Here is a 63,868-nt window from a genome sequence, read left to right as displayed (position 1 = left end):
ACCTCTAGGTTGATGGGAAGCTGACCAGCGACAAGCAGTACTCTGATCCAGGGGGAGTGCGGACAGCCTTTGGGGAGGACATCGCCCACGGCCGTCTCTGAAACGAGTACACATCGGATGAACTACTTTTCCTCAGGTCCCCAGCACAGGGAGGTGGCCTCTCCAGTGGCGTTATTTCTTTATTTTTTTTACAGAAGGAAAAAGAAAGTAGAAACAAGACGAGAAGGGTGTGTATGGAGAAGTGGAGCACGGGGAGGAGGGCTTCCTTGTGGCGTGAACGGAATGAATTCCAAAGGGCCAAATTTCACAGAGATTTCGGTTTCGATCTAATGGGTGTTGTTTTCTCTCGTGTGGATAGTGAACTTGAAGAGATCCAAGGGAAAATGTGCAATAGCGTGATCTCTGTCACTCCCCTGGCAGGGGGGTCTGGTACCTAAAAGGTTGTAGTCTTTGGTGGCTTAGTGATGGTGTTTCCATGAAAACCGTTATTGCTTTTATGACAATTATTTTCCTCTCAGTTATTATAATCAAAATGTTCTACCTTTGGATCACCCTGCTCCCCTTTTTACTGCCCCCCAGACGCCCCCCACTAATACTCCCAAGTGTATGGTGCCTCGTTTCCGATTACCGCAAAGCATTTGATAAAATACACTGTCTCCTTAAAAAAAAAAAATCAAATCCTTCTTCCTGCTGTATTTTGCTTGTTGAGTACAAAGATGAAACGATTTGCCAAAAAGCGGCAGAGTCGCTTCCGTTTCCCTGTAATTACGAATGTTCGGTTGAACGATGTAAGCGCAAGCCCTTATGAACACTAACTCTTCAATCTAATTGTTTGATTAAACTCGTATTTCCTCCAGAAAGGTACATAAATAAGTGAACTGTTGAGCAAATTAAGAATACTTAACAGCATTGCATCTGAAAAGTAGTTACGCTGATTAAATTTTGTGTCCTTGAGGACTTTCAGGAAATTACTTTTGATCGTCAATAACACAATTAAGTAAACTACACACACATTAGCATGAATAATTGATAAGAAATTATGTATTACCACGAAGCACTGATTTAATAATTCATGATGCGACACTCTAGTGACTGTGCAAAACTGGATAACATCGAAAAGTCTGCCTGATGTTACTGAAAGAAAGGAAAAAAAAAAAATCAGCACCAGACCTCTGCAGAGATATCGAGTACTTAGTTTTGTTGTACAAAGGCAAAACGTAACCATGCATGATGTAGTTTCTGTTTGTTTAAATACCCGAATAAATTTAGAAGAGTTAAAAAGAAAGACATAAAAAGCTCAGGTTCTCTCTTTGTTCCTCTTGGCCCTCGGGCAGCAGGCCTGAGTGGGGTGTTCTTCTCTGCTTTGGCCAGCGTGCAACTGGAGATCTTTCCGAAGCTTCCAGGCAGAGGGCTTTGAGGCCTCAGCTCGGGAACCTTTTAGCAGATGCTGGGACAAAACCTGGCCTCTGTGTGGGCCAGAGCCTCACTCAAGTGCTGGTGCCTGTGGGCGTCAGTCCTTCTGTCCTGGGACAGACAGACGGATGAATAGACACGACCTCGCTGGATCCCCTTCCGGGCTGTCCTGGGTGAAGCCTCCTTTCTGGCAGTGAGAATGGCCGTCGATGGAGCCCCTGCAGAAGTTCATAGTGTGACTGTAACAAGGCAGCGGGACTTCAGTCTGGGAAGGAGGCACAGGCCCCAGGGATTGATTACTTGATTGATTATTAGTATTATTCGATTATCGGTTGAAGCCCTTTGAAGAGCTTTCCTTAATGCGCTTCAGGTTATGGGAAAGGAGTCGAAGTCATGACAGGGTCAGCAGCCCTCCTCATTGGGGATGATGAAGTGCTGGGGTGCGGATTGACAATGGGGGTGGGTGGCCCTGGCATGGGACATGGGGCCCAGAGGCTCCCTTCTCCATCCTGTTTAGGAATATCCAGTGCTTGGCCTCTTGGCTGCATAGATCTCCCTTATTAATAATCCCCATGTATTAAACTCTCCCACCATTGTCTTGCCTGGGAACTTTACAGAGGTTGATTCAGTTAATCCCGGTGACCAACCCACAAGGTAAGTATCGCTGTCCCCATTTCCCAGACAAGAAAACTGAGGCACAGTAAGGTTGGACAAGTTCTCCACAGTTAACGTGGGTGGTAGCCTCCAATGGAAAGAGAGGGAGCTTGGCTTCATTGCCTGCCACACAGGGAGCACTGAATAAATGAGTTAATGAGATTAACTGAGCTCAGTCTTTAAGGGCCAAGAGGGCAGTGGAGGTGTAACTGGGGCCAGTTTGTCCTCACAGGTTTGACAGGTGGACAATTGAGGCCACTCTGTTTTCCCTTTGCTCACCATCTGTGGGCTCTGTCCTGGACTGGCCTGTGGAGGGGAGAGCATGCTACCCCAGCATCTCTCTCTCCTGGGTCCATCCCGGCAGGGGTAGAGGTCAGCTTGGCCCCATTTTATCTGCCCCTCTGCCAGCACGCTTGACCCTTGCATCTGTGACGACCTGTCCAAGGGCACTGCCCAGCAGGGGTTCCCAGTGTTGATGGTGCCCGGAACCACGGGGACCCTCAAATGGTTATTCCAGCAAGAAGGAGCCCGAGAAGGGGCCAGCCATTCCCCATCATGGAAGTTCTCTTCTTCTTAACGTTCTGGCCTCACCAGGAGAAGTGAAACATGTACAAATTCAGAACCTGACTCAAGTGCTCTATGCCTCTTTCTACTTGTTCAAAATCCCAGCGCTCATTGGCTCCGTGCTGGGGGCAAGTCACCTCACCTCTCGGTGCTTCAGTTCTCCTGTATGTAAAATGGGGATGATAATGGCACCAGCCCCAGAGCATTCTTTGAAGATTACATGAATTACTTGCTAGAACGTGCGGTATAAATGCTAGCTCTTGTTCCACCAAGCTCTACGCGTCTCAAGGGCTTGAAGAGCTTTTTCAGGCAGAAAGCTCATGGTCTCAAGAAGGAAACAGGGTGGGTTGGCTCTCTGAGCCTGAGGACATGCCTTCTCCTAGGGGTCTTACCCTCCCACGGCCCACACAGTTTGCTCAGGAGGTGGGCGTGGCAATCCCCAATCCCTCTGCACGCCTGAGAGCCTGGCATCTCGCCAGCAGGGTCTTGGGTCCTGAGCTCTGGCGTGGGAGGCTGTGGCGCCAGAAGGCAGGTGTATGGGGGGCTGTGGTGCCGGAAGGCAGATATAGGGGGTAGGGGCGGGGGTTAGGAAAAGAGAATGTCTTAGTGAAGGCTTTCAGTTGCAAGTAATAGGAACCACTGAAGCCAGTGTAAGCCAAAAGGTGACTTTGTGGGGGCACCTGGGTGGCTCAATCGGTTAAGCATCTGACTCTTGATTTCAGCTCAGGTCATGATCTTGAGGTTCGTGGGATTGAGCCCCATGTCGGGCTCTGAGCTGATGGCACAGAGCCTGCTTGGGATTATTTCTTTCCCTCTCTCTGCCCCTCCCTGGCTTGTGCATGCGCGTTCTCTCTCTCAAAAATAAATAAACATTTAAAAAAAAGTGATTTTGTGGAAAGGATACAAGGGATGTCATGTAGCTCAGGATGGCTGAGGCTCTAGTTCTGGGACTCTAGTGGGAAAGGCACTGAGGGCCAGGGCCCATCAGACCCTCCCTCCTCTCTGCTTCTCTCTGTTGTCCCCCTGCAGCTCTGCCCTCTTTGCTTCATCACACTCAGTCAGGTCGGCCCCCAGGCAGAGATTCACTGTAGTTTTGGAGCCCCTGCTAGACTCCTGAGAGAATGAATCGGCTTGACTCGGTTTGGGCCAGGCATCCACCCCAGGCCCTATCAGGTGCGGCTGATTGTGGCTGCCCAGCCATGCCCTGGGAAGGGGACACCGTTCTCAGACACGGGGTATGTGATCCGAGCTATGCCCACTCCTGGGAGACCACACTGGAGGAACAGAAGCACACCGGTGTGGCAGAAACAAGCCCAGGGGAGGCAGGTTAAACCCAAGGACGAGACAGAGGCTCTCAGAGACTTACAATATTCACTTAACAAATGATAACACAGCTCCATTTCTGCCCAGTCTTGGACACAGCCAGGCTTCAGAGAACTCAATGTTTGGTGATTTTCCTTCCAGGACTTGGCCAAGCATTCTGGTTATGAGTGGATGCCAGGGCTGTGGAACACTTCAGGTGTCCTCTTGAGCCATCCCCAGATGCCTGACCATGTCTAAACCCCCCTCACAATGACAACAAAGCTCTGGACTCTGAATCTGGGCCCCCCGGGGCCCTAGCACCACTCAGTGCTGTCCAAGGTGGATAGTGAGCTGAGGCCTGGCTGGCAGGCCCAAGGGATCTCCAGTCTTTGTGTTTAAGAGAAACGGCTACATCCTGTCCCCTAGCTTGAGCTGATCTCCTGGCCAAGCCAGGCCCAGGAGATCAGCCCAGATGCCCCAGCATCTATAGGCCCAGATGTTCCCTCGGTCCTATAGCAAGATCCAGAATCTATCCCTAAACCCACCAGGAAGGGGCTGCCTCTTGCCTGGACGTGGACTTTTAAACCACCTCTTTCTGAGCTGCCTCAAAACAAAGCAAGGCATCTTGGTGGAGGGTAGCATCGTCTGGGTACCCTAGAAGCATCTAGGGTCTTTACATTCTGTAGGATAGGGCTTCGGAGGCTGGGCCTCGGTGTTGAGCCTTCTCTTCCCGCTGCTGCCTGCCATCTGCTCTCAGGCTTCTGAGCTGGAAGGTTGGCCTCTGCTGGGCAAAACACCTTCTTTTCCGAGCCTGGCTCTGTGCAGGAGGTGGGCTATTGTGCTTTAGTGATCTTCCTTAGGGCTTGGGCACCTGCTGCTAGTTCCCCGGACTCTGCTGGGTGCATCTGGGCTCCAGAACTGTGGCAGGGACCCAGGCACGTGGTCAGTGCTGGGGCTGTGGCTGTGGACTCTGGCCTGGATCAGCTGGGTGCCTCAGATGTCATGGCAACCCCTATCCTGAGATGCCCGTGCTGCTGGCGGGCAGAGGAGGTTTGCCAGCTGTAGAATGGCTGTGAAGCCTTGCCTGGGGCATTCGTCCAGCTTGAGCAAAGGATCCAGAGGGCGTGGGAGGTGTGGGATAATTGACCTAAGCTGGGGACCCACCAGGTCAAGGGCTGCTTGGGCTGTGCCAGTGTGGCAGGTGCTCCTAGGGGTCACGGCTACGTCCTCGGGCAGCCTCATCCTCCACTTGGCAGAGAGGAACGGCCCTTGCCCTACCCCTGGCTCTGGAGACTCTGCTTTGAGGCTGGGTTCCCCATACAGGTAACACCCCAGTGGGGTCATAGCAGTGTGGGGCAGGCGACACTATTAGCTGTGTGACATTGCGCAAGCTGCCTAGCCTCTCTGTGCCTAATTTCTTTATCTGTATAGTGGAGATAATAATCCTAATTTCAGTTACATAGGGTGTGTGTGGGTCAAGGGAAACGATACATGTGAAGGCAGTTTGTAACAACTTTCAGGAGAACAAGGTCATTGGCAGCACGTTGAAATCATGCTGCCTGAAGCTGCCTTTTGCTGCAGCAACTCGGGCCTGGCAAGATGCAGCCTAAGGGCAGAGAGGAAGCGGGTGGCCAGGAAGTGAATCTCAAGGACCCTCCCCTGAGCTTTGCATGCCTCATGGCCCCTCCCTCTCCCAAGGTCTGGATGGGGCAGCGAGAGAGGCTGAATGACCGTGTAATGGCCATATCTGTCAGCACTGGCCAAATGGTTTTTCCAGGAGTCAGCGAGCTAATGGCCCCGCAGCCTGGAGAGAGTTTCTCCTAAGTGGATCACTTTATCTACCGGGGAACATAAGAGCAGCATGGCCCCAGGCCACCGGGATTCGGAGAACAGCTGCTCCTCTGGCAGCCTTGAATTAGCGCCCTGTCCCCACCGGCTTGTCTCGCACCTGCTGCCACATGCCAGCCTGCAGGTGGCAGCTGAGGTGGCCAGTAGGGGGGCATGGGAACCCAACTGGGGGTGTCATCAGACCTGTCCTTGAATCCAAACCACGGACGGCTTTGGGACCTTGGCAAGTCCCTTGCCTCCCCCCCACCCCAGCCTCAGTTTCCTCATCTAAAAAGCAGAGACAGTGAAGATTAGGTGGGATGAGACGATGCTGGGCACTATGTCTGGCACTCGGGGGTTACTGCTGCAAAGGGGGACCATAAGCTCTTCTAGGTGATGACGATGATGAAGAGATTCAGACTGAAGAGGGAGAAGGACCCTGTGGTCTGAGGGAGAAGTCCTGGTAGGTGGAAGGGGATGCAAGAGTGCCGTGAACCTGGGGCGCCAAGAATGCTGTGTAGACAGGCCTTGATTTCTCCCCGAGTGCACCTCAGAGGGCACGAACGTCCTGCAGACAGAGGTCAGTGACAACTTACACCTTATAGAATGGGCTCTGTCTCCAGAGACCTACATGGTATCACAAATTCTTCAAATGTTGGGTGCATATTTTTGAAAAAGTCCTTTTATTGTAAAATAATTTTAGATTTACATGCAAGTTGCAAAAACAATAGAGTTCCCATGTACCTGTCACCCATTTTACCCCAAAGACACAGTTCACATAACCTTAGTGATCAAAACCAGGACATTGACATTGGTGCAATATTATAAACTACAGGCCTGACCTGGATTTCCTCAGGTTTTCCATGTGCTAATTTTTTTTTGGGGGGGAGGGAGGGTGGATATTGAAATCTGATCTATATCTCCCTATAACCATACTACAGTCAGGGTACAGAACTGCTTCACTCCAGAGATTGTCCCCAACCCCCGACCCCACCCCTAACCCCTGCAACCACGGATGTTTGCTATCGCTATATTTTTCTCATTTCAAAACCGCTACACACATAGAATCACAGAGCGACTGCATGTGTTTCAAAAAGAGAGTGTGAAACATGGTGCGGTATTCATGATGATTTAAAACATTACATAGAGAGTAAACATTAACTATATACAACGTGACTTCTAAGGGGCTCTGTCAGATAACATGTGGTGACATTTATGAGACGGAGGAAATTTATTTTTATGAATTTACTTTTCATTGTGGTTAAATACACGTTAGCGTAAAATTTATCGTCTTAACCATTTTTAAGCGCACAGTTCAATCGTCGTAAGCATATTCACATATTCTTAACATATCGTTGTGCGAACCATCACCAGAAGTTTTTCATTTTGCACAGCTGAAGCTCTATGCCCGTTAAGCAACCACCTCCCATTTCCCCCCTTCCCTCAGCCCCTGGCACCCACCAGTGTATTTTCTGTTTCTGAGTCTGACTACTCCGGGTATTTCGTATAAGTGGAGTCATGTGGTATTTACCCCTTTGTGGCCAGCTTACTTCACTTAATACCCTCAAGGTTCATCCATATTGTAGATGTAGCAGTATATGTCAGAATTTCCTCCCCTTGAAGGCTGAATAATATTCCATGGTAGGCATCCATCACATTTTACCCATCGATCGATGGACACTTGGGTTGCCTCCACTTTTTGGCAACCATTATGGTGACTAATGCTGCTATGAATATGGCTGTTCAAATATCTTATCAGGACCCTGCTTGCAAGTTATTTATTTATTTATTTATTTGGGCTCCCCGCCCAGTGCGGGACTTGAACTCACAGCCCCAATTTCAAGAGCTGCATGTTCTACCCAGCTAAGCCAGCCAGGCGGCTCTCCATCCTTTTACATATACATCCAGAATGGGATGTTGGATCATAGGGTAGCTCCAGGTTGAGCTTTTTGAGGAGCTTTCGTATCGTTTTCCACAGCGGCTCCTCCATTTTACATTCCCTCCACCAGTGCGCAGGGGTTGCAATTTCTCCAGGGCGTCGCCAACACTTGTTAATTTGTTTAATTGATGGTGGCCATCCTAACAGGTGTGAGCTGGTATCTCACTGTGGTTTGGATTTGCATTTCCCTAATGACCAGTGATCTGGAGCATCTTTTCACGTGCTTGCTGGAGGAAATTATCTTTAATGTGAAAAAGGCTTCCTTGCTGATAGGGATCCTGCAAAGGATTGAGCAGGAGAATGTGAAGTTGACTTTGGTGATGTTTTATTAACTTCTCGGAATAATTGTCCAGAGAAGATGGAATGCCAGCCTGTTTGTCTTGACCGAGGAATCTGTAAGCTATAACATATGGATGCATGGATCTTTTCTGCATTTGGATCGTTATACTACAACCTACAATCACATGGTAAGAGAAAAAGGAAGTGAGGTAAATTATACTTTCTCCCCATTGCTGACTTTTCCTCTTCAGTTTGTCTCTCTAGAGATGCCCACTGCTACCTGGCTCTGTGTATCCATCCAGAGATGTGCATGTACTTCTTTTCACATAAATGGTTGTGTGTCACACACACTGTTAATCTGTGCTTTTTTTTCTCTTAAATGCATATTTTGGGGAGGGTGTTATATTAGTGTGTATGGTTCTGCTTGTGGAACGCTCTTCCGAAGCTAATTCTTAACCCGCGTGTCTGCCTTCCCTCCATCTATGTTTCCTTCCCGAGGCTGGCCAGTAATCTTCTACTGGTTTATTCCTGGCACAGATGGACACCCAGGGCCTAGACCTGCTTGATGAACATCGATATGAAAGTAGAGCTTTGTTGGTAGCATCTGATTTGGATCTTATCCTGTTCTGTTTTAATTCCAGTGAGAAACTTGATTTCTCCCCTTTACACCTTGTCTTTTTGAGGCTAAGGGCCAGTATTCCAGGATAATACAAATACTGCTATATTGAAAAATATGTTGATACCCAATTATTGGCTATTTAGATTAAAATATCCATTCATCAACTGATGGTCCAAAGCCCTACATTCGGCAGGAGAAAGTTGATTTGAAGGTTGCAATATAATGTCTGAAAATTCTGCTTATGGGAGAGTTGAGGTATTCTTGTCAAGAATCAATGTAGTCCCAAGAGAGAAGAGCAAAGACAGGAAGGACTGGGGTGTTGGGAGAGGAGTAGAGAACACAGGCTGGGGGCCGACCGGACAGGCCTTGTGAGACAGGGTCAGCTTTACCTTGGCAGGGATACAGGGAAGTCTTGGCATCTGAATGGTGGTTGGGTTGACTTTGTCTTTTATTTTATTTATTTATTTATTTATTTATTTATTTTTAAAGTTTATATGTTTATTTTGGGGGGGTGGGGAGAGAGAGCAAGTGTATGTCAGCAGGAGAGGGACAGAGAGAGAGAGGAGAGAAAGAGAATCCCAAGCAGGCTCTGCACTGTCAGTGCAGAGCCCGATGCGGGGCTTGAACCCACAAACTGTGAGATCATGACCTGAGCCGAAGGAAGCTTAACCAACTGAGCCACCCAGGCACCCTGTCTTTTATTTTAAAAATAACGATCGCTGATGGATACCATCTCTGGGCCAGGCGTTCTACCAGATGCTTCTCACATATTATTTCTAATGCTCGCATGAATTCATGAGGTTGGTTTGTTCTTCTCACTTTATATCTGGAAAAAGCAAGGCTGGGAGGGTTCAAGTGACATCTCCAGCGTCAAAGAGCTCGTGATTGGTGGAGTCAGATTTTTCACGTGGGGTCATCGACGCCAAAGCCCTGGCTCTTTGCCTTTCGCCGCACTTCCTTTCCTACTATTGCTGTCTCAAAGTGAAGACATGTTCCGTGGTGAACACCAAGCTGTTATGAGCCCTCCTGCCGAGTTGGAGGCAGGAGAGTGTCCTGCCGACTACAGTGCTGGCCAGTGGATTGAATGGTGCACTTTCCCTTGGCTTCCAAATAGAGGCGGGCCCTCAGCCCCTGTCCACTTCGAGGCAGAGAGCTTGATTCCCTGTCTTTGGGCAGAGTAACCAGGCATCCCACTTCCCATCCCTCCAAAGCTGCTGTGGGGATCATGCCCTCCCTGTGAGCAAGCTGCGCGTCCCAAGCATGGAGCTGGAGAGAGCTTCCCAGAGTGTGGGCATTGCACACGGACCCCAGCCTGTGAGGCAGCCGGACACCTCTGCACAGCCATCAGATCTGCCTGGCTGGCTCAGCCCCTGGTCACCAGGGCATTCCTCCCCTCTGTCCAGTTATCACTCCTGCCTTATCTCCACCAGCTCCCAGCTCTTGGAAGATTCTAGCCCATCTCTAGCAGTCAGGGTCCAGCAGGCACCCTCCCATGGGTGATGGAGGAGATCTTAAGAGATGGACTGTTTTCAAGGATGTAGGTGGGGTAAAGGTGGTAAAGCCCCGAAGGATTGGTAATGGTGGGAGCCATTCCCATCCCTGAACCCAATGGGAGGGCACTAGAACCAGTAGGCTCTGTCCCTTGGAGAGGGCTGCTGGACAGGAGCATCAGGGAGAGGAATCTAGACACTTCCAGCCCTCAGCCTTCCACCAAGAGAGTCAGGGGAGTACATATTCCTGACCCACTTTCCTCCTGCCCTAATTCCTGCCAGTTGTCCATTGCTCAAACAGAAGCCAGAGGGCAAGGAAGCTCCTTGATGCAGCTGAGTGGGCAGAGGGGACATGGGGAGGGATTGGAGGCCAGCTACACACCATCGCTCTGGTGCCTTTGAGACATGAGTCCGATTCAGTCTTCCACTGTCCTGGCTGGGCCTCCTGCTGTTTCCCCACCACAGTGAGGAAAACTTGACCCTACTCTGCCCTTCCCGGGCTTCCTGGGAGGTGCGTGAGTAGGTAGCAGAATGAGGACAAGACGTGGAAGAAAATGTGAGAGTCCTTAGGAGGTCCTGGACAGAGTAACAAGGGCCTTTGGGGCCCCTCTGTCCTGTCTTGGGGAGCACACCAAGGCTGTCCACCACCCTGGCTCTGTTGGTTTCCGGAGCTCCAGCTCTGCCCTTCCTGACAGTTTAAGTGGTCATCAATTACTCATGGAAATGGATGGCATGGCTACTCTCTCACTTTCATTAATGTCTATATCTCTTTCTCCAGATGTCTGTTCAGAGCTGACTCCCCACTGGCAGTCCTGGGCCAGACGCCCATGTTCCTTCTGAGCTCCTTCCTCCCAGGAACCAGGCGGAGCCACAGCCCCTCTGGGGTGAGCCAGTGAGCAGGAGCCCTGAGGACGGAGGGGACCCCATATGCCATATGAGTTGGGCTGGCTCATTCTTGTACCGAAAAGGTGGTCTGTTTCTTGGTTCCTACTTCTCTATGGGCCACCCTCTCTTGTGGGTGCAGGGGGAGTGGGCATGGGTGGAGGGGTCCTGGGAGAGAAGAGGGTGGGTGTGGACCAGCAGGCCTGGGCTGCTGGCCACACCCACTGCCCCATTTTCTCCAAGGATCCCCTTTACTCTCTGTTATTTGGAATCTGCATCAGCATGTTTATGGGGGGATTAAGGGAGCAGATGTGGGGTTAACACAAATCTTAAATTCCTTGTTGCTTTCATTACATCTTGTACCGCTGGGGGAAATGTAACACAACTTGGGGAGAAAATATCACATCTTGTATGAACTTCCTCCACCTCCCTCCCTGTCTCCCTCCTTATTTCCCTGCCTCCCTCCCTCCATTCTTCTTTCTCTTCCTCTCCTTTACCTACTTTGGTTCTCTGGCTTCCTCTCAGCCGGCAGGCTCCTCTGACCATCGGCCCCATCTTTTCACCCCACTCACCCACATGTAGTGAGTGTGGCACACAGCTTCTAAAATGACCCCCAATTATGCCCACCTCCCATTTAACCCCCTTCCCTTGAGCAGGGTCTGGATTTTGTAACTCATTTCTTTTTTTTTAAAGTATTTAAAAAATATATGTATTTATTATTTATTTATTTATATATAATTTATTATTATGTTTATTTATTTAATATTTATTTATTTTTGAGAGAGAGACAAGAGTGAGAACAGGGAAGGGGCAGAGAGAGAGAGAGAGGGAGACACAGCATCTGAAGCAGGCTCCAGGCTCCGAGCTGTCAGCACAGAGCCCGACGTGGGGCTCGAACCCAGGAACTGTGAGATCATGACCCGAGCTAAAGTCGGATGCTCAACCGACTGAGCCAGCCAGGCGCCCCTAACTCATTTCTAATGAATAGAAGTTATGGGATGCGTTTTGGTTTGTGTCTTTTTTCCCACATTGTTCACTTGTTTTGTTTCTCAAATTCCATGTATGAGTGTAATCATGTGGTATTTGTGTTTATCTGACTGACTTATTTCACTTTGCATATACTCTCTATTTCCATCCATGTTGTTGCAAATGGCAAGGCTTCATTCTGTTTTATGACTGAATAATATTCCTGTGTGTGTGTGTGTGTGTGTGTGTATCTCACATCTTCTTTATTCATTCATCTATCGATGGACACTTGGGCTGGGATGTGGCTTCTCAGATTTGGCTATGAAAAGACGGTGGTTTCCATCTTGGGGACCGCTCGCTCAGGGTTTGTGTGTGTGTGTGTAAGGAAGCCAGATGATGAGTCATGAAACCATCCTGTGGAGGGGCCACATGAAAAGACATTGAGGGAGGCCTCAAGTGAGCACCTTCAAGGATCAGAGGCCCGTCATGTCAGCTTGCAAAAACCCTTCCCCAGAAGTCTTCAGATAAGACCACAGCCCGGCAAACAGCTTGGTGGCAACCTCATGAGACACCCTGAGCCAGATATCGGCCAAGCCATGCCCAATTCCTGACTCACAGAACTGTGAGACAGTAAATGTTTTGAACCATTGAGTTTTGGAATAATTTTTTGTGCAAATAGTTGGGAGGCTCATTAAAGCATGGCAAGGAGGGGCTGGACCCAAATGTAAGTTGGCAGTGGGATCGTACGAGTCCTGCCTGGTTTCAGGAGCAGGAGAAAGGGAGCTGGGTGTCTCTCCATGGCTGTGGCATCGTCTGATAGCCTCACCAGTCTTGGAGCTGATATCAGCTAGAGCTCAATGCCAAGGCTGAGGGACAGTGGGTGACTTTATTGGGGTGGGGAAGGCTGGGGTTCCTTTCCTTTTATTATTGACGGAGCTCAATGTCTATTTTATTCACAGTACATGACTTGTGGTGATGCCTGTGAATGAATGTTTGTCTCCCACATCTAATTGTTCTGTCGGGCATCCCTCCTGTAGATTTGTCATTCAGTCTTTTCTTTATTTGGTAGTTTTCTTGCCAGTGACTAGTAATGGCAGCAGTTGGAGTCCCTCTTTATGGGAAAGAGTCATCTCTGTTTACTAATGGGATGAATCTGGAATGAGGAGGCCAGGGGGCCTTGAGTCATAACACCCCTGAGCTCCCCTTCCTGCCCCTCCCTCAGCACCATCTTGTAACATCACACTCTCGGCAGACTTTTTGAGCTGGAGAGATGTCCCTGCTGCAGACCTGGAGGTGTGGGCCACTCGCTGCCGCCACCAGCCAGTGTGAGATCCCCTTACTGCTGGACCCACTATTGCTGTCTGACATAGGTTGCTATGTCCCAGGATGGAGCTTTCTAACTCTGAGTGAACTTGACCTTCTGTTGCAGTGCCCTTGATGGCAGCCATGCCTCCAGGCATGGCCCCAAACCTGCAGGACTCAAGGCCAGGGTTTAAGGTGGTGTTCTCATTCCTGGTATGACCTGCCTATGTACGATGCATCTTTCCTGATGCACCTGTTCCTTGTCTGACTTCTGAGAGCTAAATGGGCTATGAAGTGAACCTCTTCTGCATTTATGGAGAAGGTGGAGAGCTGCAGGGGTGAAGCAGTTGACAGTGAAAGGTTTGTGGGGAGCCATCCATTTCTGTGGATGGATGTAGTTATGCCTCGTGAGGAAAGTGGCTCCAGCCGTTGTGCAGCGCACTGACCTCTCCGAGGCTGGCTCCTCCCAGGGCGTCCAGTTGCCCTTTCAGGGCTCCTTCTGATCCCCCCTGCACTGGTTTGGGCTGCACAGCATGGCTGGGCTCTTCCTTGCAGAGCCACGGAGTTGGCAGAGCAGGTCTGGTCTGCAGTTGGACAAACCTGGGGTTTGGATCCCAGCTCAGCTCCGTGCATGCGCTGAACTGTTTGGACCTTAGATTTTCTTCATCAAAATGGAGAGAATAACAGCTTACCTGTAAGGGGCTCCCCAGGCTCCTATAGGGTGAGCCGTGCTCCTTGAGGAAAGGAGGGGTGGCTGGCTAGAGCTTATAGCCTTAATGTCTGCTTTGGAGATTTCCCTTGCTGCTGTGGTACTGACCAGCTGCCTCCTCCATGCTGGCTAAGGGATGCTTCTCCTTTAGCCCAGTCACAGATACCCTGTCTTTCCCTATTCTCTATTCCTTCCTTCCCTTCTTCCTTCCTCCTTTCCTTCTTCCCTTCTGTCTTCAACACATATTCACATATACTATGCATTCAGGCATCTACTGTGTTTTAGCTTCTTTGGATACAGATAGAGATCCCTGTTCTGTGGGTTATCTTATCACAGAGGGCAAAGAGATAATAAGGAATAGGCATGATTCAATCCTAAATTATGTAGTATGTTAGCAGGTGATGTGCATGTGGAAAAAGTACCAAAGAGGAATAAGGGAGGGGAGCCTGGCATGAGGTGGGCAGTGGGTAGGTTTTGGCAGTCAGAGTAGGCCTGATCCAGAAGATGAAGCCTTGAAGGAAGGGAATGAAAGAGCCAGGGGACAGTCTGGGGAAGACCATTCAAAGCAAAGGAAACAGCCACTGTGGCCAGTGCAAAGGCCTTGGGGCTGCAGCATTAGAGGAGCAACAAGAGGTCCGAGTGGCTAGAGAGACTGTAGAAGTGCAAGGAGACAAGGTTAGAGAGTGACATCAAGGACTGAGGAGCCCTTGTGGGTGGGATGGGGGGCTGGTGGGAGCCTAAATCCTTCTGGCATCTGGCTTTTCTCACACCAGGCACTGCAAAGTCCAGGGCCTGCCCCAGGAGCTCTGGGCAGAGTATCAGCCTTCCTTCCTCAGTGAACACTTCTCAGAGGGAGCTCAAGGGAGTTCTCTGCCTGGGGCCTGAGTTCGAGCCCAGGACACCGTCCCAGAAGAGCTCTGGCCGGGCCACAGATCAGACAGTGTCTCCGATTCTGCCTCAGGAGCAAGGCCGCTCTGGGAGGCCGTGGCCGCTCCTGCCACGCTTGCTTCTCAGATTCTGGTCCTGGGGTTGGCCCGAGGAAGGAGGGAGTAACTTTTTTCCAATTAAGCCGCGTCCGCTTTGTCATCTGAATCCAATTCCCCTTCAGTCTCTCAGTCTAGGAATTATCCTTTATTAAACCCGGGCCTTTCCTGCGTGTGCAAGGCTCCAGCTGCCACCGCAGCAGAATCCAGAGCGGTCCCCCAGGTGCCGCGGGGCCCTGCACTCCTGGAGGTTTGCCTCTCGCCGCTTTTCCAGGCCTGCTTGGTGGAAGGAAGCCAGCGGATGAATAAGCTCAGTGTCCCGGAATGGGCGCTGTGGCTGGGGCAGGCAGGACCTAGCCCCTGGCCCAGTCCGGAGGGGTCGTCTGTAGCCAGGCTGGCACCAGACTGTGAGGCGTCTGCTGAGCGGTGAGGGGTTACAGCGGAGGGAACCAGACGGATGAGCACGTCGTGGGTGTTGGGCACTGGGCTAAGTGCTTTGCAGACACTCACTCACCTAATCCTTACTGCCGTCACATAAGGCTGGGGTTAGAATGATCTCTGTCTTACGGATGAAGATATCGAGGGTCAGAGTGACCGGCTCAGTCACTGAGGAAGTGGTCCAGTAGGGATGCGAATCCAGGCTGCCTGATTCCAGGCCTGGGCCTGAGCTCCTTACAGGTGGGGCGTCTTCTCTGACGTTCAGCTAAGGGTCGGGTCATTGCTTTCACTGCAGGTCTTCAGGCTTCCCTTCTGGGGCGTTGAGGAGAGACCTCTACCTCCTCTCAGACTCCTCGGCTCAGGAAGGCCAGATGAACGTAGCCCTAACAGACATCCCGACTCACTTTCAGGAGAGGCCTGCAGCTAAGCCACGTCTTAGCTCCCGCACGTGTGACCCATGGTATTCAGTGTGAACATAAACCTTTGTGGTTTTAAGCCAGTAAGGCTGGTGGTATTTCGTCACACATCAACAGGTAACTGACAGTGTGTGTACGAGTTTGCATTCTCACAAGCAGCCTGTGGGACCTGCCGTTGTTCTGCATCCTTGCCAACACTTGGGATTGCTGGAATTTATTATTCTGCCCATCCTGTGGGGAGGGGATGCTAGTTCACCGTGACTTCAATTTGCTTCATTTACTTTAGAGTTCTGTTATTAGATGCAGGCACATTTGGGATTGTGATGTCTTCCTGATTAATGGGCCCCTTTATGATGACGAAAGGGTCCCTATTTATTCCTCATTCTAGAATCTACTCTGATTGGTATGAATATTACCACTCCAGTTTTCTTTCTTTTTTTTTTTTTTTTACATTTTTTATTCTTCTGCCACTTTGAGTTGATGCCTGTGAACATTAAATCAGTAAGCCGTCCGTGTTTCTGTGTGTAATTTAAATCTGTTCATGTTTCTTGCCACGTGATATTCATTCATCTTTACTATTGGCTTATTAACTATATCTCCTTTGATTTTTAGTGGCTGCTTGGAGGTTTGCAGTTCAGACTCTAACTTGTAATAATAAGATTTTCCTGCTTTTTCTATAGCTATGCTATAGAGCCTGACAACAGCTTTCTTTCTTCTACCTTTCTCCATCCTCTGCCTTATTGTGGACATATATGTTACTTCTGCCTATGCTCTGCACCCCACCCCACATTGCCACTATTTTTGCTTTAAACAAGTACCTCTTAAATCTATTCATTACAAGGAAAAGTCTTTTAAATTTACCCACATAGTTATCATTTTTAGGGCTTACAACTCTTCAGTGGAAACCCAGATTCCCAGATTTCCATCTGGCATCATTTTCCTTCTGCTTAAAGAACTAGGATTTTTATTTTAAAGTTTATTCAATTATTTTGAGAGAGACAGAGAGAGAGGAAGAGAGAGTCCCAGGCAGGCTCCACATGCTCAGTGCAGAGCTCCAGAGCCCAATGCGGGGCTCGAACTCACGAACCGTGAGATCATGACCTGACTTGAAATCGAGAGTCAGATAACTTAACCGACGGAGCCACCCAGGTGTCCCAGACTCTTAACTATAGAGAAGAAAGTGACGATTAACAGAGGGGACGTGGGCAGGGGATGGGTGAAATAGGTGATGGGGATTAAGGAATGCGCTTGCTGTGATGAGCACGGGGTAATGTGTGGAAGTGTTGAATCACTACATTGTACACCTGAAACTAATGTTACACTGTATGTTAACTATACTGGAATTAAAATAAAAAAAAAACATTGGTTGGCATGGTTTTCTTTATACTTATTCTACTTGAGATTTGTTGAATCTATTGGATCTTTGGGCTTATAATTATTACCAAATTTGGAATAAAGAAGTCATTATTCCTTTAATGCTTTTCTCCCCCTGTCTTCTGTTTTTTAAAAAAATTCACTTAAATGTATCATAAACCTCTTGATACTGTCCCACAAGTTGCCGATGCCCTGTTAATTTTTTAAAGTCTTTTTATGTGTCTTATTTTGTAGTTTCTATTGCTGTATCTTCTAGTTCAGTAATATTTTCTTCTGGTTATACAATCTGCTTTTCATCTCATCCAGTGTACTTTTCATTTGAACTACTGTATTTTTATTAGAATTTTTTTCCTTACATTTGTTTATTTTTGATAGAGAGAGACAGAGCACAAGTGGGGGAGGGGCAGAGAGAGAAGGAGACACAGAATCGGAAGCAGGCTCCAGGCTTCCAGCACAGAGCCCGACGCGGGGTTCGAATCCACAAACCGCGAGATCATGACCTGAGCCAAAGTCGGACGCTTAACCGGCTGAGCCACCCAGGTGCCCCTGAGCTACTGTATTTTTAAACCCTAAAAGATCCATTGGGTGATTTTTTTACATCTGACATCTCCTTCCCCATTATGCTCATGTTTTCCTCTACATTCTGGAGTACATTTAATATGTTTAGAATAGCTGCTTTAGCTCCTCATCTGCTCATCCATTCCTCCTTTTATTTCAGAGTCTGTTTCTAGTGAATGGTCCCCCACCCCTGACACCCCTGTTATGAATCTTCTTGCTGTTTTGCATGCATGGTAATATATGATTGGCTGGTGAACATTGTGATTTTGCCGGTTGCCTGGATTTTATTGGATTCCTTTAAGTGGAGTTGGGTTTTGTCTGATAAGCAACTCAGTTACTTGGAATCTGTTGGATCCTTTAGAACTTGATGAGGAAACGTTCTAGAATCTGTGCTGTTCAAAATGGTAGCCACTGCTTACGTGTGGCTCTTGAGCATTTTCTAGATGGCTCGTGCATAGTATTGAATAGCTATGTTTGGCAGTGGCTACCATATTGGACACTGGAGTTTTAGAGGCTTGTGCTTGCCTTCCAGCTTTTTAAAGGCAGATGTAGTGAATTTTTTAAAGTTTATTTATTTATTTTGAGAGAGACAGAGTGAATGGGGGAGGGGCAGACGGGCGGGGTAGAGAGAGAATCCCAAGCAGGCTCCACATGATCAGTGTGGAGCTCGATGTGGGGCTCGAACTCATGAACCATGAGCTCGTGATCTGAGCTGAAACCAAGACACTTAACCGACTGAGCCACTCAGGTGCCCCAGAGCTTTTATTCTAAGATTTATTTAGCTCCACTACTAAGGGGATGCCCCCCCCTCCCGTGAAGATTCTACCTAATTCCCTGTGTCTTAGGAGGCATTTAAATCCTAATTAGTGGGAGATGAACTATTCTCAACTTTGTAATAGCCTGTAAATTGTTCCATCTATGCATTTTCTGGTGATTTTTTTCCCCAGCATTGGTGGTTTCCTCTCAAACATATGCATATTTATACTTGGCCAAAGACTCGAGGGGATCCCTTTTCCACATTTCCAGAGCTTACCTTCTGTAAAACCCCTCATCTCTAATACTGTGCCCTGAAAATTCTGGTATTCTTGGCCTCTTGAAATTCTAATCTCTGTATCTACAAAGCCAGACTGCTGGGCTCTGTTTGGGTTCCCCTTCCTGAACGGTGGCCTGGAAATTGCCTCCAGACAATAAGCTGGTGAAATCATGGGGCTCACCTTATCTGCTTTCCTTCTCTTCAGGATCACAGTTCTATGCTGCCCGTTGTCCAGTGTCTAAAACTTGTTTAATGTGTAAGAAGCCAAGAGGGGAGGCAAAGGAGGCAATACTTTCACCACATGTAGTTTAGTAGTGATAAAGGTTAATTTCAATGTTTGGCAAATTCAGTTAGGAGATCATTCATGAAATATGATAAAATTTATTGTTATTATTATTATTTTAAATTTTGGAGAGAGAGAAAGCAGAGGATAGGGGCAGAGGGAGAGAGAGAGAGAGAGAGAGAATCTTAAGCAGGCTCCATGCTCAGTGTGGACCCCAATGCAGGGCTCGATCCCATGACCCTGAGCCAAAATGAAGAGTTGGATGCTCAACCGACTGGGCCACCCAGGCACCCTGATAAAATTATTATTATCTTTTCTTTTTTTAAAAATGTTTATTTATTTTTGAGAGAAAGGGAGAGTGAGACACGGAGCACGAGCTAAAGGGGGCAAAGAGCGAGACGCAGAATCTGAAACAGGCTCCAGACTCTGGGCTGTCAGCACAGAGCCTGATGCAGGGCTGGAACTCACAAACTGAGATCATGACTTGAGCTGAAGTTGGACGCTTAACCAACTGAGTCACCCAAGCGCCCCCTGATAAAATTATTTTTTAAGACAATTTCTGTTGATACCGAGTTTCCATGAAAAATCCCAAAGACTCTTAAATAAAAATGGCCAAATTGGATGGGCCTATTGATGTCACCTTGGAGGGACAGATCTCTTCTGGTTTTCTGGAGTCCCTGCTCAAGTGACAGAAGGGAGTTGCCCTGAGTGTATTTTGGACCTAGCAAATCTTCTCCAGGGCCAGCAACAACGGACTCAGATTTACTTAGAAAAACCCTTTCTCTTAGCATTTTCTGCCAAAGCTTGGAGGATTCAGATTAGATTCAAATATGTTATGGGAATTTTTGGAGGGGATAGCATGTCTTTTCCTTTCCTTCCTCCTGCTTTTGGTGGCTTCTGCCCTGCTCCCTCCCTCACTGCTATGCAGAGCACAGATTGGGGGGAAAGATCTCTCCCTGGGCTGGGTGGGCCGGCCTTGTTAGCATGAAACATGCTCTGGGAAGATGGTGTGGTCAGGGGTCCTTTAACAAATGTTCTTAGCTGCGGTCTTCTAATTTTAAGTTCTTGAAGCCTCCTCAAGAACACACTCAAAGGAAGTGGTTGGAACTTTTAGGGACATCTTAGTGGCTGATTTGACTTCCCAAGAAACTTGAGAGTCACGCTGTTTCAAAAACTCATAGAGAAGTTGAGATGTGAAGATGTCAAGCAGTGTCTCCTCTAGGACTTTCTAAAGCTCTTCCATGCTTGATAATATTCAAATACTACCTACAGTTAAACTAGATGTGTGGCCCCCTGAGGTAGTGATGCTGTTTATCTTTTAAAGCCATTTTCCCCTGTAATAATATTTATTTCTCCATCCATGGAACTAAAATTAGGCAGTATCATTGGATTGAGGGGAAGTGAGGAGAGAATGACAGCTAAATTTACCCTCCTTATCCCGAAAGAGAGCAGGCTTAATTTTCTTTGAGTGACCTAAGAGTTAAACCCCATCTATACCAGCCTGGCCTTCCCACCTGGTAGCCAAACATGATGAAATGCTTTGGAAGACAGCGGACTGATGCCGAGCCCTCCCATGGCAAGAAATACAGAATTCAGGTTCATTCGCAGCTTTCACCTAATACAATTTGTCTAATGTCCTCATTATTTCCCTCATCGCCAAACCAAATAACTCATTTCTAATTTGGGTTTTGCACATCGTTGTGAGTACGGGGCAAGTCTTTGGCCTCCTTTGGTCGGCAGGTGTGAGTTTCTCAGCAAAGAACATTAGATAAATGTGAATGCTGACTTATGGGGTCCATTGTGGGACATCTGTTCCTGGGCCTCAGGTCCCTGAGACCCCATTTGTGGGGCCACAGCCTGCCTGGCTGCCCATGATACAGGGGCAGGGGAGCGGAGTGCCTGCTCTGGTTAGGGATGGGGTTGACTCATCTACATGCTGGCAACAGCTAGGTGGGAAAATGAGGAAATAAGGTCGAAATGGCGTTAGTCGCTTTCCCAAAATATCCCTTTTACTGGCTTCAACACTTCCATTTAAAGTAAGAATCCCACTGAATTCAATGATGTTTGCCTGTTGCCCGCCTTGGATCTTGCACTGCGCTAGCCACTGGGGATGCAGCGATTATGTGGACAGGCAAGATGCCTCCTTCCCAAACTGGCCATTGAATAGGTGAGGGAGACAGTTAAATAGGCAGTTAAAATATGTGCTGTGATGGCAGGAGCACACATCATGGCGGACGTGAGGTGCATGGTCAGGAGCATGGTGTCTAAGCTGGGGCACCTTAGGGTAACAGGAGTTAGACAAGAGGAGGCTGGCAGGGAGAGGGTGAGAGTTGACAGGGAATGGAGGCTGACAGAAAGAGAGAGCTCTGGTCACCTCTTGCTGTATCACCAGCTACTCTGAAGCTTAATGGCTTAAAATAACAGCAACCACTTTATTATCTCTCACGGTTTTATGGCGCAAGAATCTGGGAATGGCTTGGTGAGGTGGTTCTGGCTCAGGAGCAGGAGCCAGAAGCAGGAGCTGGAACAGGAGGACCATGGTCTCTCCCTTTCCATATGGTCTCAGGGCCTCTCCAGACCATTTGAACATGGGCCTGTGTTGGTTTCTTTACAGCAGAGTGAGCCAGGGTACATGGACGGCTCTGTGGCAGCTGGGGACTTGAGGAGTGTATTTTCCAGGGACTGGTGATTGTGGCGTGGAGTTTTTTGACCTGGCCTTGGCACACCAACTCTATCCTATTGGGCACACACCAGTGGCCAAGGAGGCACAGGACCAACCTCCTGGGGAGGGGTCAAAGAATGTGGAGGGGGTCAAAGAATGTGCAAAGGGCTGGAAATGGCCCATTTGGTCAACTCAAAGGCGCCCAGGACAACTGAATTCTAAGGAGGCAGGTGATGAGGCCATTGAGATCCAAGGTCCCAGTGTGTGGAGGCATGTCTTCCTCTGGAGCTGGCTCTTTGCTGAGGTGAGCAGGAAGTCCAGGAAGATTCTGGATCAGGGTGGGGCATTAGGTCTTTGGATTCCCTCTGGGGAGGGTGGTTTGGAAGGGGTCTGTGTGAGGAGTGGGGGCAGAGAGGGGGCTCTAATAGCAGTCAGGGTGAGGGGTAGTGGTGGGGCGCTGACGAATGGTGCATATTGACAGAGGCCTAGAGATAGAGTGGATGGGTTTGAGGTCTGACTGAATTGGGGGCAGGAGATTGGGAGCAGTGCGGATGGGGCCTGTGGCTTGGGCCACCAGGAAGTCAGCAATGTGGCTCTAAGCTGGGGAGGCAGGAATGGGGGAGAGCCCTGGAGTTTTTTCTTCATCCATTTTTCTCTTTGGAGTCAGGGATAGTTGCACTGCTATCAACAGAGTGTGGGTCTGAGTGGGCTCCCATCCCTTCACGATTTGGGCCACAGTCCCGAATTCTGCCTTCTCTGGTCCCTGTGCCTTTGTCTCCAGGAGAAGGTGGAGCCCAGTCTGTTTTTGTCCCCATGGGGGGCATGGTTTCCTTTAAATGCCATCGCTGTTCTGGGGCCTCAAGGTGAATGGGATGTCTGTGCTGGTCAAAAGGCTTTATGATTTTGTTCTGTTCTTTAATCCATGACAAAATATACACACCATCACATTTACCATTTTAACCATTTTTAAGTGTACATTTAAGTACATTCACCACCAACCATCTCCAGACCTTTTTGATCCTCCCCAGTTGGAACTCTGCAGCCAATAAACATCAACTCCCCATCCTCCCTCCCCCGGCTCCTGGCAACCGCCATTCTACTTTCTGCCTCTATGAATTTGATTATTCAGGTGCCTCATAAAAGTGGAATCATACAGTATTTGTCCATTTGTGACTGGCTTCTTACACATTGCATAATGTCTTCAAGGTTCATCCTTATAGGCTGTATCAGAATTTGTTTCCTTGTTAAGGCTGAATAATATTCCATTGTATGGATATACTACATTTTGTCCATCTGTTGACTGACATTTGGGTTGCTTCTAGCTTTCGGCTCTTGTGAATAAAGCTGCTATGAACATGAGTGTGCAAATATCTGTTTGCGTCCTTGCTTTCACTTCTTTTGTGCATATGCCTGAGAGTGGAATTTCTAGATCATCTGGTAATTCTATGTTTAGCTTTTTGAGTAACCTTCATTCTGTTTTGTTTTGTTTTGTTTTTTACTGGGGCCACGCCATTTTACATTCCTATAAGCAATGGACAAGGGTTCCAATTTTTCCACAGCCTTGCCAATGCCTTTTTTTTTTTTTTTAAATATTAGCGATCCTAAGGGATATGATGTGATACCTCTTTGTAGTTTTGATTTACACTTTCCTCAAGAATAGTGATGTTGAGCACTGGTCAAAAGATTTCCATCAGAAGGTACCCACGTTCTGGGAAATCAGCAAACTTGGCAGAAGAGATATGGTGGATGTATGGGGGTCACGACAGGTGGGGAGGTCATTGAAATCACATTGCCTGGTGCAGTGATTGCCTGGCTGGACAGAGGGCCCTCCATATACTCCTAACACAGCACACAACTGGCTAGCAGCTCAAGGAAGAGCAAGATGGGGGCTCCACTAATGGGAGTGTTGACTAAGAGTCTCTGCTAGAAGCAGACCATTTGGTTAGTTCTTGACTTGGCTTGCTGGCACTTTCCATTTTGATCAGCAGGGAAGAAAGAGCTGCTGAACGCATAGGAATGCAGAGTGAGACTGACCATGTCATCTAGAGTTTGTAAATGTGAAAGAAGAGTACATCAGCCCCAAATTTTCCAAATCCAGGGGAAAATATAGGACTGATCACAGAAAACAGGATGGCAGGCACCAACAATGTCACTTGGCAAATTATGAAGGGGGGGAGTGGTGAGAGGGCTCTAAAGAGAGCAAGGGGCATCTCCGAGCTCAGGAAGAATGGCAACGAGAGATGGAGGTCAAGGCTGGGACCCAGGAGGAGCTTGAGAACAATGTTGGGACAGTGAAAGGGCTTACAGATGAAACTGCATTTGGATGAATGATGAACACAGCAAGGCTGGCTTTGCTTGGGGGTGATAATGTGCATAGCACCTTAATCCTCCATTATCTCCTTGTGTAGTGAGGTCACCGGCTTCACCATGCTGGAAGGGAGCCCTCGCTCCCCACAATGCCCCTCTTCCTCTCTTCTAAGATCAGTCCATGGCTGCCTTTCAGAGCTTCCGGGCATGCCTGGGCCTGGCTCTGGGCAGGGCTGGTGGCTGCATGGACAGTGCTAGAACTGGCTGTGCCTTTGCCTGTCCTCAGTTTTCCTCCTGGAGGAGTGTCTCTGTGTCCTCCCTGCCCATAGGCAAACCCAGATGTGTCCTTCCTCCTCAGATTCCTCCACTGAAGGGTCTCCACTGGCTGGAACTCTGGGCCTGGGCAGCTCCAGGCCATTCGTGTGGGAAACCTGCGTTTATGAATCAGGGTATAGCAGAATCTCCTGGGGAGCTTCTCCATTTACAACTGTCCTTTTCCCACACGTAGAGTGTCCGATGAGGGGAGTCAGCAGTGGAGCCGGAACTGTCTGGCTAACAGTTGCCTGGGTGATGGAAAAGCCCAGACAGGCTTAGGCTTCCTTCCTGAGAGCCGGCAGGTGAGGGAGAGAAGCACTACCAAAATGCAGTGATGGATCCATGTGGAGTCCCAATGCAGGGAGGAGGCCTCTGCTCGGATGGCCCTGCTATGGTGGTACTAAGGACAGGTAAGCAGATGGTGACAGGCTCCGGTGACAGGGCCCGGAGCTCTCTCTGCTTAACTGGGACTACATATCCGCATGGTGTAGAAGGTCCACACAAGACAACTGTGTGTAACATTGTGGTGTTATCTGGGTCAAAGCGCTTTCCACATGCGTAGAATTTGGGTTTTGCCTACAGCTCCTCTTGCAAATACCAAAGTCTCACTCATATCTTTCACTCCTGGGGGCACCCCCTGTTTAGACTTTAGACTCATGACATTGTTATACGGGAGCCCCACATGCAGCCTGCGGTCTCAAAAGATGTCATTAGGACCCATCTGACATTGAATCCATCCCTGTCTTAGAAAAGGGTTCACTAGCTTCTGTGGCACATTTCTGGTGACGGGGGGCTTTGTGCCCCCTAAGCCACTCTAGCCATGTGGAGGCTGTAGTTAGGAGACATGCCCTTCTTGTAGTGGGTGTGAACCAGCCTCCCTGCAGCTCTCCCACCCGACGTGTAAGTCTCTCTTCCCGTGCCCATGGCAAAGTTGTAGATATGAGGGCCTGGATGCATGTCCCTGAAATCTTTCCTTTCTGGGCCAGAGACTCCTAGCACTTTTCAAATTTTAATGTGCAAATGAATAACCGGGGAATCTCGTGGAAATGCAGACCGAGCTTCTGGGTTTCTAACAAGCTCCCTGGTAATGTGGAGACTGCCGATCCATTGGCCACACTTAGAGAAGCGTGAGTGGGGTGTCCACCCAGTAAGAGTGAGAGCGACCTGAGTTCCTGGCTTGACTCCCTCCCTCAGTGACTGTGTGACTTTGGGAAGTTACTCAACATCTCAGTGCCTTTGCTTCCTTTATGGTAATATGAGGCTAATGAGGGTACCTCTCCTAGGTCAGTTGAGGATGAAGGCCAGTCTCAAAGCTCCTGGCTCCAGGGCTGGCACATGCCATGTGGTTGACAATGTGAACCCTTGGTCACTTTCCACTGAATAGCCCCAGGACCTTTGATTGTTCCCTTGAGGTACTCTACATCTGTGTACCTTTACCAGAAACATGTAGAGGGGCCAAAACTCATAGGAGGGCCCGTGCACTAAATAGAAGATGTAGGCATGGCCTTGACCCACAATTTCTACAAATAATATGTTTTCACAATTCTCACCACTGCTCTATTAAACACAGTGGTAGAAATAATGGTTTTTCTGGGCAACTCAGAGGAGTGAAATATTAATTCAGAAGCTGAAGGGACATATCAACAAAGGTCTATCCTCTGAGGCTACACTGGTTTCATTCCTGTGTTGGTTAAAAATGCTAAGTAACAATTAGCTAAATCATTGTATGTTGGTATGGTAAGGGAAGTCTATTAGTATTTAACAAATGTCATCTTTGTTTGCTAGATAAAAACTGGGAAGTTCTGGTGTCTTCAAAAGCTGATGTATTACTTGGTGTTTCCTAACTCAGTGTAGGTGCCGTTTCCTGTAGGAAACCCCTTTTCTTCCCAGGCTGAGTTAAGTGCTCCTCAGACCACCTTATTAAATTACTTACCACACTGGACTATAATTATCTTTCTTCTCTGTTAGATTTTACCAGATCTTATTATCATGGTATATCTTTAGTGTCCAGTGAAGTGCTTGGCATAGGGTGGGAACTCTAAAAATGTTTGTAAAAGGGGGGCGGGAGGAAAATAGAGAGAAAGAGAGAGAAAAGGAAGGAAGGGAGGAAGAGAGGGAAAAAGAAAGGAAGAGAGGGAAGGAGGGAGGGAGGAAGGAAGGAGGAGAACGGCATTTTACAACTGAGTTGGTCTTCATTGCCTTTTGTCCCTCGGAAGCATTACCTGCTTCTTAGCAATATAGGCACCTTGCTGTAAGTGATGGAGGCCCTCCTTCTGGCTGACCTGCTGGGGAGCCAGGTGTCCAAGGAATCCCTGCTCTCTGTGTGCATGTTGCATGCTGCCAGACACCCTGTTCCTTTTGTGCATTCATAGGGAAGTTGACCTTGATCTCTAAATATCTACCTTTATGCTTTTAGCTCCATCAGTAGCCCTGCTTATATTGTTTCTAAGACAGAAGATGGCTGCCTCGCCAAACATAAGCTCCCCTTGAGAAAAGTATATTTTTCCTCGTGGGGACATCGTTACTACCACTATGGTTGTTTTTTAATTAAGGGACTCTACTTTTTTGGGGCAATTCTTTTCCTGGACCCTGAGAATTCTAAGATGAGGTATCACTTTCCATGTTTGAGTAAGAGGAAAGCAAGGTGAGGGGATGCTTGGCCCTGGTGGCAGAGCCAAGATTGCAGCTCGTTCTTCTCACTGGCATCCCAGTGGGTGACTCCTGGGAACCACACTTCTCGGACAGCAGCCTGCCTGTGTCCCTGCCTAAGCATCTGGTTGACTCACCGCGGCCCTGAGCTGGGGGACTTGTGTAGTATTTGCCCAGTGAAATTAAGGTGTGGCCGTACTTATTGGGAAAACAAACGGGTATAAGATCCCGAGTCCAAATCGTGATCAGGAATATGCTCAGAGTCCTTGTATCTGTGCGAGTCCGGGACTTGGTGAGCTCTGTGCCTTCCCGTCTGTTTCCAGCCCGGAAACAGCTATCTTTGCCAAAAGAACCAGGATGATGTATTTTGTGGGGTCCCCTGGGACGTGGGCAGCATAGTCCCGACAGCTGCCTTGACAGCTGTCCTTTCTAAACAGAGAGGGAGACGTGTTTGCTCCCGTATTTCCCATAGCACAAGAATTACATTGCTTCAGCAGATGCTCTGGGTGGAAGCCTGTGGGGACAGGCCTGCTTTCCTTCTTAGCACAGTTGCCCGCAGTGGGCATCGGCTCACAGACTCTCTCTATTCTCAGAAGTACAGAGACAGTTATTGTATTTTGCTCCCCTGACCTGATTCACATACTTCCCTCCACATCCCCAAAGGCCAGGGAGTTGGGGAAATGCAATTTCCTTTTGAGTACAGGGCACAGGCACTGGTCACTAGATTGGGACAGCTAGGGCCTGACTCAGTTCCTTGGGCCAGCCTTGATGGTGGGCTTGGGTCTTCCTCCTCTTTGTCTCCCAACAGGAATGGAGAGCCTGGCCCCAAGATGGCATGGACAGGTGCCGAGGGCTCAAGGAGAGACACCGGGACCGTGGTGGGTGCCAAAGCTGCTCTGTTCAGACACGAAGCCCCTGTGTCCCGGTGGTGATGGAAGGCCTGGGAGGCACAAGGCACTTTACTCACCGGTGGAGACCCACCCCGACCCAGAGAAGAGAGACAGGAGTCCAGGACAGAATCACATCTGCAAACGTGTTTCACTTTTTAAAAGGTAGCCTTTTGTCGATCAGAAAATAGCCTTCAGAGGAAAGCTTCCTCAGTAAAGAAAACCCAGTCTATCCAGATAAACATTTCTGCAAGATTGCCTTGGGTCAGTCCTCAGCCATCTCTGCCTGCAGTGAGCTGGAAATGGCTGCTGTGTTGGAGCGAGGGTGGAGTTGTTGTCTATACCACGCTGGACCTGGAGGGGCTGGGCTGGGTGGTCTGCTTGCGGGCAGGGCTCAGCTCAGCACAGTGCAGTGATTCTGGGGGCCTTGGGAGTTTGCTCACTGCATGAGCCAGCCCTTGAGAAGAAGAAGGTGGGCAGCTGGGGCAGAGCAGCCATTAGGAATCCTCTGGACCCGCCCCAGGGGCATAGCCAGAGGAGGCCAGGGACTAAGGGAGGGGAAGAGAGAGGGGGTCAGTGGAGCAGATCCAGGATCTGGGAAGGGGCTTGGGAGGGACCCGGTCATGCAAATAGCACCTTCCCAGGGAGAGAAGCCCTTCAGGTGGGGTTTTCTCAGAATCCCTAATTCCTTTGGGAATTTAGGGATCTCACATGACTAAGTATGTGTTGGTGTGTGTGTGTGTGTGTGTGGATTGTTTGGGGAAAGGGGAAGTAAGTTCTTCTGGGTTTATCTGGGGGCGGGGAGGTTAATCAGACGCAATTCTCAAGAAATGCCTTCTGTGGCGAAGTCCTCTAGGTCGTTGGTGGAGATGATGCCCAGGCGTGGGGCATCTCCCCCCTCCTCCCCCAGGCTTGGGGAAGGAGCATCAGGGCGCTGGCCTGCAGAGTGCCAGGTGGGGTCGCCTCGAGGCCTAGGGCCCAGCTGAAGCTGCAGGCCGGCCTCTCGGGCCCTCCGGGGCCCGGGCCCAGCTGCCTCGGTGGTGTGAGGGCCCTGATTTAGGAAGGTGGGGGCAGACAGCTGAGAGGAGCAGCGCAGAGGCATCAAGGCCGTCACGGGCAGGGGCCGAAAGTGGGGGTACAGCATGTAGGGAGCATCTGGAGTGTCTGGCGGGGGTGGCTCCGGGGAGCCCCCCTCTGAGGTTGGGATGGAGACCTTGACGTATTTGCCCGTCTCGGGGTCATAGAAGGTCTTGATTCTCACCTGGAGTGGCAGATCGAAGACAAAGTACTCTCCAGATTGGGGGTCTTGGAGAACCTTCTGGGTGGCAGGGTAAGGGGGCAGGGGAGTAAGGGACTGGGATCCCCCAGGCTGCCTCCTGATGGGCTCTGAGAAGGCAGACACTGAGTGGCGGTGGATGGGAGGGGGCAGGGAGCGGACCCCGGGGCACCTGGGTCGGGGCCTCTCTCCGGGGGCTGGTGGCCCTCGTTCAAGGTCCTCCAGGCACGGCTTTTCTTCCAGGGGTTCGCCATGCTTTTCTTGCAGTTGGTCGGTCTTCCTCCTCTTGCTGGCCAGCTTTTTTGCCCGCCGCAGGGCCTTCTCTGTTTTGGGTGGGACTGCAGGAGGCTTGCTGGCCGCCCTCTCCAGTGGGGCAGGAAGTTCTGGTTTCTCAGGGAGGCCTGCTGAGCCGGCGGCCTCGTCCAGCACCAAGCCTCTTGGAGAAAGTGTCCTGAGGTCTTCTGCAGGTGGCTCAAGTTGGGGGTCCGAGCCAGCCTCCCACGTGAGGGCGTGGGTCAGGTCCTCCCTGCGGGCCACCCTGGCAGAGTGGGGGCTGGCCCAGGGACTGGTGTGGGGAGGCTCCCCCGGCAGCAGGCCCGGCTCGCTGGGGGCCTGGGAGGCATCGTCCCAGACGCTGCTGGCGGCAGGGGAGCACGCACTGCTCTCATCCGGGGAGCTGGCATTGGGGGAAGTTGCCATCTCACCGGGGACCAGTCTTCTCCCCGGGGGCCCTGCTCGGGGTGTAGACAATAAGTGACTTTTGAAATCTTGTGTGTGCTCTTCCCAGCAGGTTCCCGGCTGCTGTGGGGGTGGCTGGTCTTCCAGGTCGCCCTCAGGCAAAGCGATGGTGGGGATGCACCTTGGAGCATCTAGCTTCCCCTGGACTGTGCAGCTGTTCTTGCCATCGTTTGCCACAACTCGACGTGCAGCCTCTGGGGGTGGCTTCAGCCCTTCAGCCTCTGCCACGAGTGGAGGAGATGCGATGTTCCCCGTTGGGGCTGGCACCTGCCCGTGGTCCTCTGTGCTCTCCCAGGCCATGTGCTTCAAGTGTGTGCCCTGCGTGTTAGCGGCTGTAGGCGTGTTGGCCACTTCCTGGCTCTCAGGGCCACAAAGACCAGCCTCTTCTCCCCAGCCTGGCTTTGGCAGGTCTTCCTCTTTGTGGCCGCTGCCCAGAGGGTCCTCTGATGACATGGCCCTCAGGAGGGGCAACATGATGGGTTTTATCACGGGGGTGGCCCTGAGGGTGTTGTCTTTAATTGCAAACAGTTTGTGCTTGTTCATAGTGGAAGATGGCGAGGGGGTAGGGTCTCTGGTTGTATCCTTACTTCCCGCGATCCAAGTGCCTCTGAAGTTGGCTTCCTCTCTCGATGCCTTCCTGGGTCTACATCCAGACGAGCTTTCCCCTTCTTGCGACGATGCCCCCTGGCTGTGCTCCTGCACGCACACCTGCCCGTTACTTAAGGCACCGTGCTGTGTCTCGTCTTTCCCTATTGCTTTCTCCTTCTCGTCCTTCTGACTGTCACCTGCACTTACGTCATTCCTCCTGTCTTCCTGCTGGCTCTCCGTGAACCACGTCTTCTGCTGGTCCTCAAAGGAGGCAAAGGACTGGTCTGAAGAGCTGGTGCTGAATTTGGCCTTACCTTTGAAGCATGGCATGAAATCTGATTGGCTGTCACTGTAAAACACATCTTCTTCCTCGGGAGAGAGAGGCCCTGGGGAGAATTTCTGGTTGAAGTTTGGATTCTGAAGTCCTGCCTCTCTCTCGGGTTCTGTCTCTTGAGACACAGATCTCAAGAACCCCTTTTCTAGGCTGGGAGTCTTTGGTTTCTCTGCAGCCTTCCCTGCCTCAGGCTCTCTACTGCAAAGCCGCAGAGACAGGTGCTTCCTGGGGCACTGTTCCCTCGACTCTGGACACTTCCCAGACCTGGTGGTGCCCATTTCCGGTTCTCCGTCATCCTTCTCATAGCTGTTCCTGTCAGCTCCCTCCCCATTGACGGAGAAGGGGGCTTGGGTGATGGCTGGAGGTGAGTTAAGAGTTAGATAGTTGTCCACAGAGGCTGTACCAGGGTCAGCTTTAGGGTCCATCTGGGTACTGATGTGTGACACAGAAGGGGCATCAGCTGCCCTTTCCTTAGAAAGCTCATTTGGAGGGCTCTCCTCAAGCCCATTGGGAAGGATGATCCCATTGCTCACGGGTTCTTGCTTGCCCCTGGTTTTCTCCTCGAGGCCTTTCGAGAGAGGTGAGGGACTATATGTGCTCTTGACACGCTTCCGTACATCCTTCAGGTTGAACAGCAGGCTAGGGGCTTTGGATTTGTAGCTGTCCCGAGACTGACATTCACTGGGTTCCTTCTCTTGGTACCCGTTTAGCTGTCCTGAGGGTGATGGTGTTATCTCCACCGGCTGGCTGTCAGATGGCTCCAGGATATTCTTGGTGGGTATGATGGGGGTCAGAAGCTTACTGATGTTGAAAGGAGGGCTGTAATGCTCGTTGGGGTCCATGGGCATGTCAAGAGCCTCGTTTTCTGGAAACTGTCCCTGGGGATTGTGCTTTGTGTACAAGGCTGGGCCTCTTCTGGTGGCCTGCTTCTTCTCTTCCGATGCATCTTGTAGACTTTCCTTCTTTCCTTTGCCGGACTTTGGTTTCCTCCATGGTGGCTGGGTGGGCTTCCCCTGAAGGTTGGGCTGGGAGCTAGAATTTCCCTCTGTACCGAATACCTGGGGCCCCGAATCCCGAGGTCCCCAGGGTCCCGATGCAGAGAGAGCCCCTGCTGCCAGCCTGCTCTCCTCCTGACTGCAGCTGGCCCGGGCCTGGCAGGGGGAGACTTTGTGCTCAGAGGCCGGGGGCTCTTTTAACAAGGGCGTGTTCTCGTAATGCTTGGGGGCTTTGCTTTCTGGGACAGGGTCAGCAGCCTCCTTTCTCTCGGGCAGCCGCGGTTGGTGGGCATTCCACGACTCAAAAGCACTGTTTTCACTATGAAGAAAGGTCCCTTTGCGAGGCCACTCCTTACCTCTTCCAGACTCGCCCTTGGATGGCTTGTGGGGAGGAGAGGGGAACTTTGACTCGAACGCATTGGCCGCGTTTTCAGGTGTTGGGAGGAAGCTGCTGGAGCTGTGACAGGCCATCTCGGGGTTCTTGGGGGACTCCTGCTCTGCGTGCTTCTTGCCAGGCTGGTGGCTACTCTGATGGGCTCCAGAGACTTCAGCGGGCACCCTCCTGACAGTCAGAAAGGCAGAATCGAAGCAGAAGTTGACGCCACTTTCTGGAAGAGGAGCAAATTTGAGGGGGTTCTTGAGAGCCGGGGGCTTACTGGTTGGGGGCCTGCTGTCACAGCGTTGGCTCTCAGTCCTGTCAAAAGACTTAATTAGCGACGACACTTTAGAAACAGGCTTGTTGCTGCTCCTCAGGCCGGAAACTGGCACCTCCAGTCTCCTCTGGGCTGGCGTCAGTGGGGGGCTGCTTTTGGGATACTTCTCCTCCCCTTGAACGTACTTGGGTAGCTGCTGGAACGTGGCTGCCCAGCCCGAATGCTCGGTGCCTTGTGACGGTAACTGGCTCCAAATACCGCTTTTCCTGTGGGTGTGGCTCACCGTTCCCTGGTGAAGACTCCCAAACACCTGGCGGGTGATATCCGGGGACAGGGTCAGGTCGGAGTCATGGAAGGATGTGTCCTCTGAGATGCACAAGCTTCGGAACGCCCGGTCTGTGAGGCTGCTCACCTCCCTGTCTGCATCGTCCAGCACACTGCCGATGCTCGAGGAGTCGCTGAACCCGTCCGTGCACTTCTTATTCCCCTGCATCGTCCGCCAGCTAGGAAGACTGTCCCCCGGTCAGCCAGCGGGTGCCTCTGGGTGACGGTTCTAGAGGGGTTAGATGCAGCCCTCTTTCCACAAAACTAGACCTTCCTGGTGACCAGACGCAATTGCAAAGTGGGATTTTTTTTTTTTTCTCTGCAAAAGAAAGACGTGCAGGGTATGAACAGGCTATCCGACTTAGCGGCTCCCTGTGAGAGCTACACACTGGTCCAGATGGGTAATGGTGCCTGTGGTGGTTAATTTTATGTGTCATCTTGGCTGGGCCCTCGTGCCCAGTTTTTGGTTAAACACATCTAGATGTTGCTATGAAAGTAATTTTAAGATGTAATTAACATTTAAATCAATAGACCTTGGAAAAAGCAGATTACTTGCTCTCCATGCTGTGGGTGAGCAGCATCTCAAAGACTGAGCTCCCCAGAGGAAGGGAGGATTCAGCCCCCAGTCCTTGGACTGTGGCTGCAACACTGACTCCCCCCTGGGTCTCCAGCCTGCCCCGCAGATGTCAGACCTGCCAGCCCCCATCACTGCAAGAGCCAGGTCCTTAAAATAAATCTCTTTCTGTATGTGCACATCCTATTGGTTCTGCTCCTCTGGGGAACCCTGCCCAAGACAATGTCTAAAGTTCAGATGTGTCATTTTTGCAGAGAGGTCTTCCCTGACATTCCATGGGGGTGTCCCCTCCCCACTTTCTCTCACAGTACCTGGTTCATCCTCTTTGTGGTACTGAGCATAATCTAAAGTTAAGTTGCCCATCCCATCATTATACTGTAAGAGCCAGGAGCTCAGGAGCCGCTAGACTGTCTGTCTGCTCATTGAACTTGTCCTGGAGCCACCCCAAGAGGGCACAATCCCCAAGAGCCTGCATCACCTGGGTCCCTCAACTCTCCGACTTGCCCTTGGGTGTGACCATTGGGAGATGCTGGGTGCAGCCTGGAAAGACCTAGAATCCCTGGCATTTCTCCCCCATCCCTGATTCTGGCTATGGTGTGGGGTCTTGGCAATTCTGCGGTCCTCCCTTGCTATGGCCCCTCCCCTGGCCTCGGTCTCTTTCTGGGCCCAGCAACACTGCTCCCCTTCTCCCTGGGGGCTCCCGGGGCGGGGGGGGGGATGTCTTCCATTCCTCCTGAATAGCTCCACGTGCTGGGGTCTCCCGAATTCTTATGGCCTGTTATGGTCCCTTCATTAGATTTTCTTCTTTTTTTAAAAAAAAATTGTGGTGAAATATACAGGACATAAAATTTACCAACGTAAGCACTCTAAGTGCACAGTAGTATTAAGTACATTCATACTGGTGCAACCACCATTCCTCTCCAGAACTTTTTACAACATCCCAGACTGAAACTCTGTACCTGTTAAATGCCAACTCCACTCCCCACTCCCCTCTACTGCCGACCTCAGCCCTGGAAGCCACTATTTTCTGTTTCTATGAATTCGATTACTCTAGGCACCTTATACGAGTGGAATCACACCGTATTTTGTTTTTTATGGCTGGCTGATTCACTTAGCAGAATGTCCTCAAGGATCATCCATTTCCATCCTGTTTCCCCGCCTTTTTAAGGCTGAATAGTATTCCTGTGTCATCACATCCTTGCCAGCACTTGTTAGTTTCTGTCTCTCTCTCTCTCTCTCTCTCTCTCTCTTTTTTTTGTAGTAGCCATCCTAATGGGTGTGGGGCTGTACCTTGCATTTCCTTCTGGGTCCTGTCTGAGATGCTGCTTCTGCTGGGGACCCTGGCCACTTCTCCCGAGGTACATACTTACGCTGCCTGGAACACGCCTGGCCCAGGCAGGAGAAAAGTCAAGGAGCACATGACAAGTCAGCTAAAGTAGCAAGTGTAGACCCTAGCATGGGCCCAAGTGCTGGGCATTTGGGATGGTGAACATCTGGCAGGGTGCTCTGAGTCGTCAGCTGACAGATGACACTGTCACACAGTGGCTTCCTTCCCATCGGCAGTAGAAGCTGGCAAGGCTGAATTCTTCCCTCCTTGGCTGGCTGGTCGGAGGGATAACACTGCCAGGGCTTTAGGGGACGGAACATGAAGATGCTTCCATCAGGGAGGTAGGGCCTGCACACCTTGTGTCCCTGTCCTGTCCTGGCCCCACATGGGGGACAGTGCACGAGGTGTCATGCCCAGGCCTGAGGCTGCTGGGCCAGCAGCATTGTGTTTCAGTCCTGGAGGCCAGCCTTCTTTGGGGCTTTTTGTTTCCTGTGTCTCGACCACAGCCCTCCGGTGGGTTTCCACTGTTGACTCATTGGCAGGCAGACCTGGTTTTATGAATGGGAGAACTGAGCGGGCTGTGCTGGAGAGAGGAAGGACCACAAATTTTAGCAAATCCCCAATGCACTCTGCAAAAGCCTCTAATGACGTGCTCCTCAGCCCTGCCTTGAAAATCAGGGCTGCTTCTCCCAGAAAGCATATTACAGGCCTTTTAGGGGGCAGAGGACATCTGCCTCAGCCCTCGGGCCCTGCTGGCTGTCCAGCCTCACTCCCTTCCTCACAGGCTTCCCCTTCTAGGCGGCACGCCTCTGGTCACAGGGGTGGGAGCATTTGGATGTCAGGGAAAGTTCTGGCCTTTCTGATCAAAGGAACAATCCCTGTGGTCTCCATCCTGTTGACGCCCTCTCTTCCTGCTTCGCTCGGGGACACAAATCCTGGAATGGAGTGTGTTTGTTTGCTAGAGCTGACACAACGAGTACCACAAAGTGCTGGCTTACACAACAGAAAGTATCTCCTGGTGCTAGAGGCTGGAAGTCCCAGATCGAGGTGTCAGTCGGGTTAAGTCCTTTTGCAGGCTGCAAGGAAAGGGTCTGTTCCAAGCCGTTCTTCTTGGTTTGTAGATGCCCATCTTCTGTGTCTTCTCACTGTCTTTCCTGTGTTTCTCTCTGTCCAAACTTCCCCTTTTTATAAAAGCATCAATCCTTTAGGATTAGAGCCCACCCTAATGATCTCATCTTAACTAATTACAGCTGTCATGACCCTATTTCCAAGTAAGATCTCATTCTGAGGTCCTGGGGGTTAGGACTTCAACATGTGAAAATTTGGGGAATACAACTCAGCTCACAACACCAAGGCCTTCAGTCTGCAATCTTGAGGAACGAGCAATGACAATTAAAGACCAATATGCTGAGGACAACCTGGTGGGCAGGACAGTCCTGGGTCATCAATGACATGGCTGAGTGGTGAGTCTGTGCCAGAACTACCTGCTCTGGATTTGTGTGATTGGGGTGGGGCGGGGGACTTTAGTGGCTTCGACCAAGGTGGGTCAAGTTTTCTGGATCTTGAGGTCCTGCCAATACAGTCAGGGAGGCTTCCGGCATCCTGAATACTGGGGTCTTGGTCTTGGCAATGGCTGTGCTCCGTAATGGTAATACTGGGGTTTCCATACTTCCACATTTACGTGAAAATAGGACAGTAGAGATTTAAATTTAGAGTCTTAAAGTAAGCAACTCCCAGCCAATTAAATACCACCCCCATTAGCAGATATTTGTTATTTTTTGAACGCTCAGCTTCCATCCATCTCCTCTGAGTAAAAGCACTTGATAACTTTGGGGCAATTTCCTGTCTCCGCTGTGGTTAGTCTTGGTGGGGTTGAAAGTTCAAGGTGCCTGCCGAGATCTCCCCGGGTCCAGAGCAGACGTGAGACCCAGGCCAGGCCCTTTGTACTGTTTCTTCTAAAGTGATGCCAGGATGGAAATGTGCTCGAACGTTCTTTCCAGTGGCAGAGCTGTCTGCTCACTCTTGCCCAGGCTGGGACTTCACCATTCACCTGGAGTCTGCAAGGGCTCCATTTTCCTTTTAATACTCATCTATTTCAGCTGAATTTGCCCAGTTTCTGTTTCTGTTGTGCATGGCCAAAGAACTCTAATTGATTTTGGGTTGTGTCGTAATTCCACACACTAATAAAAGATGTCCACTGATATTTGGAGTATTCAGAAAATACAGTAGTTTCCCCTTATCCATGAGGGATACATTCCAAGACCCCCAGTGGATGGCTGAAAACTGTGGGTGGTAGTATCGAACCCTGTCCACACTATGTTTAACCTATGATAAAGCTTACTTTATAAATCAGATGCAGGAAGAGATTAACAACAATACGATAGTATACAATAGTAAATAGAACAATTATCACAATATACTATAATAGAAGTTATGTGAATGTGGTCTCTCTCTCTCAAAATCTGACTGTACTGTACTTACCTTTCTCGTGATGATGTGAGATGATAAAATGTCTATGTGAGGAGATGGCGGGAGTGAATGACGTGGGCACCGTGAAGTAGGGTTAGGCTATTACTGACCTTCTGACTGTATGTCAGAAAGAAGGACCATACATGCTTCCAGACCGTGGTTGACTTCAGGTGACTGAAATCGCAAAAAAGCAAAACCATGGATAAGGGGGAGCTACTGTAACCACATTTCTCCTGCCTTGGGAAGAAGAGAGGCCTTTATTCAGTTAACTTCTTCAATTCTGATTTGATTTCCCTGGCTTCAGATGGGACAGTCATAAATTTGGTTTCACCCTCCACCTCTCCCTCTCGTCTCCCGATGTCCAGTGGAGCCACCACAGCGGCTGACAACCGAAAGTGTTTCCTTGGGTTGGTTCCATACCTGTTATGGCAGTGGGGACTGCAGGTGCCTGCCTCGCTGGGTTTTAGGGTCTGTAGTTTTAAAACTTCTTCTCATGCTTGCATTCACTGTTATCATTGCCCCATCTAGAAAGAAGAAAAATAATATTAGTGGACCCAACTGACCAACTGGTCAAGCACATACTGGGTGCAAAAGATGTCTTTAAATGTCAGTAAGACACTTGGCTTTGAAAGCGAACTGTCTTATTGACATTTAAAGACATATATATATGTCTATATAATGTATGCATATATATGTGTATATATATACTATATATGCCATAATTATATTATATAGTATATAATTATATAATATAATATATTATATAATATATAAATATATTATAATATACAATATAATATAAATGTATATATATGCATATATATGTATATATATAAATGCACATATTATGTATATATTTAATCTGCACTGGAGCTCAACAAAATTCCAGACATAGACATTTTTGGTGAAAAACAATATAGGGCCAGTATCCATACCTTCCAATATTCATTAATTCATCTCTGGTCCAAGGAATCTTCAGGAACCTGTACTAAACTGTTGGGATTTCTAATACGATTGGCGCAGTCGTGAATTATTTTTTGCTAGTCATATCTGACCAAAGGCCCTTTCCCACGTGGATTCATAACTCAGGTTTTGCAGTAAAGAGAATTGGAGTGGCAGAACTTGAATCCACACAGCAAGCTGTAGCGCGGTGTTCGATTTATTGTTGGCAGGAGGCTTGAGTATCTATTTTGACAGCTAAAAGAACCAAAAAGCTGCCCAGGAGAATTCGAAGAGTGTACAGAATAAAGTGTAAGCTAATTAAAATAAATCCATTATGCAAATTTTAAATGCAGACCATTGGGGCTTCCTCAAGACCTTCCACACCTCACAGCTCCTGGATAATTGATCTGGTCCGTGGTAGTTTATTAATAATATTAATAATCATACTAACTCAGATTTGTGGAGTACATTTCTTTGGAGGCTCACAGAGGGCTTTGTGTCTACCACCATCTGTCTGGCCTCGTCCCTGACTCCTAGGCTGTCCTTTGTCCTCACACCATGCCGGGTTCCCTATCTCAAGCTCATGCCGTATTGTCACAGGTCACATATCATAAGCCACATATCCCGGGAATTGATGGTAGCTTCATTTTCTTCTCAACTAGAAAGAAAATCCCCTGAACCCAGAAAAGATATCTTTAAACACAGAAAAGTAAATCAATTACTTGCCTTTGTGGACTGAGCTTGTCAACATGGAAGCAATGCTCAAACTAGGCATAGAAAAGAAGGAGCAAGAATGAAAGAGACATTCCACTGGAATGGAGGAGGACTGCTGACCTTGGATATTAAGACCATCTGAAAAATTCAGATTGACCCTTTTGTGTCACTAGATAGTTGGTCCATTTCATTGACTGTCACTCCACTGAGATGCAGCTCAGAGATAAGGACGAAATCAGTCCATGTGGCATGTGGCCGAGACGTAGATGTAGAAGGGTGTGGTGACGTTTATTTTGTGAACATTTAGGGAGACTGTCACTCTGTGCTTGGATTCATGGACTCACTGTCAGTGCTGCTGAAACACACTTTTTAGAGGCTGACAAATCTGCCCCACTCACTGCTTCGGGGACTCCCTTGGGCTATGCAACATTCATTCTCAGCACCGCATTCAGGAACAGCTTGTAAAACTCAAATCTGTTCATGTCAACCTCTTTATTAGAACCCCTCAATAGTTTCCCAGTTTTCAAGAGTGAAAATCAGCCTCCTTAACAAAAAGCCTTCTTTTCCATCTTCCTCTTGAACTATTTCCCCCCCCCCTTGGCTTTCCAGAGTGTGCCTCAGAGCCTTTGCACACATTGTTCCCTCTCCCTGGAATTATTTACTTTCACCTTTTCCCTATTACCTGCTTAACTCTTACATATGCTTCCGAACCCAGCTCACGGGACCCTTCAATAAGGCAGCTTCTTTAGGCTATTTTAAGTCTCCCTGTTATATGCTTTCATATCTGGCCATACCCACTCCTTTGCAGTACTTAATATAATTGTACTTAAGTAGTTAACTGGGCGATTATTATTTAATGTTTGTCTTTACTGATAACCTGGGCGCTTCTCTGTGGCTGTGTCCCTGTCTGGCTGGCTCTCCAGGCTACCCTCAGGGAGCATAGCGCACAGTGCAAGAAATATCTGGTAAATGAGTGAGCAAATCATTTTACCTCTGTCATATTATTCACACTGCTGACTGGCTTAGCAGGACTTATTTTATGGGAAGTCAATTATAATTCGATTCATTCCAGACTTATCACAAATCTCAAATTAGTGAATTTGAATTCAAGTGGATTTCATTTACTTTTTGATTCCCAGCCCTAAAATATGTAAAGTCTGCCTGTGGTAAGAGGTGGGAACAGGTGGAAGAGCTGTCTTAGAGACGGCTCCCAGGCTGGCACGCTGGAAGGCGTTCATTTGCACCATGGCATATACCATTTAAGTTGGGATTGAGTTTCAGGTTAATCCGGGAGAAGTAAGAAGCAACTTCATGACCTCTCCATTTTCCCATTTGTCTTGTTAATTGCACTCAGGGCTCCAGTTGGGGGATGACTTTGATTCCCTCCGGAGGGCCAGCATCCAGTAAATATTTGTTGAGTACATTAACTGGGGTGTTGTTTACGGTCACATCACAAATAGTCATTAACTGATACATTTTCTAAATCGTGGGTGCCAGCAGATGACATGTTGGCCTCTGCCCTGTGTTGTACAGGCCATCCTGGAGAACACCCACAGCACTCTGTTTTCTGGTCCTCCCGACGCTCCGCCTGCTGATGCCAGATGCTGGGAAAGCTGGCATCGGGTAGAGCGGGTTCTGCAAAGCATCAGGATGCACAAGGGGTTTGGGGTACCCCGGCAGGAAGTAGTGGACTAGACTTTCCCGTTCAGCCGCTGGGGCGGGGTAAAGGGGCTGGTGACGCATCCATCTTGAAGACTTGCTTGGTGGGGGAACTGGGGGCATGTCTGCACCCCTGTGGCCTTCAGCCTGGGAGAGTTAACACTTGAGGATGTATTTTGTTTTTTCCTTATTGCCAGGGTCATCTTTTGGGGTCAGAATACCTATCAGACAAACCACATCTGAGTGTGCATCCTCATGAATCAGCTTTTTCTCCTGACGTGCAACGAAATGCCCTCTGCACAGTCATCACTAGGTTCTGTCTCTTCTGAAATGTTTTCTCGTGTGGTGCTGTTTTCTGTGCCACACTGCAGGATGCTGTCGAACCATCGTGCACTGGAATATGCCGACTTCTGCAGATACAGTTTCCTCTCTTCTGGTCCCTTACAAATGCCTCTGCGCGACCCCAAAGGCCCTCTTGGTGGCAGAGCTGGGGCTCTCCCCATGCTCGCCTCTCTCCAGGCCTGTGGTGCGCTGATGAAGGAGCAGTAGGCCCAGGTGACTCTTGGCTTGGCTCCTTGGAGTCCTACTCTCGCTGCCGGCCATGTCTCTTTGTGTCCCCCGGCCACCGACTGCTGACTGCTTCCTCCTCAGCTCTCCTCTTCCTTGTAGAGTTTGTTTTTTTTTTAACGGCTTTATTCCACTTTATCTGCTGTAAATCCATCTTTCCAACAAGGTCTTGAGCTCCTTGGAGTGAGAGCCCCGACCTGCTTCGTCTTTGACTGAGAGGATCGCCGGTGCATGGTGGTCACTCGGCACTGTTTTCAGCTGCTGCAGCTGAACGCGCTTCCTGGCTCGTAAGGGTGTGAGGACAGAGGCTTGCTGCAAGTGTGTGGTGTGGTTGCAGGAGGGCCGAAAGCTCTGCCACCCCGTGGTCTCCTCGCCTCCCACCGGGCTCCTGGCTGGAGCCCGCCCGGGCCTGAGACGGACGACACACAGCCCGACTTCTGCTGGTCTGTCCCAGGCAGTGTGGACAGGAAGTGGCTGGAGGAGGGGGCTCATACCCCTCGCCCTCTGCACACCCTTCTCCAGACGCCCTACATACCGCTACTCATCCCAGCCCCGTGGCTGAAGAATGGTTGGGATATTTTGTATCAGAGTTCTCCGTAAAATTAATCATCACATACTTCAGTTAAGAACACGTGTTCATTGTTTATCTGAAATTCAAATTTCACAGGACATCCTGTTTTTTATCTGGCAACCCGAGGTCCTCACGACTTTTGGAACCCAGAGCGGGTCACCCTCGGCGGAGGCCAACGCAGTGAGTCAATACAGGATGACTCATGTCTGCACGTCACCCTGCAGTTCGGGACACATGTGTTTGATTCCCATCATCTCTATGAGGTGGGGTGAGCGGGCCTGAACTGTCACCATTTTCTAGGTGGAGAAGGAAAGACACAGAGAGGTGCAGAACGTTGTTCGGTGTCACACAGCCTGTAAAGAAGAGAACCAAGGCTGGGATTCAGCTCAGGCTCACCATCACTCCACGCCTCCTCCAGGAAGCAGTCTTGACCCTCTGGTCCCTGGGCTCGGGCGCAGATGGGTGTGTCTTGGGCTCGTGGGCTGCAGTTCAAGGGGGGATCGAGGGCCGGGATGGAGAAGAGGAGGGTTTTTGTTTCTCATCACCTCCCACGGATCTTCTCAGCTCCAGTTTTCGTGAGAACCACAGGAATGGACGTGCTGATTCAGCTGGTGAGCAGAGGTCCTCCCTATCGGGGAAGGCAGATGGCAGGCAGGTTCGGGTGGGCCTTGCAGAGCCGGGAGGGATGCTCTCCAGCTGCTAAGAAGGCCGTTTCGTTCTCCTCTGGTTCCTGTCTTTGCACAGGAAGCCATTGGGGTTTGCTTTGCTGCTGGGTTTGACCACTTGCCTGTAGTGTGGTTTTTTTGAGCCCTGGCTCTTTGGGTGGATTTAATTACCTTAATTGAATGGTGTTTTCACTTCTCAGCAAAGCGGAAGCAGGAAGCTGGTGGAGAGGACAAGGGTTAGCTTTATCACACCCAGAAGGCCCTAACAAATTGGAATTGATTCTTCTTGGTATTCTTTCTGGGTGGTTTTTTGAGATGTTGAGGTAGGCATGCCTTGAGGAGCAGTTCAGCGTAGCGAACATGACAGCCCCCTGTCTGTGTGCTCACGGGCCCTGTTCTAGTCTGTGAATGCACAGACGGCCCACAGGCAGCCTTTCCCACCCACCCCACACCAGGCCATTGCCTTGCTCTGGACCCCTGCCCAGAGCCAAGCTCTTTGACCTCCCTGTGCCATTGCCAACAGCCCTCCCGCTTGGCAGTTTCTGAGAGAACGCCCTTGTCTACATCGTATATTTTACAAGGTGAACGAGGGTGGCAAAATCGACTTCCTCAGTTGGGGTCCTTCAGAAGGGGGAGCAGGGCACATGCCTGTGATCACTCATTCCTCACTAAAACCCATGATCCCGCGCCTTACAGGTGAGGGAATTGAGGCTACCTGGGTTACTCGCTGTGTCCTGGGGAGTGCTGGAGCTGGGATTGCGAATCTTTTCTCCAGGGCCCTGCTTCCTGGCCCCATTGTGCCACCCTGTTCTGGAGCTGGGGATACGGCGGTGGTAGGACTGACCTGGGCTCTGCCTTGTGGGACTCAGGTGGATCTCCACGGACACGGGGCCACATATACCTCAGATTGCCTCAGATTGGCTTCCATTGGGCAGGGTCTCTCATGCATGGAAAATGCAACTTTGATTTGTACACGGGTCATTGTGCATCTGGTTTGGCCATTTTGGTTCCACTGGTCTGGAGTGAGCAGGGTAAGAGGGTGGGCCTACATCCTGGCCTGGTTGAATGGCCCCAGCCTAGGAACTAGAACTGGAAAAACAAAGGCTCTCAGACTGACCCCACTCTCTTGTGGCCTGGGAGAGGACAAGCCTGGCTTCCTCCAGCCCCAAGAATACAGTGTACAGGAATGCACCAGGGGCCCCAACGGCAGCGCTGGCCTGGCCCGTGTCTGAATCTTCCCTGAATCGCATCACATGTGTGAGGGGTTTTCAAGCCCTGCAACATGTAGGAATCCAGGAATCGCAGGGAATGTGGCTGGAGGAACCAGCTTGGCCAGGCTCGTTGGACTCACAGAGCCAGTTGTGAGCAGGTGATCACAGCTACTGTGGGCATTCTGCTGCGCTCAGGACATAGCAAGGGAGGAGAGAGGCTTTCTCCCTGGAGCTCAGCTCAGTCTGAATCGCATTTCCTTCCTAGGTCACCAGTCTGCCGTGTCTGGACGGGACATTTCCTCAGGGGCCTCTGAGCATTACCCATGTCTGCAGCTAGAGGTCAGGGAGCCTGGCATAAGGAAGGCCAGCCCTGGTCTAACTGAGTTCCCCACACGCCCATTGGAGCTCCCAGTCACAGGATAATGGGGGAGAAGCAAGATAGAGAGGCCAGGGGAGGAACGAGAGAGGTGGAGAGAGGGGCTGAGTTCAAAGACCCAGCAACTTGACCCTGCTGGCTCCTGTTTTGTTCCCTGGTTGTGTGACCGGGGGGCTGAGTAATGTTTAACAACTGGCTGTCCGGGGCAAAGTTCCTGCTTTGTAGCACCGGCTGATTTCAGTGGCTGACACCCAACTGCTGACCCAGTATTGTGGCAGTTGGTCTGACATACAGATAGTGGACCATCCCATGTACGGGGGCTCCGGGAGCCTCTGGATTCTCACTTTGATAAGGATCCTTGGGCAGGGGTCTCGCAGCCCTGCTTCTGACCATTTCTGGTGGCCGGCCACTGTCGGGGAACACTCCTTGGAGTTCCCAGTGGCCAGATGTGCTAGACTCAGCCAGAGCTGTTTTTGGACACCCCCTTCCACCAGCAAGGAGATCAGGTCTGGCATCGCCGGGCTTTGAGAAGCGGATCCACCAGGTGCTCTCAGCAGATGGCCTCAGTGGACAGACCAAACCCGAACTCCAGGGGCTATACTGACCATCAGGCCAGGGCAGGGCAGTCTCTGGAAGGGGGACACACAGCTCTCTCAGAAACACAGGGGCCACCAAAATGGTGGGTCCACCTGGGTCTGGTCCAGGCTCTGGTGCTCGTCTACATGCCCTGGGTATGGCCTCAGCTAAATTACAGCAAGTCTTTGAGCCTCAGTTTTCTCATCTGTAAAATGGAGCCAATGTTATGCACCTGTGTATAAATAACGGGGGTTCTCAACCTTGGCACTATTGACTTTGCTGAAGTGCCCTGGGGCAGATTCGGCACTGGCTGAGAACTGCTGTTGTGGAATCAAGGAGAAAACATTAGCCCAGCCACTGGAACATCATTTGTTCATTCATTCATTCATCCATCCATTCATTCATACCTTCCACATCTCCAAGAACATCTTGCCCTGAATTCTGGCAACGGTAGGAACTAAAATGAGCTAGCAATCGAATAGGCAGTTCTAGACAGTAGAAAGAGCTGGAGGCCTGGTACCAGGGCAGGGTTGTTCTTGAGCAAGTCACTTAACTTCTACCTATTTGCAAAAAATAAGAAACGAACCTGGCTCTGCCCACCCCCTTTGGGCTGCTCCCCACGCTGGAGGGAGCTGAGGAAAGAAAGGGTCCTGAAATTGGTCCCTGAGGCAGTCACTACCTGAGTCCCCAGGTGACTAGTGCCACCCGACTCCCCAGGTCCTGGGTCCTTCCCCGGCCAGGGGGACACCGCCCCAGGAAGAGGCCCAGTGAGCCCCAGCCACCGCAGAACTGTGTTTTACCTTCTGGCCACTGGGCATGAAGGGAGCTATGTGCGTGCCTTTCTCATGTCTCCCAAGAGTGGAGGTTTTTGACACCTGCTTGTTTTTCACTCAACACAGAGTAGGAAATACACTTCCCTCGCAGCACAGAACCTGCTCAGAGATGTATACAGTTGACCTTTGAGCAACATGGGTCCGCTTATACGCGGCTTTTTCCATAAATACCGTACAGTACCATACATGTGTTTTCTCTTCCTTATGCTTTTCTTAATAACATTTTCTTTTTTCTAGCTTCTTTTATTGTAATAATAGAGTACAGGCTATATATGTATTCGATTGTTTATGTTATCAGTAGTTAAGTTCTGGGGGAGTCAAAATACACGGATTTTTGACTGCATGGGGTGGACATTGGTGCCCCTCACTGCCTCGTTATTCGAGGGCCAACTGCAGATCAAGGAAAATTCAGGAAGCAAAATTCACTCTGCTTATCTGTGCTACTCTGATACCTTCTGTTCTATCCTTCTATTTAAAATTTTTTTTTTAACGTTTTATTTATTTTTGAGACAGAGAGAGACAGAGCATGAACGGGGGAGGGGCAGAGAGAGAGAGGGAGACACAGAATCGGAAGCAGGCTCCAGGCTCTGAGCCATCAGCCCAGAGCCCGACGTGGGGCTCGAACTCACGGACCTCGAGATCGTGACCTGAGCTGAAGTCGGCCGCCCAACCGACTGAGCCACCCAGGCGCCCCTCTATCCTTCTATTTAAAAAAAACCCTATTTGCAATTTGGTAAGTGATTTTTATACCCAATAATGAGTTCTGATCTGCAGTGTGTTTTATAAACTACTCTGGATCAGTAATTTCAGGCATTCCTGGTTAGGCTCAATTGTAGCGATGTTGGGTCTTCCTTTGGATGGAGAGGTGGGGAGCTGAGGCGCTTGCCCTGCCTGCAAGGTCTGCCCAGATGCATATGGGGGAGGGAAGGAGACCATCTCAGGTGGTGGGTTTACAGGCCAGGCCTTGCCCTTGCTTCGGCGCTGTGTCCCCAGTCCCTGCACAGTGCCTGGCCTTTGTCAAAGGAGCAAATGAATCAATGAATAAGAGACATCCCCCTGTACTAAGTGCCTGGCATAAGGCAAGTACTTCATATACCCCAATGTTATTGATTAATGTTTATTATTATGTAATTAATATTTGCAACAACCTTGAAAAGCGGCAATTACTCTTGTTCTTTACAGAGGAGTCTAGAGGGGTTTACTGCCTGAGGGTGTGGGGTTTGAACCCAAGGCTGTTGGGAAGGAGAGGGTGCCTACAACCGGCATTTAAAGGGGGTTCCTCCAGGAGCTTCTGAAATGCCTCATGGAAACTGAGGAGTTCTGCTCAGTACCATCCCACCCCTGGCCACCCGCAGCCCCCACTCTCCTGGTTCTTGCCCTCAGATCTCCTAGGAGCTCATCTCATGACCTTGGGTCATAGGATGTCCTATCGCCAGCACCCCATCACACCTGAGATTCTGTGTATGGTGCAAAGGCCGTGAAAGCCTGCCCTGCCCCTTACTGGCAAGCGTGGCTCTCTGGTTATGAGCTGTGGAGTCAGGCACACTTGGGACAAGTTGTTCGATGTTTCTGAGCCTCAGTCTCATTCTCATAGGCTGGGGCTGATGGGGAGGGACACCCAGCAGCCTGGGACTCACAGAAGTCCCTATGGCTCATGAAGTGGGTCTTGCAGGGAGAAATGATTATACCCAATAACCTGAACTCCACCTTGGGGAGCCTTGTCCAGAGAGGAGGCCCCTTCAGCGGCTCCCAGAGAAAAAAACACTTGGATTTGTTGGGAGGAGGGTGTCTCTCAGCACCCATCCTGTCTCCAGCTGCTGGGAAGAGAACCAGGAAATTTGGGAGAGGGCACCCCATGAAAGCATCCCTGGAGCGTTCCAGGTTTGGGCAGGAGAGGAGGTTCTGGGCAGGGCACCCAGACCATGGGGCCAGCGGTGCTGCAGCGTTCACCCATCTGTAAATTGGAGCCATGGGGCTGGGTGGCAGAGGCAGAGAAGCTGGGAGAGCCTTCTGTGAGCATCAGCACCCTCCTGGACAGTTCCAGTCGTCTGCCCCATTTATGCAGCTCCTGCTACCCACCACATACTTGGTATCCGGGGTCTTGCTCGGTGGTCACAACCAGAGGCAAGCTAGGCAGGGTTCATGCCAAAGGAATCTGAGGTGGCAAAATTGAGGGTCAGAGAGGTTGAGGAACTTGCTCAAGGTCACACAGCGAGAGAGCACCGGAGTTGGGATTCAGACTCAGGTGTCTGTGCTACATGACTCTGCCCTTCCTATGCAGCCAAGGCAGAGAGAGTCTTTGGGTTTCCGGGGGCCTCCATCTGCCATGGTGTCCATGCAGGGTGGGGAGTGGCAGCAAGCTTCTCTCTTAGCACCTTCTCTTCTACCTTCTATGGCCCTCCTCTTCCCATCAGGGAGCATCTGCTTTGGCAAAGCTAGACCTGGCTGTCCTTCAGGGAGCATACTGGAGGGTGCCGTATTCCCTGTCCCTGCACAGCCAGGAAGGCATGACTTTATGGGATGGGGGAGGGGCCTTGCCTGGAGAATCAGGAAGTCTTAAACTCAGGAATTCCTAAACCCCTAAACCCCATGCGCGCGCACACACACACGTATACACACACACCAGAGCCTGGCTGTCCCTGGCCTTCTCGCTTCCTGCTGGAGGTTGGAAGTAGATGGCAGACGCCTGTTTGGTAGATGACAGCTGTCCTTTCTCCCAGGGGCGTGGCAGTGGAGAGCCCAGCTCCTCCAGGGAAGGAGAGACAACTTCCTTGCCATGAGGGACTGACAACCATCCCGCCTTCTTCATGGAATCCCTCATGGGATGCTTTACAGTGGCAAGAAAAAGAATTCAGATGTGGCCACCCAGGTTATCCTTCTAAACATGAACCCTGAAGAATGTTCTTCAGACAAAGTTATTTAAAACCACAGCTCCAGTGGATGTGAAAAGATCAGCTTCTTGGAGCATTTCTTACCATGTTTGAGAACAACGTGGGGACCTTGTCCCCTTTCCTTCCCTAAGGCAGGGGTCCTTCTCAGGGCCCCAGAAGGCTTGTTGGAGTGCTTGGCCCCACCCGGGAGATGTCGACTCGGGAGGTGGGGGTGGGGGTGGGGCACTGGGGATGCTGGTGCTGCTGGTCTTGGGACCACACTAGGGGCACCGCTGCCCTAAGCTGGAGGCTGTGCCCCTTTCTGGGAGGTTGTGTTGATAAGTCATAACTCTTGGGCCACTTGGGCCACATGGGTGTCAACCATTGAGGTTTGGACTGCATATGCCTCGCTCTAGGCCCGGCTCTGGGGAGGCTGTGCCTGTGTGGGGTGCAGAGATGAATCAGAAACACTACCCTCCTCAAGGGACCATCACCTGTGAGGGGAGAGCAGGCAGAGGTGAGTGTGAGCTCCCCATCCAGGAGGTGGAAGGAAAGAGGTCTCACCAGGTGGGGCTTGCATGCAGGCAGCCGCGAGAAAGCTTTGGCTGCCAGTGTGTGTGTGAGCACCCACCCGGGTCCCGCCTGGGCACACAGCAGAGGGTGGTGGAAAGTGCCCGAGATTTAGAGTCAGACCAGGGCTCCCCTTTCCTAGTCCTGTGTGACCTCGACAAGTTACCTCCCCTCTCTGAGCCTCCGATCCTTCATCTGCAACAATAGCTACCTCACTGGGTGGTTGTGAAGAGCGGGGGTGAAAACATATCAAGAGCCCCGAGGACACTTACGCAGCATAAGGACTCAATACATGGAAGCTACCGCCACTGAGATCTTGGGCTTTTGAAAGCGCAGAGAAGGAATCCCCTATCTACCACTGCGTAACACCCGCCAACAGGATTGCCGAGTGCATTAAATGAACATGTGTGTGTAAAGCACATAGTAGGTGCTCACTAAATGCCAGCTGGCATCATTTCTAATCTCCAGAGGGGGGCAGTATAACATAATGGGAAGGGCAGACACTGATGCCAGGCCCCCTTGGACATGGCTCCTGGTTATGGCAGCTGTGAGTGGCCCTCCGCAAATTATAAACCCTGTTTGTGCCTCAGTTTCCTCATCTGTAAAATGAAACTAACAGTAGTACTTGCCTCATGGGGTCGTTGTGAGGACCCAGTGAATTCACGTCTGTGAGGTGGCTGGCAGCTAGGAACGATCTGTAAATGTCGCTATCACCCCCACCACGCATCCTGCCTAACCTAGGGCTGGGACATGGTGGTCACTAGGACAACATTGCCTTTGCCCAACGTAAAAGGGAGAGAGAAGCAAGGCAGTGACTGACCAGCGTGCCCAGGGGGCTTCCCTGTCCTGGGATCCACCCCCAGGTGTGCTCTCTCTGCCTGGTTTCTCTGCCTTAGTAAACCACTCAGCTCCCTCATTCTTAGACTGGATCTTGGCTGACCTTGCACAGCATTGGCGCTTGTAGGGTGTTCCCCTTAAGCAGCGCGTCTGCAGCTCCTGGGCAGGCCCCCAAAGCAATTTGGGGAAACCTTCCACGCTCAATGACAATTTGGATTCCCGCCCTTGCCCTTGAGATTTAAATTAAGATGAGGTAAATTTACATTAGGTAAAATTAAGTAAAGTTTTAACCTCCTTTCTCCCCCTCGGGAGGGGCTGGTGGGGCAGAGCAGGGCGTCCTGGCTGATGATGGTGTGCACGGAGTGGTCCAGATGCTGCCCATGTTGCCGTGTGGGTGGGAACATCACTTCCCTCTGGGGCTGAGTCCTCCACCCCACGTGCTAAAAGGCGCACAGACCCAGGACACAATTTGGTATGAGAGGGAAGGTAATAATGACGTGTGAGTGTCCAGTGGTCACTGTGAGGATGGGTCAGTCCTCCATGGTGCCAGCTGCTCTACAGCCGAGCAATGAACATGAATCAGCTGAGCCCTGACTCATTGGGGTTTCTCTTTCGTGACCTCTGGAAGGAAAAGATCCAAGTTGCAGTTTAAGCAGGAGAGAAAAAAATTGACAAAGAGGGCAGTTGCAGAAACAGTCGTCATATTTATTGTGTGCCTGGTACTTTTCATATGTTTGCTCAGTTGATGCACGAAGGAGCCTTTGAGATGGGTTCCCATTGGTTGGTAGTCCCATTTTACAGAGGAGGAAGTTGAGGCCCAGGGGCTTGCTAAGAAAGGTGGAGCCAGACTGAATCTAGATTTGCCCCACCCCAAAGCCCCTGCTGAGCACCTCCAGCAGGGCTGCTCAGAGTAGCAGGGAACTTCTGAGGCTCTAAGGGAGGAGCCTGTCTGGGCTGAAGTGCTTCTCTGAGGAAGGTTTTGACTCTGGTAAGTGGACTGGCCTCCTCATAGAGACTCATTTGTATGTGGAAAAGACATGGGCTTTGGACTCGGGTCCCAGGTTTGCATCTCAGCACCTTATTAGCTGTGCATCCTGGGACAAGTTACCGAACCTCTCTAAGCTTTGCAAAGGGGATCCTGAAACCTACCATACTGGGCGACCTTGGCAGCAAAACCCGGACAATCTTTGTAAGTGCTTTGCATATGGGAGGAAGGCAGCCAGGGATGAAAATGGTGGGCGCCCAGGGAGAGAAGTCATTCACAGCTGGCGGGTTTAGCCCAGCGGGTTTGAATTCTGACCCCTTGACCTCCGCAGCCTTTAGGCTTGATCTGCCTCAGAGAAGGGCCGACAGGGCCAGGTGAGGGACCAGCTAGTGGTCCTGCATGTGGCCAGGCTGCCCCAGGAGATGGCAGACCAAGGGGAGGCTCCAGCATGACCTGGCTGTCGCAGGCGGGGCTCAGGGGCACGAGGCCTGAAACGAGCCTCCACAGTCAGCAGGGAGTGCGGAAAGCACTGGGCCACTCAAGCAAATCTCGGTTTCCTCTCCCCCTTGCCTTCCGTCAGCTTCAGGTGAAGGCTTGCAATCCCTCCGTTAGCTCAGCCTTGTAGCCTTGAGTAAGCTCAAGCCCATCCTGGAAGGGGCTCCTGAGGGACAGAAGGGGCCAACTGAGGCAGGCACCAGCATCCAGGCTGTGGAGCCCCCGGGCTCTTGCAGGCATCTCTGTGGGATTTGGAAGCTCTTCTAGGCCCTAGGCGCCTGCACTGTGCTCATCCTCTCTGGGCCAGAGCCTTAAGGGACGACCACGCAGAGAACAGAGGACACGGGGAAGGTGTCCTCACTTTCATGTGCCGTGGTCCAGAAAGGTCCCTTGCCCTTTCCTACTAGGAAAGGGAAGTCTGTCTGTCAAGTCCTGGGGAGAAAGCCACAATTGGTTGACCCTCTTGCTGTCAGATTCCCAAACATTCTGATTGGCGTCAAGCTCTCCAAGGCTGACGGATGCAGGCTTGGAAAGGAATGCACTGGGCACCAAGCGGTCTTCTGTCTCCCACCTGAGAACCGAGGTCAGCCGACAACTGCTTTGCCTCCACCTTGAACAGGAGACATGCAGCCCCCTCCAGGGAACGCGCCCTAATGATACTGATGACTTACGTTGGGGGTGACACATCTCAGCGGTGCTCCACGTTCTCCACGTACCTTGACGGATCCCCTGTCCTCTCCCCCTCCATCTGTCCTCACTAGCTTGTGCCACCCCTGGGAACCAAGTAGAAATGAAGAGGTATCTGGGGTCCTCTCGACTCACTGAACGAAACATACAATCGAGTTGTAGGGTTACAGACTGGCTGGCTTCAGTGAAATGTGGTTTAAACCCTCAAATGGAAATAAAACCAAGACCTTGTGTAGCCTGTTGGGAAATGTCAGCTCTGATGTCTCTGTGAGGGCCACCTTTCTCTTGAAGCCCTTTGCATCTCTCCAGCAACCCTGCGCAGACGGGGTGAAATCCCAAGAGCCAGTGAGGAAGATGGCCCAGCCCTGTCTCCACTGGCTGGCAGGTTTCAGTTACTGAGATTTCTGGCATAGGCTGGAGGAAAAGGGCTATTTCCAGACTCGGGGCTTCCCCTTTCTGTAAGGGTCTCTAAGGCTTCTTTAGGGTCAGGAACAAAGAAGCAGAAGATGCCAAGACACTTGCCTGCACACTGGTGAAAAGACACCGAGGTGGGTGCATTCACCTTCTGAGGACTGGTAGCCTTCTGTAGCCTTCCCTGCCTCCTCCCCACACCCCTTCTCCCCAGGTTTCCGGGGGATCCAAGCCCCTGTTTCCAGGACCCAACATCCCACCAGCCCTCTTCCTCCCAGTAGACACAGTTGCTCCCATCCCAACTGGCTTCTGGTCACCAAACAGCAGGCACAATTGTTCTCCCAAAGACCCAGGGGCAGAAACACGCTGGACTCGGGTCACCCGGAGGTGTCTATTTATAAACCATCCTGATAAGCACAATCTGCCCTGCTCAGCCCAGGCCACACTCCACAGCAAAGCTAACCTCCCAATGGTAAACTGAACATTTTCTTTACCAGCCAGACTGGAAAAACCAGCCCTGAGGAGGGGCTGGGGCTCCAGAGCTGGCCACTGGTCCTGAAGGGTCGGTCCAGCTTACAGGCTGTTTTAACAGCTGGAAATTTCCCTGCTTTTTTCTTGGTGTGGGTACCAGATCAGCCCATCTCAGGAGTATTCTCATACAGCAGGGGTCAGCAAACTTTTTCTGTAAAGGGCCGCATAGTAAATGTTTTCCTCGTTGCTGGCCATATGACCTCAGCCTTGGTAGCCATGGGCAAAATGGAAATGAACAAGTGTGGCTGTGTGCCAATAAAACTTTATTTACAAACCAGGTGTCTGGCCCACAGCCGTGGTTTACCAACCACTGTTGTAGAGGAAGCTGGAATGCTGGCAAATTAAACATGTGTTTAATCTACTTTCCAGGATTCTTATACTTATAGTCTTTAAAACTATTACTTCAAATAGAGTTCATTATAATTGGGTTAGATGCATTGAGAGAAATGGCCTATAATTTAGTTTCAAAAAATAACTTGTATTTACTAGAGGAGTTTTAGGTTAACAGCAAAACTGAGCAATTTAGTGAAAGGTATAGAGAATTCTCATATACTCTGTGCCTGCCCCCCCCCCCCCCATATACATGGCCTCATCCATGATCAACATCCATGGGAGGGGTTTATAATCCTAAATAATAATTTAAAAAAAAAATTTTAATGTTTATTTATTCTTGAGAGAGAGAGACAGACAGAGACAGAGTGTGAGTGGGGGAGCGTCAGAGAGAGAGGAAGACACAGAATCTGAAGCAGGCTCCAGGCTCTGAGCTGTCAGTGCAGAGCCCGACGTGGGGCTCGAACTCACAAACCGTGAGATCATGACCTGAGCTGAAGTCGGACGCTTAACCGACTGAGCCACCCAGGCGCCCCTAATTAATAATTTTTGAAGGCTGTCTAGTTTTCCACACAGATTCAGTATTTACTCTCCTCAGCGATCAATTCTTCCTCCGGAGAAAAGAGAGATATGACTTTAAACATGGCCAAGCGTGAGTCTGGTCGAGGACCCCCAGGGTGTGGGAGAACACTGTGGGGGTTTCCACGTTCGGGAGACACATACTCTCAGAGTCCACGGGCCAGAAACGTCCCAGTGAACACTCGTCCTGGCCACGCATGACCTGGGTTCATCCACAGGCTTGTGCCCGCTCAACCCTGCGAGAGCAAAGTGCCCAGACATACGCACGTAAGGACAAAGTCACACACATCCATCTGCACCCTGAACGGTGTATCATGGTCCACACGGAAATCCAGCACCCCGCTGAGAACCTCAGCCCCCAGCGTGCCCTTCCCACTCACACCGCCCTGCCCGGCGCCTGGACACAGAGCTCCAGCCCCGATGGTGCCGGTGGCCCAGAGCAAATGTCCCTGCTGCGGGGAGCGTGAGCCTCCCTGCCCACGCCGAGAAACCAGACAAGTGTCTGCGCCCTACCTTCCGCTCTCCGCGTGTCCCAGCTGCTTGCTCTCCGGCCTCCCCAGGAACGGGGGACAACCCTGACTCTTCCAGCAGCCCGGCTCTGCCTGGCAGCCGGAACTTCTTCCCTCGTTCGCTGGCTGCCCAAAGACGAGAGGGCCACGGATGCAAGACCCAGACCTCTTATCTTTTTCACAAACCTGCCCACCTGAGGAAAATCAGTGGCCAGAAGTTGTCCAGCCACTGGAAGTTCATGAAGTGTGCCTACATAGAGACCCAGCCGGGGGAAACCAAATGGTGTTCTTGGTGGGGAAGGAGGCAAACAGTCCGCACAGCAACACCCGCGTGGTGTCAGGTAACAGTCAGATTAAACAAACAGCCTCACCAGCTATTTTTACATCCAGATCGGCCACTGGTAATAGATAACTTGGGGAGTGAGAAATTGCTTGCCGCTGAGCTGGACCCTAACCATGATTCCAACTTCAATCCAGAATGATTTCTAAAGCTATTTCAGCACCCAGGTTCAAATACAAAGATCCCAGGGTGCGAAGGAAAACATTTGTCTAGGGAAACGTTAAAAACACGATAGTGTGAGCCTTGGAGCCAGCGCCCGGATGCCTGCTGATGTCCCGGGGGCAGAAATAGCCCGTTTCATCATCGCCTCGGAGGACCGCAGCCTGCATTCCTCGAGTAAGGAGCCGCGCTCTGCTGTGCTTTTGGAGCAAAATAACACGCCCAGCTGCAGGCTGGGGGACGGCCAGGCTGGGATTTCAGGGTGAGAGTTTCAGAAGGATGGGAAATAATCAGGGAAGAGGCAAGGTAAGTGCCCACTTGGTGAGCCTGGCCGGGGCAGGCCTCGTGGCGTGTAGGGTCCAAGTGCTGGTGGATGGGTCTCGTTCTGCAGCTGAGAGCTCCCCTTCTCTGTCTCTGGGAGGGGCTGGCCCAATGGCCACTTTCAGTCTTGGCCCAGGGTTCCCTGCTCTCCAAACTGCCTGCAGATCCCCAGACATCTTCCAACCCCTTTGCCTTTGTTCATGCCGTTCCAACACCTGGGAGCTCTCCCCTTCCCTTACCCTCCCCAAGTTGGCCCTGTGACAGTCTGCTCACTGTTAGGATTTAAAGCAAGAGCTCTTGTCTTTCTTTTCAAGAGCTTTTTTTCGTGCTCCCCTGCCCGTGGACTGGGAAACCCCAGAGGCTGGTCCCCACCAGGTGCCCCGCTATTTGAGGTGCTCAAAGCCCCCGAAAGTCTGCACCACACTGTATCTCTGTATCTATTTGTGGACTGCCTCCCGTCCACCCCGCCCCTGTGGGCTCCTCACAGCCAGCAACCTCTGTCCCAGCCCTAACTCAGGGCCTGGCACCACCTCCAGCCTTGAATCTGCTGGTGGCCAGGGTCACAGGGACCTGGGTCTGTGAACGTCAGTTGGAACCAAGTCCAAAAGAACGGCTCCATGTTGCCCTGCAGGTGGAGGGGTCTGACCACTAACAGCAGGGTTATCCAGCCCCCTTTCCTCCCCAGAGCCTTAAAACTTACTTGCCTTTTGCCCTGGGGACTTAGGACCCGACTGCAGGGACACCTGCTCACTGATCAGTATTCAGAGATGGCTTAAGGGAGACTCAAAGCGAGCCCCTTGATTTTACCCGCTCCACCCGCCTCCCCTGCTTGCCAAAACCAACACTAGCCAACCTGGCCAATGAAAAGAATCAACTTGAAATGTGAGCCAGCATTAAAACCAAAGCAAAGCAAACGAAACAACACAGCACAGCACAACACAAGAGACTCAGAACCCTGGCCCCTTGTATTTCCCAGCTATTTGACACCAACCAAATCCCTTAACCTCTCTGTGCCTCAGTTTATTCATCTTTAAGATGGACAGACTGCCTATGTTCTGTTGGGTTGAAGATCAAATCAATTTGTGTACATGTATACGCTTGTATACGGCAAAGCTTCTCAAATGTTAATCATTTTTTGGGACGATTTTGTCATGCCTTCAACCACCCGTACCATCACTTACTTGTTATATTTTTGTAAAGAGAATTCAAATCGACTTAAAAAACAAACAAACAAACAAACCAGAGCTTTGTGGTGAATAACAATACCTGTAAAATCATGGGTTTGACGTTCTAGTTCATTTTTTTCCCCTATTACACATTCAAGCACGATTCACAGCCAGTTCGCACACTATGTGTGTATGACCCAGATCATTTTGTTCCAGATTTTAGGGAAGCCTGCATCACGAAATCTCGTTTTATGGGGGAGTTTGCTTTGGGGTGTGAGTAACAGGAGGCAAAGCAGGGCCCTGGTCTTCCTCACCCGCTTTCCTCCCGCTTCTCAGCATGTTTCTTCCCCAGCTTACTTTTAATTCTTCCCAGGTGGACAGCATGACCGCATGTCTGGTTTGGAGTCTTAGAAGCGGTGAGGTTTGCAGTGTGGCGGGACCTGGCGGTGTTTGCTTCAAGTGGCTGCCTGAGAAAAGAAAGACATGAGGGTGACCCAGGGAACTTTCAGGGGGCAGGACAGTGGCTGGCAGCTTTGTTAGCGTCAGCAGGAGGGGTCAGGAGAGAACAATAAAACACAGTTGACCTGGCAAGAGCCCGGGCTGGGAGCAGAAACCCTCAGAGCTTGGCTGGGGGCCCCATCCGGCTAGCCTGACCACAGCTGACCGCTGTAGAATCCCATTTCTCCCAGAATGGGCCCTACCTGCCCTGGGCCATGGATTCCACATCTGGTTCGGGTCATGGTGGGCACACTGGTGTGGACCACCCCAGCCCAGAGCACAGCCAGAGAACTTGGCCCAAACTCTGGACCAGGAGCTCGAGGTGAGCTGGCGTCTTCCCAGGGGACGGGCCCAGGCAAAAGTAACCACTCTCTTCCAGTCCAGGAGCCGTGAGCTGCGTGGAAAGAATGTGAATGAAGACACAATTCTAAATGTAGAACCGCGGACGCTATGTGAGCTGGCTCCCTAATCAGCCAGAAAAACAAGGCCTGCATGTACATTCTGCAAGAGCATAAATAAAGCTGTCCTCAGGCGGCGTGCTACGGCATCCCATCCTTGTGGTGACGTCGCTGGCCCCCACTCTCAGCAGAACCTCTGGGACATTGTGGGAGGTGCCCAGCTGCCTGACTGCATGGATGAAAATGGCCTTGCTCTTGCCCGGACACACGCGATGCTTACTGACCTAACCCTGCAGCAAAATGACTCTGGTCTGCCTCTGTGTTATTCAGAAATGTTCAAAAGCTGCTAATGAGGACAGTGCAGAATTTCTGGTTCTGGGTGTTTGAAGTCACATCCCTGCAAATGGCATGAGGCAACTCCCTCATTTCTTCCACCATTGTGGTTATACTGGACCGCTTGTCAGGAGGTTTTCTTCACGAGTGCTCAGCCGCCTTCTTCCTCTTCTTCTTCTTTTAGATTTTTTAACGTTTATTTATTTTTGAGACAGAGAGAGACAGAGGGTAAGCAGGGGAAGGGCAGAGAGAGAGAGAGAGAGGGAGACACAGAATCCCAAGCAGGCTCCAGGCTCTGAGCTGTCAGCACAGAACCCGACGCGGGGCTCGAACTCACGAACTGCGAGATCATGACCTGAGCCGAAGTCGGACGCTGAAGCGACGGACCCACCCAGGTGCCTCTTCTCAACCTTCTTTAGGAGTTGTTCGAATAAACTTCTTCAGAAGGGTGGAGCATTTCCTGGGCTTAATGATAACAACAAAATAATAACGCTAGATAACACTTATAAAACCTTTCCTCGGTGCCCTGCACTGTTTTCAGTCTTCACCCAGATGAACCTATACACTATATACTCTTTATCTCCAGGCCCGGCACCATTTTGTTCGATCCCCACGGACTGCTACCTGCCAGGGAGCTAAGCAAAGACACGATGAGGAAACCAGTATTTCCTGAGCACGCATAATGTGCCAGGCACTGCCTGTGCGTTCTTTCACTAAATCCTCACGCTCTCCTAGTGTGATGTCTGTTCATATTCGCTCTTTACAGATGGGCAAACTGAGGCTTGCAGAGATCCTGGATGTCGTTCAGCTAACATTGGCACTGAGGATGCAGATGAGGGTTTGTCTGTCTGCCTGTCCAGTCTGTATATCTCTGTTGCACCCCCTCCCCCCACCCCCTCCCCCCCTCAACTCCCCTCCGCCCCCCCCCCCCCCCCCCCCCCCGCCTCCAACCCCCAACACAAGCACTCTCCCAGCCCAAGTCCGGGGAACATGGCTTCCTTCCATCCACCTGTTTTCCTTGCTTCTCTCTGGTGAGAGAGCAAAGTCTGGCCAGGGCACCTCCTTAGCTACTGATTTGTTATGGGAACCGAGGGGATTCTGTGCCTCAATGTTGGCACAGTGAAAGTATATCCTCAGGGCTGATGGCAGGATGGGTCGTCGCTGTAAGGAGCATACTTCTGGAGCTCAGGCCCCACTGAGCTGCTCACCTGCTGAGGGGCCTGAGCACTCAGACCCCTCCTTTCGAATGGATTTTCTTACCGGGAACTCTGGCTTGGCTCCTTTGTGAAGGGTTGTTACTTGATAATGCATGTCTGGTGCCTAGCTCAGAGGGGTTGGATTTATCGAGGCGCGTGTGTGGGGGGACCCTGTTTACGGCCCACAGCTGGAAAACAGTCCACTGGCTAAGTTTTCTGGTACACCCCACCCTTCTCCCCCCACTCCACCCCATCCGCTGCTCTCCTGGCCTAACCAGCCCGGTGCCAGGATGGTGGTATCATAGTCACCTGAGAGCCACCTGGGTTGGAGGGGCTCTCCTTAAGGCCTTTCCCTCGGAATGCTTTGCTTAGGAGTTTCCAGTGAAAGATTTCAATGTAAGAAATAGAACCTGTGCTGTGAAATGAAGTAAATCCAGTTTATGAAAATGCTACCAAACACCAACAAAATCATGGTGGCCTAGCTGAGAGGTCGGCTGCCAGCGCCTCTGGAGTCTATGTAAGTCACCTCTCCACACGGAAGGATCTGGCAGTCTAGAGTCAGGAGGAGTTGGGGGAGGTGTGCTCTCCTGTCTAACATATGGGTCCACAAACTTTTTTTGTAAAAGGCTAAAGTAAATGTTTTCAGCTCTGCAGAGGCCACATGGTCTTTGTCACAACCGCTGAGCTGGGCCATGGAAAGTGGTCAGAAATGATCTGTAGACAAATGGGTGTGGCTGTGTTCCAATAAAACTTTATTTATGGACACACAAATTTGAACTGTATATCCTTTTCACGTATCATAAAATATTCTTGTTTTGATTGTTTCATTTAAATAGGCAAAAGTCATTTTTAGCGTACGAGACTACACAAAACCACGGGCAGGACAGATTGGCTCACAGGTCCCACGTGCCGACCCCTGAGCCACTCTGTCCGCTTCAGCCACCACCTAGCCCATGTGGCTAATGAGCACTTGAAACCTGGCTAGTCCGAACTGAGACATGCTGTAAGTGTGTAAATGCACCCTGGATTTCCAAAGCAATGCCAAAGAAAATAAAAAAAGTGTAAAAGATCTCCTTTCTAATGCTCTGGGTTGAACGGTGTATTGAATCTTGGGCTGATATGATGATACTTTGCATATTGTGGCTTTAATAAAATATTATTATTAAGATTGTTTTCACATGTTTCTTTTCACTCTTTCAATGTGGCTACCGGCAAATTTCAAAGGACACAAGTGGCTCACGCTGTACCTCTAGTGGGCGGTGCTGGGCTGCTTGTCTCCTGGCTGTGACCCTGCCCCTTGCTGCCGCCTACATCTGTGAGGCCAGTCTGTCCTGGGATCAAGGCTGATGTGCTCAAGGTGAAAATGTCTGAATTTTTCCATCGTCAGTTGCTCTGCCCTCAGAAGTTAAGCAAGAAATGTGTATTCATAGTTCACCAGTATTATTATTATTTGGTTCTGCCATTATCTGCAAAATATTGAACCTTAAGAAATAAAACTTTCTGCTGATGAAGAAAAATGGGGATAGTTGCCATTTTCCAAGCACCTACTGGATACTGGGTTAACTGTCCCATAGCCAGCATATATTTTAATTTTTACAATAACCCTTGGAAGTGGGGGGTGGGAATCATTCCTGTCTCCATTTCCAGATGCAGAACAAAGTCAAAGAGGTAAAAGTCCCTTGCCCCAAATTATGTAATTGATGGCAGAGCTGGTTTCAAAGTCTGGTCACCCTGTGTCTCCAGACTGAGTATTTTCCTGGTGCCATAATCACTAACGTGTCTATAGAAGCAGGGCCTCCTGGAAGAATTGCTTCTCCTTACAGTATAGAGAGGTGGTGGATGGATCACACAGAGCAGCCGGGCTATGAGGGGAGAGGATCTCAAGGCAGGGCTGGGGTGCAAAGCCAAAGTACACTCTTTTGCTGCTCAGCACCCCCAGACATTGCCTGCTCTGTCTGCCAGCTGCAGCTGGGGAGGAAGGCCTTTGTTTCTTGGTTCCATACCCATCTCTGACCCAGAAGTAGTATGATTGTTCTGACGTCAGAGAGGGACCAATATAAGCACCTCTTCTCTCAGACTGGTTCTAGCCATACTGGCTCCTTGCTCCCCATTCATGTATGTAGCTCCATCCTGCCTCCGGGCCTTTGCACCTGCTGATCCTCTGCTAGAAGCACTCACTCTGTCCCTGATATTTACAAGGCTGCCTCCTTCTCCCCGTTCAAATGCCAGCTCAAGTGTCACTTGCTCAGACAGACCTTTCCTGACCATCCCATCTAAAGACTCTCACTCTTAGCCTCAGTCATCCTCCACCACACCACTTTGTTTATATCCTTCATGGCATTAATCCCTAACAGGACCATCTCCTTCTTTGGTCATGGATTTACGTTCTGTCTAATGCAAGCTCCAGGAGGACTTTTACTCTGTCTGCCTTCTCCTTCCCTGCTCCTAACCTGTGCTAGTGGATGAATGGGAGGGCAGTGAAGGGAAGGGGGCCCATTACTACCTTGTGTCTCTCCCCACCAGTAAGAACTCAGAGTGTTGACTTGATGTTGGAGCAGTGGTTCTCAAGTCAGCTGGCAGGCTGGTGAAAGCACAGATTGCCCCGCCCTCCCTCTGAGTGTGTATTTCTACCAAGTTCCCAGGTGGTGCTTACCCTGCTGGTCCAAGGACCATCCTTGGGGAAGAAGGAGCTGCTGCTGGACAACAAGTACCCTTCCTCACTGTTGCTCCTGGAGATTTTCCAGAAGCTGCTGCTTCTGAGTGGCTTCCCCCTCAAGGTGAAGCTTTATCCTCACTGCATCCCCGGGGTAGATTTACAGGTAAGAGAGCTGAGACACGAGTTAAATAAGTAGGAGATGAATTGAATTCAGGGGTTCCGGCACTCAGCCTAGGTGGGCTCCCACCCACCTTGCCGCCTCTCTGGAAGCCTTTGGAGGTGAGTCCTGGGTGCCACGTAGATCCAGCCACCTATTTCCCCTTGTAATATTTGTGATGCTTGGTGGCACTTGGCAGAACTTGGGGAGGCACAGCCAGGAGAGTCTGTGTAGCTGCATGGCTAAGATTGTAGATTCTGGCCTCAGAGACAGGCAGGTTCCATCCCCAGATCTACCAACACCCGCCATGTGCCCTCTGGCCTGTGATTTGACTTCTCCAAACCCCAGTCTGGTCATTGCAAATAGTTAACAAGAGGATACGAGAGCCGGGCGCTGGTAACTGCTCACGGATAGTACAACAGGCTGATGTCGCTCTCGTGGCGTCATTCTGATCCCCTTGGCTAGATCGGGTTGGGCAGGAGAGGGACAGCAGCTCGGCACCTGTTGAGAAACCTGGGAGCCTGGGTGAGGAGGTGGTGAGTGGAGGACCAAGAGCTGGGCTACACCTTGCAGTGGAGCACTGTGCAGCTGTGGGAAAGAACCAGGGCACGTCTCCATCGTTCCCAGGGCAAGGGGGAGACTCACGGGATCGTACGCTATCCATTTACTCAAAAAGAAGAGCATACAAATGTGTGGGTATTTATATGTGTTTGCTTATATTAAAGGAAAACAATAGGAGAAATAACCCAGAAAAGTTTTCTTGCGGGGAAGGGAAGGCACAGGTGGTGGGAATGGGAGGAGGAGCTGGGCTTCTCTGAGTCTAACCTTGTTTGGTAGATTTAATGCAGGGCCATGTAAGTGCCTGACAGATTATAAGGCTAGATCAGTCCAAACACTTAAAAAAAAAGGCAGTCCCTAAAAATTAGAGCAAAGTGAAACAAATGAACTTAATGTGTAGGTGTGGCAAGATTTCACAGAGGGGAATTATTTCAAGTGATTTTAAAATACACTGATTTGACTTAGCATCCATAATCAGGATACAGACTAACACCAAATTGACTGTAAAGTAAAATCTTAAACTGTTCTCAAAAATATAGGTAGGTTGATCTGGAAAAAGCAAATTATTAAGTATGTTAATGTCGTTAGAAAGCCAAGTTGTTTTAGAGAAAACAGATGCAAATATAAAATCAAAATGGCCAGTAAGACCCAGTACTTGTATATTTGAATGTCAATATGAAGAGAGTGTGTAACTATCAAGAACTATATAGAAACTGTAAAGAGATCAAATGTGAAATCAATATAAAGGGAAAGTATATCAAACTTTGTCTTAAAAAAGAAAAGTATTTCCTAATAAAAAGGCAGTAACATAGTAGCTAGCATAATAGCAATGAGTCTCCTTGGCACCAAGATTTTTGTCTCTAAACATGATTTCTCATTAAAAAGAACAAGCATTCTCTGAGCTGAGGCAGAAAACGTAGGAGAAAGAGTATGAAACTCCTTGACACACCGAAAAGCAGGCAGGCTAAGAACCCCCCCTGGGAGGATATCAAAAGAACACAGCGCCAACTTGAATTGGTTCCCACCAGTGAGAAGTGGCACAGTGTGTTTATCGGTAAGAATGAAAACCACGATGTGCTGAAACATACCGAATTTGCTTGAACCCAGGAGCTCATAATCATACTGAAAAAAAACAAAACAAAACAAAAAAACAAAACTCAAGCCACCTTCTGTGGTCCCCTGGGCAGGTGCAGGGGGTGGCTTTCTTCTTTTGAAAAGTGGAGCAGGCTTGAGTACCTCACCTGACTTTCCTGTATGAGCGGTACAAAATAGTTCAAGGACCCAAAGGATGCATGAAGGAAAGTTTCTCTAATAAGGAGGGAAGGGTAGAACTAAATAGTATCATTTTCAAACCCCTGGCAGAATAGTAGGTCAAGATGACAATCCTCCATGGGGCCCCCAAAGAAAATACATATTGCCCGTGAAGTATTCTTGCCAAAAAAAACCCCAAGCCTAAATCCGAACAAGTCTCTAACTCTGGATTTAACTACCAGATTAAAGGAATACCAGGGACAGAGAAAATCATTAAATGACACCATGAGGAAGCACAGAGAAAAATCTGGGGTATAGAAAACTCTACAGGGCAAGTGACCAATTTCTTTTACACCTAAACCATTGAAATTGAGGCAAGTAGAATCACTTGATTAAAGGACACTAAAAAGACACACCAATTAAATGCCACATTTAGACTCATTTGGGATTCCGATTCCAACAAATGCAGCAAACATTTATAAAACTTGACAATTTTGAGTGTTGCCTGGGTATTTGATGGTATTCAGGGATTGCAGTAATGTTTTAGGCATGATCATGGTATGTTAAAGAACGAAGCTTTATTATTTAACAAGACCTGCACTAATATTTATGAATGAAATGACATGGTATCTGGGACTTACTTCTAAGTAATGCAGTATATGGGGTCATGGGTCGGAGTACGTGAAACCTGATTTTTGGCGTTGGGCGTTTGCTATACTATCTTTTGAACTTTTGTATACATTTGGAAAGTCCCATAATTTAAAAAAAAAAAAAAAGAAAATTCTCTG

General features: G+C 50.1%; 1 protein-coding gene and 1 long non-coding RNA gene across 3 annotated transcripts; both read right to left on the bottom strand.

The window, feature by feature from the left end:
• Window positions 1-27,646: 27,646 nt before the first annotated feature.
• Window positions 27,647-34,016, bottom strand: CD2H10orf71 (chromosome D2 C10orf71 homolog). The gene has a single exon (XM_049645352.1). The coding sequence runs from the start codon at window positions 32,926-32,928 to the stop codon at window positions 28,675-28,677; it is 4,254 nt and encodes a 1,417-aa protein (XP_049501309.1). The 5' UTR covers window positions 32,929-34,016; the 3' UTR covers window positions 27,647-28,674.
• Window positions 34,017-34,136: 120 nt separating this feature from the next.
• LOC125932788 (uncharacterized) lies at window positions 34,137-57,015 on the bottom strand. Of its 2 annotated transcripts, XR_007460753.1 has the most exons (4): window positions 56,735-57,015; window positions 56,391-56,500; window positions 37,550-37,653; window positions 34,137-37,303 (listed from the first exon to the last, which is right to left on the bottom strand). It is a non-coding gene; the product is annotated as an uncharacterized LOC125932788 (long non-coding RNA). The 2 variants fall into 2 exon arrangements; XR_007460754.1 differs by lacking the exons at window positions 56,391-56,500; window positions 56,735-57,015 and adding an exon at window positions 54,052-54,250.
• Window positions 57,016-63,868: the final 6,853 nt, after the last annotated feature.

Source organism: Panthera uncia, chromosome D2, assembly GCF_023721935.1.
Source record: "Panthera uncia isolate 11264 chromosome D2, Puncia_PCG_1.0, whole genome shotgun sequence".
Classification (NCBI taxonomy): Eukaryota; Metazoa; Chordata; class Mammalia; order Carnivora; family Felidae; genus Panthera; species Panthera uncia.
The sequence above is the reverse complement of the archived record's forward strand: the minus strand, read 5'-3'. Positions and strand labels throughout refer to the sequence as shown.

What these genes read in the sequence shown, in the direction of transcription:
- CD2H10orf71 (XM_049645352.1), bottom strand. Translation starts at nt 32,928, where the DNA reads ATGCAGGGGAATAAGAAGTGCACGGACGGGTTCAGCGACTCCTCGAGC.